The 72,089-nt window shown below is 39.2% G+C and overlaps 2 protein-coding genes across 3 annotated transcripts; one reads left to right on the forward strand and one right to left on the reverse strand.

The window, feature by feature from the left end:
* Positions 1-28,685: 28,685 nt before the first annotated feature.
* DNAJB9 (DnaJ heat shock protein family (Hsp40) member B9) lies at positions 28,686-36,765 on the reverse strand. Of its 2 annotated transcripts, none has more exons than XM_062491932.1 (3): positions 36,702-36,765; positions 32,834-33,061; positions 28,686-31,060 (listed from the first exon to the last, which is right to left on the reverse strand). In XM_062491932.1, the coding sequence occupies exons 2-3, from the start codon at positions 33,048-33,050 to the stop codon at positions 30,630-30,632; spliced, it is 648 nt and encodes a 215-aa protein (XP_062347916.1). In that variant the 5' UTR covers positions 33,051-33,061; positions 36,702-36,765; the 3' UTR covers positions 28,686-30,629. The 2 variants fall into 2 exon arrangements, with proteins under 2 accessions (XP_062347916.1, XP_062347917.1); XM_062491933.1 differs by lacking the exon at positions 36,702-36,765 and adding an exon at positions 36,313-36,345.
* Positions 36,766-37,180: 415 nt separating this feature from the next.
* On the forward strand, positions 37,181-46,297 carry THAP5 (THAP domain containing 5). Its single transcript, XM_062491934.1, has 3 exons — positions 37,181-37,263; positions 40,672-40,861; positions 44,184-46,297. The coding sequence occupies exons 1-3, from the start codon at positions 37,181-37,183 to the stop codon at positions 45,120-45,122; spliced, it is 1,212 nt and encodes a 403-aa protein (XP_062347918.1). The 3' UTR covers positions 45,123-46,297.
* The last annotated feature ends 25,792 nt before the right edge of the window (positions 46,298-72,089 follow it).

Consider the following 72,089-nt stretch of genomic DNA (forward strand, 5'->3'; position numbering starts at 1 on the left):
TATCCTTTGGGGAAAAAGCCAGATCAATACAGCATGGCAATGATGGGCTACAGCCTGCTCCTATTTCACTTGACATTGATTGACACTGAGTTTCCTGGAGAAGAATTAATCCATGCTCAGAAGAAAGTCCTGCACATCCTGTCTGCAAAGGTAGGTTGGGAGGCACAAGGACCCCCCCTGTCTGTCCCCAGGCATCCTGATGAAATTCCATACTGTTAAACCACAAGAGCCAAACTTCATCCCTGCAGCTCTCAATGAGCAAATGCAGTCCAATGGCTCCCTGAGGTTCCTACCCCTGGATACAGTCCATAAGGCCTGCCCGCTGCTGCCAAAGGCTGCTTGATGACAGACATAAAACTGACATATGCTTGTGCCTGGACTCTGATATCCATGAGCAAACCCAAAGCATTACCCTAAATATCCTGCCAGACTTGCTCTTGCACATCAGTGTTATATTCTTCAGCCAGTATATCAGATGCTCTCAGGATAATTATGTCAGGGAAACTAAGCAAACACTTCACAGCAGAATGGACTCATCCAGACAATCTATAAAGGATTAGGCAGTTGCCAATGGATGAACATTTTTCACAGAATAATCATCCTCCCTCTAATCCTTAGCTCTGTATCTTAAGAAAAACCCACTAAATACCTGCAGAAAATGAGCATAAGAGCTAAAACCCACAATTTTGGTGGAAACAGAAAACTTGGGCTCAGCAGAGCTGGAATTTGTACCACACATAACAGGATCTGTCGCCTGATAATTTTCTCTTTCAAAGATATAAAATGATATTACATGTCCTTTTACCTTTTCTTTCCAAAATGGTCTACCTGTTACTCAAACTAACTGAACTCCAAACGTTGTAAAATTGTGTTTACTTTTGAAATCTTCTGCTTTTCTTTCAGACATGAAATGTTCCCAGATGTTCATAGAATTTTTCCAAATGAACAAAGAAATTGGCCACCACCATACCAAGTAGAAAGGAACACAATGAGGACTTATTCACTTCCATGATCTTAAAGCTACTGCAAGATGGAAAAGAGATTCATAGACTTTTTCATGAGCAAAAACAAAAGGAGGGGCATTTGCTATCAAAAATGTTTTCTGAAGTCATAATGTCCAGATCCAAATGAGCTATGCAGGGATTTAATTCCTTCTAGGCTAGATACTTGTCATTATTTCACCTTACTTGATACTTGTCATTATTTTACTTGAAATTAGGCTGCTATCTTGAAACAATCTGTCACAGAATTCATTATCTGGGTTTTTTTTCCCTGTTGCACTAGTGGAAAATTTTATATCCTGACCATTTTATGGAAAAAAATGTTGCCTTTTTTAAAGTAAATACAGTCTTTAAAAACCAATGGGAGGTTGTGACAGATGTATAAGTTGTGTACTAGGGTGATTTTAAGATATCTGCAGGATCCAGTGAATTGACATGAAGTCCTTTTACAGAACTGACCTAAAAAAAAGGCACGTTACAAACCGTGGATGCATGAATCTCAGTCGGAATTAAAAGCTGGAGAGTGCCTAATGAGGTGTAGGAGAACAAGGCTTGAGGGGATATGTTAACTAACACAGCATCAGCCACGACTCTGCAGTCAGGGCTGACAGGAACCAGTCTGTGCCTGGTGACCAGCCGACCCTGCTGCCTGCAGCTGCCTTGTCTTCATCTGCCTTGTCTTCAGCTGCCTTGTCTTCAGCTGCCTTGTTTTCATCTGCCTTGTCTTCAGCTGCCTTGTCTTCATCTGCCTTGTCTTCATCTGCCTTGTCTTCAGCTGCCTTGTCTTCAGCTGCCTTGTCTTCATCTGCCTTGTCTTCATCTGCCTTGTCTTCATCTGCCTTGTCTTCAGCTGCCTTGTCTTCAGCTGCCTTGTCTTCAGCTGCCTTTCCAGAGTGCCCTCGTGTATGGTAAGGCCAGAAGGATGAAAGATGATGTTGGCTTGTGCAGCCAGCCCAGCGCTGCTGCCTTTCCTTCTGCTGTGCAGGGAGATGTGGGTACCCTGCAGCCCCAGAGCCTGCAAGCCCCAGTCTTCTGACACTCTCTTTGGCTTAATAAGCACTTCATTTCACCCTTGACACAACAGCAAGAGACCTCAAGCAGAGTTTTAATTTTCCCTTTGGCCTGCTGGCCACTTACGAAGTTTAGCCAACCAACATCTCTTAATGCAGCTGTCTAAATCAGACAACATCACCAAAAAAAAATGTTTGTTTTCATGCAGAATGTTTAAAATACTATTTTATACATATTTTTAAGTTTGTATCAAAAGAATAAAAAAACCAATAAACGCAGTGAGATTGCAGGTCTTTGAAACCAAATAAAGGCACAGAATATGAGCAGTGAAAAACATTCAGCTGCTCTGAATTTTTCTAAGCCTCGGTTCTGGCAAAGCTCTTGAGTTGGACAGGACAGCCTGGAAAGCAGGAAATTAAATGGAATTTGGGTTAATTTTATCTGATCGTCCACAGCAGATGTTCAGGTGATGCAGTCATTCAAGAAAAGATGTTTAAAGGATGTTGCTCATAAAATCTGATCACAGAAGCCTACCATATTTTTAATGGCAGCTAAATATAGTAAAGTGCATCTAAATGACAAGAACCAAAAGATCCAGAGGAAAAAAATCATTCTTTTGTGATTGCTAACACGTGGCTGCCACCCCTGCATTTTATCTCATATTCTCTCAGTCTCATTTAAGTTCTTTATCCTAGATACTAGCAGAGAGTAACATATTTCTTTTTGAAACTATTTTCTCACTTTAAACAACAAAAAAGTCTGTAAAGAAAAACAAAAAGAATAATATTTTTGTACAGACACTTAACAGAAGTTACTGTTTTATGGTACTAGTGGAAATAAGAGCAGTTTGACTCCAGAGACTATAACATCCATTATATACTAATGCAGCCACCAAAACCTAGTAAAAATATCTATTATCCACAGAGCTATGACTCTTAAATTAATAGGTAATGTGTAAATTAGTTCCATGATAAATAAAATTAGTGTTTGAATATTTTTAACAGTCCTCTGAAAGTCCTTTCATACTTTACATTGAGAAAATTTAGCTCTGAAAAAAAGGTTTAATTTATTGACTTAAAGCAAACCAGAAATGTCACATTCTGATTTTCTTTTTCCTACTACAACATGATTTTCAGCAAATTCTGCTACCTGATATACCTGGAGCAAGTGAATGCTGCTGAGAGTTCAGCATATTCAGGAGGAGCAGTGTGTCAGTCAAAACTGCTTACACAGACCTCAAAGGAGGATCCTGATCACAAACAGTAATAACAAAGTTTTGCTGCCTGCTTATTTTTGTTGCTACTCGGTATTTTGCATCAGAAAAGACAATCTTGGGTCATCCAGTCTATCTTCTGTACTCTAAACTTCTCCCTGCATCATTCTCACCACCACCTGGCTGTCCACCCTGCTCAGCAGTGCTGCAGGTCCCCAGCTCTGTCCCCTGACTCCGTCCTTAAGCGCAGCCTCTGAGGTGCTCTCAACCCCACAGCACGGTGGCTGCAGGAAGGGCAGTGGCTCCCTTGCCATTCCCACAAAGCCCCAACCAGTGGTATAGTCAGAACTAAATAAAACAGATCTCTGGCACAGGGTACGTGACCTAGGAGGCAAAGCACAGTCCCTTGTGTCTTTCACCCTCCACCCACACGTTTGCTCCATATTCTCACCAGCTGGGAAGAGCAGCTGCCTCTTCCAAGTCAATCTATCACTTCTCCATGGACTAGCCTGAGATCTCAGGGGACTAAACAGGCTACCCAACAGAGAGGTTTAGTGGTCACATGGTGATACAGGAACTTTACACCACCAAAAACAGTTACCCTCACTTTCAATACAACCTACAGTACTTGTTTTCCTAGGTCAAGTGACTAATATTAATACAGGAAAATAAAAATTTTAATATTTTTAGAGATATTTAAATACCTCTCAGGTGCTATTTTGCTCTTGTTCATTTTCTACAGGTAATATCATTGTGTTAGTAAAAACTTAGGAAAAAAAGATGCATTTTGAAAAGCAAATTGAATGCTTACCTTTCTTATGAAAAAAATTATATTGGTCCTCCAGTAGAATGAAATTAAAGTTTGGTAGTAGTTAACGATTCTTTAATGCAAAATGGAAGTGAAAGATAGCCCCCAGAGGTTGTCTAGTGCATATCAAGGCAAGGTAACCACACTCAATGTTTCTAACACACATTTGAAGAGAAAGCTTGCAGCAGCCAATATCGCATTAGTACAGAGGACCACTAATTAACAAGGCTAATTAGAGGCATTTTAACCTAAATAAATCTCCACTCTTCCCTCACAGGCCACATTTTATGTTCTTTTAGCCCTGTCCTAGCATTATTACATTTATCCACATCATGACATATGTTTGTTATTTTTCGGACAATGTATCCTTTTGCCAGTTATTCTGTAATTATTCAGTAATTCTAAATACTATCCACCCCAATTCTTCTTTCATTTTACCTTGCCCAGATAAAATAAATGAACAAGCTCTTTCATAACATTTTTGATGCAAGGAGTGACTGACACTGAAAAAAGTATTTAGAACATAATTCCAAATATTTTCTCACTTTGACCAGGAACTTTTGAATGCATTTTGTGAGAACAGCTCCCCAGTCCTTTTTTTCATGTCACAATAATTTTAGGAAGGTAGTTTTGCCTAGGAGAACAAAATATGACAGAGAACAAAGCAGCTTACTAAAGTCAGTTGGGTTTTTTCTCTATCTGAAAAGCCTGTTATTATTCATAAAAAGAAATTTAGTTGATATGACTTTTTTTCCCCAAAAATCTATTCTGGCTATTATTTGTCATTTAGCTATTTTCCAAGCTTTTTGATTATTTCTTCTGTGACTGTTATAGACATTAGAGCTGAGCTGACTGGTCTGTAATTTCCTCTCTCTTTTTTTCTTTTTTTTTTTTTTTTTTTTACAATGCATAAGAACAGGTAATACATTTGCCCTTTCTGGAATGCCGTCGTTTCTAAGTTTACAGAATAACAGTTAATGGCACTGACATATTTTCTGTTTGTTCTGGAAAAACTCTTGAAGAAGTTTCAAGGCCATTCAGTGTGTAGACACCTAACTATCCAAATATTCAAACATATTCTTTCACTAGTCTGTTGTTCTGGACTTTCTGTCACTGGTATTAACCATCTTGTCAATGAACACTCAATGTGATGGCCAGTACAATATCAAATTTTTGAATATCAGTTTTTTTCATCTTTTTAGTATGATCTGCAATTAGTTGTTTGGGGGGGTGGGGAAGGCAGTAATTATTGTTAGGTCTGCTCCTTACTCTCAGTGTACTTACAAAATGTATTCCTGTACAGTTTAAATGCCATTACTTGTGTCTCAGTCCTTGCGTTCCTGGTGCTGTGCACAGAGGCCTTCTCATCCCCAATACCAGACTGTCAGTTCAACATTTTGTTCAGGCTTGGCAAGTATTCATGTTTAGTGAAGTTTTTTTCTTATCCTTCCTTTGCACAGATATTGAACACATTTCTTTCTTTTCTGAGGCTGCTAACTCTCTTGAAATCTTTTTCCTTGACCTTTCTTCTGCAGAAAGATTATACCTGGCTTTTAAAAGTCTGTCTATGGTTTTAACTTTTTTTATCCTTTCTCCTTTCTTACCAACGAATCCTGACTTTCATCTTTAAACTTCCATTTCATTTTGTCTGTTATTCATAATCAAGGATAACTAGTTTTAATTACTTTCTTTCAAGCTCAGTGCAGTGTCAAGAAATTGCTTTCAGCATACAGCAAAAGGTTTTCAAAGAGTTTGGTTGAACTACAGCTCAGCAGACTGACAGTTGCTGATGCTTCTACAGCATTTGTTCTTGGGGGTCAGCCAGGAATACCTTTTTAGCTGCTGTTTGCAGTGCTCCTTGTGCCCAGGATAGCCTCTCTGCTGATATACATCACCTGATAGCATTGCAAGAACATGCACAGTACGAGAAGTTCCTGTGTCTGAACAGAAGGAAAGAACATACTCCAAGTTTTCCAACCTAGAAGTATGTGCTGCACCATCTCAAAGCTGTGCAATTCAAAATAAATTTCAGCTTTCACCCTTTCTGGAAAACTTTCCTTCCTAGCAGAGCAGAAGCAACCTGCATATCCAGTCTCCTTCATCAAGATATGTGGTACCCTTAGCTTTTGGAGAAAATTTAGTTTTAGAAAAAAAAAAAAAAAAACAGGAACAGCTGCTTTATCTCTTTAAAATAATCATCATAGTTGACCCTTGCAAAGACTGTTGTCCCATTCTCTCCTCTTTTTATTGTTAGCAGACTTTCACTGGTGTTTATGTCTCTGTCTCCTCTGTCTATATGGTCTTAATTATAATGCAATATATTTTCCTCCTTTTATCAACCCAGACTTCTTGAGCCAACTCTACCCTGGTATATCAATATTGTAGTCATGTGAGTTATTCCCTAAAGCCTCTGTTATGCCAATCAGGCAATAATTTAAATTATGTGCTGAGGTTTCTATGACTGCTCTTCCTAGAGATGTAGTATTTCAGCACTTGCATCAATAAAGCCTTCTGTTTAGTTTTTCAATAGTTTAGCATCTCCATTTTTATTAAAGTTTTGTATTGCCCTTGCCTGGATATCATTGTATGCTATATAGTCATTGGTCTGTTTTAGCCCTCTAAATGTCCCTGAATGAGAAAACTACATTGTAAATTCACCAAAAAAATACATTTAAATGTGAAGGTGGCAGTTATGATGCATTTTAAATATCTCAACCCAACAGGAGTTTTATTACTTACTATAAGGAACAACACAGAGACAGAGGAAAAAACAGAGAATTTTGCTTATGCAAAATGAGAGGCTGCATGTCTGCCTTAAGACAACAATCACACAGAGTGTTAAAAACAGTTTCCTGAACAGAAAGCCACACTGTTGAAAGACTTGAGGGGAGAGGGAAGGAATTATATTTGTGGGGTTTTTTTCTCAGGTCTTATAGTTTTACTGACTTTCAAATTGCTAAATCAATTTAAAGCAGTCCATATTATCTTCCTAGTTCACTATTACCTTCTTTATATTCAATTTCCAAGCAGTCAGACAAAAGCACCTTAAGACATAATGTGTTCTTTAGCCTGCAACCTCTTTAGTGTCCACTAGTGACTGAATAAAAGATGATGTTGCAGGATAATACACTGATGTAATTTCAATTCACTTCTTTTTGTTTAATTTTTAACAGGAAATGGCCCCTAATAAAGCATCCCCTATGCACATTTTCTTTGTAGATTTTAGTGGTAAGATTTTCACTTTTCTCTTGACATAAACCAGTATTACACCAGTACACCAGTATTACATTCTGCAAGCAGTAGTTGCAAATGAAACACAGCAACTAAATGTACAAAAAACCTGGGGACACATTCTGCTATCAGTCCCCTTCAGTGAGGCTGGAACAGTATACAGAAAGAGCCCAAAATTTACAGCCTTATGACATGCAAAAAGAAAAGAGAGTTATGTTAAATTGAAAAGGCTATTCAAAAAGCTGAGGGGTTTGATATTTCTGAAATTATAATAAATTGGTATTGAAGCCACTGGAGTTGTAGGGGTGCTACTAAGAGAAGTGCAAGTCAGTAGTAAAGTATTACATAGGCTGCATTACCTATTCTTATTAAACAAAAAATACACGTTCAAGCTACGTTTTTTCTTTCCTTCACACTGATCCCAAACATATTTTATGAGAGATTTCCTGTTATTCAACTTAACACCTTTATACTGCTCTTCTAGTTATTTGTCTTAAGACACAGTGCAAATTATAATAACCCAGATTTTCATACAGCAAAATAATCTTATTAGTTGATTCTCCGCAGGGTTAATTTATTCAGCCTTCTTTCCTAAGTCTTGAAATAATGCAGACAATAACCTCTTTTTCCACTTCCCTTTCCCTGAAAAAAAATAAGTGTTTTTTTCAACAAGAGACACTGAGTGCTGCACAGAAAAATCCTTTTAAAGAGTGCTTACTATTTACTCAATTTTCAGACTCAACATAGATACATAAGGTATTCAAATTGTGCTTTTTAATACTGATCAGTCACTTTTGGAAGACTCTCTAATCTGTACAGTTATTAAATATAATGGGATTTATTTCAATAAAGTTTAACATTAGGAATGAAAGTACATATGGTAAATCCTATTGTATCTAAAGAGATGCGTTGCATTTCCCTGTTTACTTTTTAATCCTCTGTCATTTGAGAGTGTTTGAGGGTTCTTTTCCTTGATGATCAATTTTACCCTTTGAAAGCAGACTGAAGGTTTACCATCTCCCTTTGAAGTGAGCAAACAAGATTCTCATGAAGTTCAACAAAGAGAAGTGCAAAATCCTGTATCTGGGAAGAAAAAAAACCCAGGCAATGTTACAGGCTGGAGACCAACCAGCTGAAAAGCAGCTTTACAGAAAAGGACCTGGAAGTCCTGGCAGGCACAAAATTGAACATCAGCCAGCACTACACCCTTGCAGCAGAAGAGGCCCAAGAACATCTGAGGCTGCATTAAGAGAAGCATTGCCAGCAGACTGAAGGCAGCCATCCTTCCCCTTTTCTGAGAATTGGTGGGACAGACTCGGAGCGCTGGATCCAATTCTGGTCTCCCCACTGCAAGACAGACGTGGAGCTGCAGGAGTGAGTCTAGCAAAGAGCCAAGGACACAAAGGAATACAAGCACAAGTAGAGGAAATTCCATATAAATACGGGGAAAACTTCTACTGTGAGGGTGCTGAGATAGGTGGTGCACCCTTCCTTGTGTTGGATCTACTCAAAACAACAAAAACATGTCCCTGAGAAACCTGCCCTAACTGCCCTTGAACTGAGCAGGTTGTTGGATTAGATGATCTCCAAAAGTTGTCTTCCTCCAATCCCAGTGATTCAATCACCCTGTGAAATCATCCATTAACTGGTTACAGATCTAACCCCAATATAGCAGAATCTTACTCTATACAACTAGTTTAAAGACCAAGAATACAATCATATTAGGCTGATTTTTCAAGTTTAACCTGACCAAAGACAAGTTCATTTTTATTAGAACTCTGCTGTATTGATGCTTCTTATTCTAACTTCTGCACATACACGGGGGAAAAAAAGAAAACAAAGAAGAACAAGAGAAAAGCAAAGAAAAGCAAAGAAGAGAGGAGAGGAGAGGAGAAGAGAGGAGAGGAGAGGAGAGGAGAGGAGAGGAGAGGAGAGGAGAGGAGAGGAGAGGAGAGGAGAGGAGAGGAGAGGAGAGGAGAGGAGAGGAGAGGAGAGGAGAGGAGAGGAGAGGAGAGGAGAGGAGAGGAGAGGAGAGGAGAGGAGAGGAGAGGAGAGGAGAGGGGAGAGAGGAGAGGAGAGGAGGGAGGAGCATCACTTGAAAAATAATTACAAACTTGAGCCACAAATCAGTGTTTGATGTTTACAAAGAAGTATGGCAAATGTTGTTCAATAAAATAAAAAGCAGCATAAAAAAAATAAACCCCAAGGTATTTCAAAGTTCTAGTTATGTTCACCAGTGGCAATTTTTCTTTTTAATGTTGGATCACTTATTCAGCCAATAGAGAGCCGATGAACAAAAATGCTGTCTCCTGGAATTGTGGGAAAATAACTTCTTGGTGTCCTTTCAAAGGCAGGAAATTCAAAACCTAACTTCAATAGAAAGTGACACTTAATTAGGCAGCTTGTGTTCTTAGACACCAAAGAGAATAAAAGTTAATGTGAGATGTAAAGCTGAAAGTGAATCATGATGGAATTCGGGTTTTTTAACACACCAGGAGGGGTGCAGGTCTTCAGCAGTGAATGCAATTTGCAATTTCCAGTTCCACAGCCTTCTTCAAATAAAGTCTTCTGTCTCAATTCTTACTTTATGAAAATGTGTCTGGGAACCCCACTTAACAGTTCCAGATAGGTAAAAAAACCAAATACATCAAAATCTATAGATATGCAACCACATCCCCTGCAGTCCAGGTTTGAAAGTATACAGATAGGAGAAGTTGTCTTACTGCAGTTGATATTCAGTGTAGTGTATGCCATTTGTCCACTGATGTGTATTTCATAGACTGACAGTGACAGTTCTAAGTCAGACAATATACTTAAAATAAAAATTAAAATTATCATAACTTCAGAATAAGGACAGTTGTATATTTTCTGACAATGGCATGCATACAGCACCAATCCCTTCTAATTACAGAACATATTTTATAGATTTAATGATATCAGTGAGGTTATATCCTCCTACTCATCAGATTTTGATCTGTGTAATTCTTGTTTCAGTGCTTGGAGCATATGAGTTGGCTCATGCAGGATTCAGTCTGTATAATTTCAAATGTTGTTCTTAACAGTGGTTTCTAGACTTGCCAAAAGTAGTCTCTGTTCATGGTGTGCTATTTATCTGTCTGTCATGGTAACTATCACATAAAATAGACTGCCTTTAGCTAAGTTTATAATACAATATATAATATGGCTTTTATATGGGCATCTTGAAACCTTTGAAATTTTTCCCTATGTAAATATTAAATTAGTCAAAACATTGTTCCAAGATTACACCCAGTACCTGGTATGGCTTCTTAGACAATTTTTTAGAAGAAATTAATGAAAATTATCAATGCATACATGATTAATAGATAGAAATTACTTGAGAAGTAACTAATTTTGCAAAGAAATCATTTTACTGTTAGAGTGGAAATTGATAGTTGTATGCAGTACCACAGTATCAGGAGAAAAGAAATGGGCTTTAGTTCCACTAGCAATACAGAGACAAAATATTGCTTATTTGTTTCTTCACACAATTTGCTTTTGTGCTTCTGTCAGCTTCTCTCAAGTCCCTGTAAGCTGAGAGGCCTCAGACAAGTTGGGCTCTTTCTTCAGCTTTTAGCAGACACTCCTGTTAAGTTGCAACTGGGAACTTTTTCCCTGGAAGACACAAGGTACAGTCTCTGTCTTGTAGCACTGCCTACTATAGCTCTCCCTTTTCCTTCTGAAAACAGAAATGACCATCCACGTTGTCCCAAACAGGCCATTTTGGCAGACTCAAAATTTTGCATGGCAAATATCATGTACATTGGAGAACAGTGGTGATGGAAACTCTGTGGCCTAGAGGTTGGGGTGGCAAGTCCTCCCTTGAGGTCTCACACCATCTATTCAAGATGAGATATGTAATTGAATGACTTCAGCTGCCCCTGAGCCAGGCTTATTCTAGAGCCAACACTACTCTGGCACTGATCATGTCATATTGTCCCTCTGTTAAATTGTTAAAAGACATAGGTTTACCTTAACATAAGAGCTCTAATGTCAGCTCCATGGTAGTAGGCCCTCTACAGAAGTTTAAAAGGGAGATCTTGCTCTGTTCTGTATGTAATGGAAAGATACAGTGAATAGAAGAAAAGAGGTAAGACAAGGCAAAATTAAAATAGACATAATTAGTATGAAGAAAAGAAGTAAACCATGCTGAACTGTGACTTCCTCTCCAGACTGGTGTTCCAATCTGCATTATTAGATCCTGCACAAAAATTATAAAAGCAAATATTCCTGTCAGCATTTTCACATGGGAAACCATTCTGAAATGTTCTAAGGCATCAGGTTAATAGCACACACATTCTGCACTGAGGATTGTAACTTCCTGTTGCAAAGGGAAAGAACTGCAATTGTTTCTTCCAAGCCTGATTATTACATTCTGTGTGTCTGTGACTCATTAAAGAATACTGAGAGGAAGCTGCTACATATGCAAGTCAGAATGTGTACACACCCACATATGTATATATATTGTTCAGACACATTTACAAAGACATTCAGTATATACTATAGAACAGGAACACAATACTGCCAATAGGAAAACTAGGGTTTTGCAAATTTTGTTTATTTGCCTTTTAAATTGAAATCACAGAGACCACAGGGATATACTGGTACCACTTATGTTGCAATCCTCAATGAAGTAGCTATGTTTTCTAAAATTAGCAAAAATATGTACAATGTGGAATCTTACTGTTCTGTAAAGAAAAATCACCTAATTAAAGGGAGTGTTACTGTCATTATTTAGGAATTAATTTTACACAATAACATATGGAAAACATAGTGCAAAAGAGAGCAGGATGAGAGAAGAAGCAGCAGCATTCCTTACATGGCTACTGTTCTATTTTCTCTATGGCACATCAGGAAGTTTTCCCTGTATTTGTACTCTCTGTATGTAGCCCCCCGAGAATATCAACCTGGCTTTGGCTAATTGGAACATGAACAGAGTGGAGTGCTTGACTTTGTGAATGGCTGTTGAAAATTGCTCAAAGGTAGTTTTTAACCAGTGACTCATTTCTGAGTGGGCTTCAGGAGCTTGACCATCAAAGGAGATCTTTATGTCCCATTTTATCATCCTGGGACTCTTTGAATACAAACATGACTGGGCAAAGGCAGAATGACTGGTGAGGTCAATGGTTTAATTTCTGTGTCTGCACCAGAAATACGAGTTGCTAACACACCAGGAACTTTTCTTCCTTTGCAATGATACTGCCATCCTTTTGAGTGACAAGTAGAAACCATAATACTGCTACAAATCTCTCTGGGTTATTGAAGAGCACTAATCAGAAAATAACATTCCACAGCTGCTGCATTCCTGAAGTACTCTTCAGTGTTTACCCTGGGAACAGCTGTCATTATCTCCTGTTAGCAGAAAGCCTACACAAAGAAGGTTTTTAAGGTCGTCAACATCATGGCCAGCCCGATCTCTTCTTGTGGCAGTCCCAGAGCTTCCTGCGTGTGCTGAGCACACCTTACTCCTTTTGCCTCTTCCCACAGTATTCTATGGAACACCCATCCTCGCTGGAGAGAGATACTTCTCAGTAGATAAGTATTATCAAAATGCTAGACACTTCACAGCCACATTGTGGATGGGACTGTTCCCACGCACCTGACTCACAAACATGCTGCTGGATTTTTTGCTTTGTCCACACAACAGCAGGAGGCAATGACAACCAGTGAAATGGAACAACTTAAAGCAAGCAAACAGGATATGAATACAAATCCTACATCACACAAAATAGTGGCATTGTTTTAGATAAGGCAGACATGAGCCCTTTAGTGCTCAATATTTTATATATGAGTAGAGGCATATTTAAGTAATAAAACATTTGATAGGTTCATGAAAACATGGGGATTCTCTCTGATTAAGATTGAAACACTTCACAAGAATCTTCATGGTTCTTTTAATACCTGCTGTTCTCTAGGTACAGTTCAAGATTTATCTTCACTTTCACTTTAAATCCTTTATTTTAAAGGGAGGCCGGTGACCACCCTAGGGGAAAACAACAGAAAATCCCACCTGTTGCTTTGGGCTATATGCTTTTAACATTGCCAGTTGCTTCCTTTACAAAAGAAAATTCCAGAATTTGCTATCAACTTATTTAAGATTATTTTTTCACACAAAATTTCAAAATGATTGAATATTTTCTTACAAATCTTCCAAGTCAGCTAAAAAGGAGGTTCAGGAAAAACACTTTGGTAGCTCAAGACTTTCCAGTATCTAGGGCAAATTCAAGGGACAATTACTTTGGAGGTTCTAGGTCAACGCAAAATTTGCTATGTAAGCTTCAGGATTTGTTTAAAACTAGAATCAAAACTAGATTGATGATTCAAATTGAAACAAAACCACAAACTTACTCCTTTTTGCATTAAACTTGATTCTCAGGGATACTCACATAACTGCCTTACCCTCTGGGCTTTCAGATTCACCATTGCTGGGTCATAGAGGCTCTCAATAACCTTGTCCTGCTCTTAGCATGTCACACAGGACACTAGGCATAGCAAGGTTTATGTTCCCATCATTCATCATGCAGAAAACTGCTGAAGCAATTCAGTTAATAAACAAAAACCCCGTGTAAGACAAAGCCAGAAGGCATTTAATTGTATAAAATCACTGTATGTCATCAGTGGGAGCTACCCTATTATTTGGCAATGCTTTAAGCAGTAAGTTATCATGTATTACTGGGTGTCCTTGTTGTACCTGCCTCCCTTTCCATGACTGAGATAGAACTGAGCTACGTCCCATAGAGGATCTGATCAGAAAAGGTATTTGGGACAACTGTTCTGGCAGTCATATGCCACAGTACTGCCTGCAAACACAAGGTATTTTAGCTGTTCATAAATGTGAATGCATCCTAGGCTCTCTGAAAACCTGTGGTTACCTTTCTGTGTGAAAATTTATTGGTTTGTTTGTCAGTTTTTTCTCCCAGTACCAAATACCAATGATTTTCCTATTTGCCATAGCAAGCCTCTTAATCAATCTGGCACGCTGCCTGGTTGAGATGGTTTTGAAGTTATGGGACTGGCAGATCTCTTTATAGCTGTGCTCTGAGTGATTAGTCATGTGGAGTGGTCCTTTGCTGAGAGTGGGAAGCTTTTCATGATTGATGGAAATAGGGCCAGGCTGCAGGAAGAAGAAGCTGAGAAGGAACCAGATATTGATTTGAAAACCCACTCATCCTGTATGAGATAGAAATGCTAGGAAAAAAATCCTCCTTCTCCTCAAGCATTTGCTTGCAGTTCTACAGCAGGAGAAAGAGCAGTGAATGGCGAATGAATATGACCTAATGGACACAGCCTCTGAAGTTTGCTTATGAGAAGAGAAACTTCCATAAGCCTTCCTGTAGTACTGCGGCACTTGTACCAGTGCTAGAGCACACAGATCATTCATCAAAGAAACCATGCTAAAGAAAACATATGTAAGTACATGGTCTTCTGTGCATTCATTAGTTAGCCACAAGTATTACCTGGCTCTATGCAGTTGCAGTCAGTTGTCAGAGGTAAGGTTTGAGGTGCTTACCTGGTATGAAGGGATATCCAACAGCAGACAACTCAGAGCAGATTCAGCTCTGCCTTTGGCACTTGGGGAGGGATGGAGCACTTCACAGAGAGATGCCAGGACATCATTCCCATGGTAACCTGGAAGGCTGCATAGCAAACCTAGCATGTCTGACCACACTGTGGCACCCTCTTGAGGTGCCCATGGAGCTGCAAGTTGCTGCATGAAGCAGAGAAAGAAGGGGCCCTGTTGCATTAGTCAGGTCACTCATGCCCACCAATCAATCAGTTGCAAAGTGAGCAGGGAGAGGGATTAGGAACATAGCACAACTTTCAGATCCATTCTAATGATCATGGATAATCACCCACAAGGTCCCATGTTATTTAGCAGGTTGTGTCATCCCATCACAAGGGGCTGAGTTTTGCATCTCTTCACTGCTTAGAGCCCTGGCTTTGGTACTGCCTCTGCCAATCATGCATACAATTTTTGTAATGTATCTACAGCCCATTCAAGCTCACCATCACTATAAGCATGTGTTCCTGGCCTGCCTCTTGTTCTGTTTCTCATGTCTTAATCTAGCCTCTAAAGGTAATGCAGTAAGTACATTTTCCTGCTCCCAGATCAAGCACCTAGAACAGTTTGTTTTTGACATATTTCTTTCCTCAAAGAGCTTCTCTTCTGAAACAGTTTGTTATCACTCACCAAAGTCATAGTGCATAATTTCGCACTGACTGGCCGTATAACTACATATCCCCTTCCTGACCAGCTACCACATCAGGGTGTTCCTCAAAAAATAGCAAAAAAAGTATTGTGGATAAGAAAACTGAGCTGGTTCCCTCTAGCCCAAGTCTTCAAGTCAGAGTGCTCCCACAGCACAGTGAAGGAAAGGTGGCTCTCGAACCTTTCTGTATTCACCACTTCCTGCAAACAGCAGCATACCAGATGAATAACAGATGAGGTCGGTACATATCAATAGCTGAGCACATGAATAAGTAAATAACAAGGCACATGCTTGCAAACCTCTGTCTGTCACTGTAAACAAACCCCACCTGCAGAAGGTCTCCTCCCCCTCATGCCTAAACACTGCATTTCTCTGTAGTGGTTTAGAACTCTGCTCATCATACTGATCACGTTTCTTGTCTCAGCACCAGACATCCCCCTAAACATCTTGGATGGTGAAGTTGGCAGAGAATTTCACCCAGGAATAGGAAACCTAAATACTTTTAAGAATCTATTATTGAAGATTTACCTCTGACTTGATGTGGGCAAAGGAATTACACTTGAAATCTTGGTTTCAGAAAAAAAATTAAGACATTTTCATGTAAATCAGCATATAATTATTGATCCAACAGATACTGCATTTGGGGAACAAAAGTGACCGGCATAGATTAGGACCTGTCACACCCTTTTATGTTCAGCCTCCCTTTTTCATGCTCCTTCCCTCTAGAGCTTCACCCCCACTAATCACTATGCAATGTCACAGCTGTCTGGAAAAAACAGTGCCTGAACATAACAAGCAGGCACATGAAAAATCAGTTTCACTGGATTTTATTTGCTTTGGTGCTGCTTTTATTTGTGAAAATTCTCAGCTTTTAAACTCTGTACAGACTCTGTGACCTGGAGGCAGAGGAGAAATGGTAATGGGATAGGTCAAGTTTTCTGTTGCTTTTAAGGAAAAGTTCTAGTCCTTATTGAACTGATGAAGTCAGGTTGCCTATAGTTATTATTTTGTGTTTGACTGGAAGCTCTGATTAAAGCTTCTGCCAGGGCAGGGGCACTTACAAGATCTCTCTCCAGAGTGGACTCTCTACTCTATGAGTTTACTCTTCAGCCTTCAGTCAGGGTACTTCAAGAATCTCCAACCTATCTAGCTGCAAATTTCACAAAATGTGTAAGAAATTAATTATCTTTTAATTCATTTATTAGTCTTCAAATCATTGGGAAAAAAAATCAAAAGTTATTGCTAACAAAAGGGAAGCCCAGTATGATTAAATAGAGGACTGGGCTAAAATCTGCCACAGGGCTTTCCTCTCTCATGCACATGAACATACATATGCATATGCATGCACATACACACATATGGCAAAGAGGGAAGAAAATTGTGACAATGCCTTAACACACTGGATGAGAGAAACTAACCCTGATAGGACAGGCTGTCCCCCATCTATGCTATCACCCCTGAACTGCAATGATCTCTGAAAATTTTCTTACCAATCTTCAAGTTGGTGGGAATTCCTTTTGTTGCATCTTCCCATCCAGTGATCTCCTCTCTACTACTTTCAAGTAAGGGAAGGCTCTTCACTGCAAACATGATATCCACTGTAACCATTGCAGTTTATCCATTGCTGGAGAAGCCCCAGCTGCTACCTGCAGCACTAAGCCCTCAAGACCAGACCCACAAAGTTGAAGGATCCTCCTGTCAGGAGAAATATACTGTGACCTGAGGAAAGATAGAAAGGACCCTAAAAAGCTTTGTTTTATCTTCCTGTGGTTTTTACTAGTATGTGCCATTGATGCCATATGTGGAGGGAGATGTGGATTTTTTTCTTTTTTCAACTAAATCTTGTCTTTTCTCACCATAAAAATAGGTCAAGCTCAAATCTGGGGGATGTGCCTTCAAAACATTTTCTCCAATAAATCTAGCTGGTGTTCCTCTGTTGGTAGTTGCAGTCCACTAATTATTCAATCTCTTAATCGCAAGGCATTTCATTACAGTCCCAGTAGTAATTACTCACAAGAGTTGGAGTGCTGTCTCCATCCAGTGGTGAAATGTTAAAATGCTGCTTTCCAAGAGCTTCGGTTTTTCAGAATTTTTGCGAAGCATGAAATACATGATGACCTTGATTTTAAATTGCCCAGTTAGCAACTGGATAACTGCAGTGAAAGACTCTATACGAGCGCTGAAAATACACATTCTATATACTTAAAAAAAAAAAAACCTCCTTAATATATTTATCATTAAAATTTCATCAGCGAATGCCGTGGATTTTAATAATTATCCCCCCTCAGATTTTAGCTTTGTCTTTGAAAGCTGATATTCTTCTGCCATTGTAACTGTTTCTGGAGACAAGAATGCAGAGCCTCACCCACCTCCCTCGCCCCTTCCTCCCACAGTTCAATACAGCCACATTAATAACCTCCTCTTTGCTAATGTAAAAAGAGGCTTCTGGCAGTTCACATTTTTCATGTGTGGCAGCAGGAGAGCACCACTAAAGAGAGTGCAGGGTTAGAAGAATTAATGTGGCTTTGCCAGCAGAGACTCCATAATTAGTTAAGCTCCTGGTTCTTTGCCTTTCTTATTCCACATTGATTTTAGCTGCCATGGACAGAAAAGAACAAAATGCAGGGAGAGCTGGCTAGCAGTACCCAAAGGGATGCCAGGTTCATTCCTCAATGCAGCAGCTTGTTCTTTAAGTCTTTCAAAGACAGGATGCCCCAGCTTGACTCTTACCTTGGCCTCCACGAGCACATTCTTGTTTTCTTTTCCCTTTGTTTTTGGCATGGCCTCAGGAAACATTCAGTCTCAGATTCTCCTCACAAAGAAGAGAAAAAATGTTGTTTTCTCAGTGGCACAACACCAACTTTATCAAAAAATGGTGTGAAGGGCTAATTCAGACAATAAATGGCCTGTGCCAAGCTCTCAGCAATATTACATTGACCTGTTCTTTGTTTTGTTTTGTTTTCCCTAATTGCTTTCAAGTATGCCAAGGCCTGGCTGATCTCCAGAAACCTGGAGCTGAAAAACTCTGCAAATCCATTTCTAACCCATCTCCTTGGACTACCCTCAAGGCAGAGCTGGCACAGTTCAGACTGTGGGTCTTTGTATTCTGAGGACACTACTGAAGCCTGTGCAGGTTCACTGTATGTGTCGTTTGTCTATGAAGCTGCAGTATGGGATTGGGAAGAAATCAATTTTTTCAATGTTGCCTTTCAGCATTTTAACCCCATGTATGGCTCATTCTCTTTTGAAGGTATGATAGCTCTGAAGTTGATGAAAAGAGTTGTCAGTAAAGCTGTGCCTGAGATATTTGGAGAGCCACTGCTGAATGCTCATTTATTATTCCCTTCAGCTGCCAGGTAAACCTCCAATTCCAGAAAGTTTTGAAAAAAGTCTTGCCAGAAAGTTCAGAAGTGCTTGGACCGCTTCCTTGTTTTGGATCACTTCCTAGATAACAGTATTCATTCAGGTGGTCCTTCTGGGCTGAACAGGACTGGTAAGCTACTATTAGCACATCAAATTAGGTATGAAAATATGGTGAAACAATTTTTCATTAGGTCAAAGTGCAAATCTGGAAGTACTGAGGCTAAGTCTCCTTTCATTTTTGAAGTGCTAAGGAAAGATACTATTTTTTACAGACTGAAATCTACCTTTTTCAGGAAAATCATTAGTTTATTATAATAAGAGTTAAACAATCTCCATTTTTATTTCTCATTAATTTCTTTTAAATAGATAATGCAGTTCTTTGAAAAGATGTGACCTTTTGAAAAAAATGTTCTCCAGTTTCCTGGGACTTTTCTATATCTCTTCCAGGCCAACAGTACACCCATATACAGCAGCTCCCATGATCAGGCTACATTGTCAAGGAAAGCATTCAAGCTGGACTTGGATGGTTCTGCTGGTCCTTTGAAGAAGACACTGAAGGACATCTGCATTCTTTAACAGCCAGATGAGAGCACCGGAGAGTTGTCTCCTCTGCTTAGGACCAGTTCTACAAGTCTGGCAACAGCGCTGTTGGAGCCAACCTGCCCCTGCACAGGGGCTCCTCCTCCTCCTGTGCAGATGAATCCCACATGGACTGTATCGCCTAAGAAGTATGCATATTGCAAAGCAATCATATGAAGTTATTACCCTTGTCATTTAAGGATTAAAGTATGGTGGCAAGGAGGTGCTTTAACTCTTAATGAGAGCGATCAGCAAGTGCAGGTAGAATACAGACTACTTACTGGACAGTGTGCATTCACTGGGGCTGTGAAGCAGGCTCTAGCCCCTCTCATCACATTTCAGTTTTCACACTCACCTTCATTTTTCACCTCCTTTAACAGACACATTCTCCAAAAAATGTGTTTTAAGAGATATTTGTAATCACCTACGTGCGTTTGGACAACTGGATTGTTCATAAAGACTGAACACTTCTTGATGAGACAGCGGCTGTCTATAAGATTCAACTGATTTATCAGTTCCCAGTCTTGCATCCTGTGACTCACAAATCCTCTGGTCCCATCAGCCTGCAATGACCTGAGAGCTCTCCACCATACTTCACTAGGAAGTAATTCTGGCCAATTTACAACGCCCTAGAGAAAAGGCCCTGAACTGCCCAAACTCTCATATAAGTCATTCATTGCATTTAAATCCTGGACTCCATGGAATTATTCATCTACTCTTTGTCCAAGGAAAGAAAAATTAGGCAATAAAAGTATTTTCATGAAAAGCTTCCTCTATCTGTTAAACTAAAGCAAGTAATTTCTTCATTCTGATGGAAGAGTTTCTAGACTTCCAGACTCCCACAGCTACTTACAGTGCAGGGCTTTGCTTAAATCATACCTGTCTTGTTCTGGGTAATCAGAAGAATTGGCAGTGACCACAAACCACTGGATTCTTGCCTAGTTTTGTTTCTCAGATTTCTCTCTTGCCCATCCCTGCAAATAACTCCAGGCTCACGCTTAAGTGGAGTTGAAGCTTTTCCATGCTTACCCCCAGCACAGACTGCTGTGCTGACTGTCACTCTGGGGACTCAGAAAGCTTCCTAACCCCTGCTAGAGAACTCCTCCAGAAGGATTTTTTTTCCCTCCCATAGTCCAGATGACAGCTTTGAGGTAGGTTCTTGTAAATAGGTAGTCAAAAGCAACCCAGAATGAACTTCCACAGAATTTCCCCCCCTGGACCTTTCGGCATATCTAAGGCAAATGCCACTTGCCTTCTAGGTGCCTACTGTACTCACTATGCTGTTTTCTGCTAAGCAAAAATATTCTCAGCCTTTCCAGTATACCATTAGCTGCAGGGTTGGTAAACATTGACTTTGCTCCTATGCCTGGATGATTAACTTCTTACAATTGCAGTTCATGATAAATAAAAAAAAATTGTGGGGAAAAATAATGTGTTTTCAGAAATCCTTGCTGTCAGGGCATTATTGTGCTGGGAGCTGGGATTTCTCCACCCCTGTTCCAGCATTTCCAGATGAGGACATATCTGTGTCTCTGGGAGCCTAGTTCAGCATTGCTCTGCTGCTCTTTCAAAACAATCACTAATTCCAGATAGCTGGGGGACAGGACACCCTTTGAACTGACAGCACTCCCATATCTCACAGCTATGCATGGCTGTATCTGTGCTCACAGCTCTGCATCAGAGGCAGCGATCAGAGCACAGCGGTGCACAGTGTCTGGGAGGCCTGACAGCCACCACGCAGCAGCACAAGGCACTCTGTGTCTGTGTTCCATATTTTCCATGCTCCTGCATATACATGTTTCTAGAATTCTGAAAAAAAATAAACATGAGGAGTAATGAAAATAGAACTCAAATTATTCTACTGTTCTTTTAAATATATTTGCCCTTCTTTTAACCCAATCTAATTCCTTATTTTTTTTCTTTAATTATAATATGTAGAATTTAGATTGTGCAACTTGCAGCTGCTATCCATTGATTTTACAATCTAGCTGTCACAAGACCAGGCACAGTATCACAGGTCATAAGAAATTACCAATATGGGTGAAAAACAGAACAAGACTAAAGTTCTTTCTTCTAATAAATAACATAAATACCATTAATTAATAACTCTAAGTGTGTAGCCAGAATTTGTTCTGAAAAACCATAGTACTAAAAGAGAGTTAGGAGTGACAGAAAACAGCTGTATCTGCCAGACATCACATCAAGCTGAGTATGAATGCACCTGTAAAATTACACTTGCTAGAAGGTGGCTTACTAACAGGCTGGAAGGTGAGTAGAAAAAACCATCAAAATGATTAATAAATGTAAACATAGTATGGAATTTTAAGAGCCTAAAAACATTGGAATGGCTGCACTAGCTCAAACCATAGGTCCTTCAAGTCTAATACTTTTTCTTCAACTGTTCCATTAACAAACCCCTTAGAAGGTTAGCACAGGGTAAGCACATTTGCTGGTGTTCCCTTCTACTCCACTTAGCTCCAAATAATTTCTGCTCAGGAATTTCCTGAGCTTGACGAGATTTACATGTTTATTAAACCCCAACAGAAAACTCTTCCAAGATTTGCCCAGTTTCAACTTGCACCTCTCTCATAATCTTGTCATCACCCTATTTTTTGAAAATTCTGTAAGTCTACTATCTATTGTATGAAGAACTGCTTACTTTATTTTCCTGGAACTGACTGGTCCTTGCAACCCAAAAGACTATGAACAGGCAAACCTTATCCATGACCTCATTACCACTGACAAGGCCTGTGCAATTACCCCATACCCACTTCTCCATGCTGAAGGAAGATAGTTTGCTCAGCCAAGCCTCATATGCAAACTCTTCCATCTAATTATCCCAGTGACCATTTTCCAAATGCCTTCCAGTTTTAACACTGTGTCTTAAAGATCAGGGCATCAGAACTGGCCAGAGTTAAGGGTTAAGTAAACCATGCATTTATACAGAGGCATAACTATGTTCTCTTCGTTATTTACTTCTTTCTTCCTAAAATCTGGTTCACTTTGCCCATTTCTCCCAGACCCAGAGCTGATATTTTTCTGGACCTGTGCCCTATAACTCCAAGGTCTTGCTAACAGTGATCATCAAATCTAGGCTCATTAATTTTCATTTTACCCCATGAACATCACATTACATTCATCAACTTCAATCTCCACTTGATACTCCATTGTTTAATCATCCAAGCCTCACTGGAAGTAGCAATATTCACTCATACTGCTAATTTACTTCTACAATAAGTAAGTGTGAAGAGATCACCCTTACAATCGTTCTTTCACATTTTTTATCCAACCAATTTTCCAAGATGACTTTCTTCCCCTCTTACACCAGTTCTTTGTAACAATTTCAGAAAGAAGAAACACAGTCTCTACAGAGAGAGGATTGTCATAGGATTTATTTTTTAAAAATGAACAAAACAAAGAAACTACAATTTTCTGGTCAGAATCACCTCGCACATACGTATCAGTTTGGAATGAAATATGACCTTTAGGCATGTACAACAGAAACAAGCCTGTATTTCTAGACTGTGTTAAGTGACTAATATATTTTCTGAGCCTAATTTGTGTTTTTGTTTGCCTGGAAAAGAATTGCATGGTATATTAAAAAAAATACACTAAAGACCATTAGTTGCTTATTTCATAGGGGAGTACTGCTGTGCCATGTAGCATTTCTATGATTCTTAGGCTTCATGGACAGCAAGTAAACAGATTTGTGATATTGTTGGAATAGACTGTGGGTCTCATGAGGCGTGACAGCTGTTATTTTACAGTACTTAAGCCAGTGTGAAGTGACAGTCAGCCACCTACTGGAAATGCTACAATACAGGCATAAGTAAATGTGTATCCACAGGACTCCTGCAGCACATAAATGCACTAATGCAGCCATATCCCCTCTTTCAAATGCACTCTCCTTGGAAGATCAAGACCACTTATCAGGCAACTGTGATGCTCTGTGACAAATTGCCCATTCTCCACACTTGTCCATTCTTCATGGCACAATCCACCGTTTTCAAACAGTCTTTTTGAGCTTGCAATTTATTCCATCCACATTCTTTTCAGTACACAGACCAATTAAATTACTGTAAATCCACAGATGTGAAAATAACTACCTATGTCTTCTTCATTCAAGATCCACATATTAAAAAAAAACATGATTTTCAATATAAAACAGGGGTAGTTCCTGATTCACCTTCATCACAACAGAAGAAAAAAGTTTTGATAGAAGCACCTTGTAGACAGGACATGTTTTGCAATACAGCCAAAAACATGTCTTGAAGCAGTCTGTTAATTTGACAGTGGTTCAGGGGGTAGGACCTGATTGAATAGAGCCAGAACAGCTTCATTATAAGAATACAATGTCAGGAGTCAAGAAATCTGGCCTCTCCTCACAGCTCTATCTCAGATTATTTGTGTAACCATGCACAGCTCAGGTCAGGGCTCAAACATGTGGCTGAATTATGATCATGCAATAAGTTACTGTGGGTCTAAGCAGCAGTAACACATGATAGCTCCTTGCATTCTTATAGCCAGTGAAGGATACATCAGCTGATGCAAGTACTTTGAATGGGCAGATGCAAAACAGTACTTAGAAAATGTAAATAATATTCAGTTGACAAGGGGATAACTTCATAGAGTGTCCTACGTTGATTTCATTAGGCGTCCATAGGCTGAAATAAATCTTTTTATTTTAGCAAGCATAAACCTACCTGTGGAAGTATAACTGCTCCAGCCACTTCCTTTCATTACCTCTTACAGATATTTATGTATCATTTGGTTAAAAGTCTTTTTCCCTCAACACAGAAGAAATTTTGTAAAATAGTTAGCCTGCTCAGGTTAACCTTCACACTCACCAAGGCAGTAGTTTTGGGTTTGGTTGGGTGGGGTTTCAGGTTTGTTTCATCTTTAAGCTTCAAAGTTATCACAAAAAGTGCTGATTAGACCAACTTACTCTACTAGGGATATTTTTTTTCAAATATTTGTAGGTTAAATTTATATCAGCAGATTTTATATAATATATCATCTGTCAGCAACTGTCTCACTTTACGCCAAATTAGGTATCATTTTTCCTCCCATAGAATAAAAGCAGAAAACCAGTACAAAACTTCATGCTGTATATGTAGCTCACTCAACAGGATATGGGGAAACAGAATAGGGGAAATTAGGTTTCATTTACATGGTTTGCACTATTAAAAAACCCCTAAATCTATTTAAATTGAATTTGGAAAATAGGTTTTGTATATATGGACTAAGATCAACTGACAGGAACTTGCAAAGCAAGTAGAAACAAACTACTATAGCTACTGCCAAATGGGGAAAATACAGAAACTGCAGCAGAGACATCAGCCATCAAAAGCAGGGGGGAAAAAAAAACAAAAAACAAACAAACAAACAAACAAACAAAAAACATAGTGGAAGAGGGTGTGAGAAGAGGTAAAGACAGTATGTGCTGTTAATAATAACATTTTAACCAAAAAGCCACAAGTTCTGCATTCAGCTCCCAGCAGAAGGAAGCTATACTTATGTTCCAGCTGCACAGGTAATGATTTATTTTGTAATTTATTGTACACAAGTGATAACATCTGCACTCTGCTCCCAGCAACAGTCTGAGCCCTTCCTCTACCCTGCCTCCAAGTTTGAGCTACCAAGAGGAGGCAGAACCACCTGATAGCATGACAGGCTGAAGATCCATATTATTTTAAAACAATTTTCAATGCAAAAATTTACATATTAAAGCAGAAAGACTGAACCAAAGTCATTGCTGGGATTCATTAAGCAATTTGGGCAGAGTCCCTTCTCCCTCAGCTTGAGCTCTGCATGTTCAGCATAAACGATCGTGGTGCTGCAATGGATTCCCTTGCTTCAGCCAGGTGGAGTCTGGTAAATGCTGCCACAGCACAGGCACTTCAGCTCCACTTTAACTTGAGTTCCCTAAAGGGCCTATTGTAGCACAGCAGAAGAGACAGGTATGTTACTACTGCTGTGTGGGCATAATGTACAACTTGTCATGAGATCACTACCTAAAATCCTGTATATTGAAGGCTAAAAATCTTGCAAGTCCTAAAGTAGAATGTATTAAACTCTATTGCAACCTCCAGACAGCTCACTTCATCTTTCCTGATCCACACTCACTTCTACATCAGTAGGATATTAACAGATTTCAGCAATAACATCCAACAAGCAACCACTAAAACTTTTCTTTCTCATATCTAGATAAAATTTTAGTAACAAGTGATGCTTAACAAGAGCACTCAGTGTGGAATTAGAAGAATCTTCCTAAGACAGCAACACAGGTATAGCTTCAGGATCCATATTACTCAATATTCTGCACTTTTGTTTCCCATTTCCTCTAAATCCAGCCTAACTATCCAGAGTAACAATAACAGTCCCTGCTTGTGCTTCTGGCTATCATATGTACGCTGGCCAGAATTCTTCAGCTTAACATATGAGACATTAAAGCCCTACCTGAGAAAGGTTCATGATTCAAGCTATTGACAGAGCCAGACACCAGCACCACTATCAACAGTGGTCAATAGTTCCACTGCACCACCACTGAGCCAGTCAGCACCCAGTCCTAGTTGCCCATGGCTGGAGATCAGGAGTCAGGCTGAGCAAAGGGGCATCAGACACCTCTCTCCCCTCATGGATGGCTTTGAGAGAAGGATCAGTTTTTGCCAGCCTAGAGAAACACACAACTCAGATTCTCAACAGACCAGCAACACAAGTACAATCCCCAGCACAACCCCCTCCCTTTCTGTGCAAACACACAAAAAACATATATTAATACCAGGGTCACATTCATTCCTTGGTGGACTGTCCCAGAGGAGCTCCTTCAACAAGATGGCCTACCATCTCCAACTAGTGTCTCAGGGCCTTGGCAGAATCCTACAGATATCCTTAGGGATCTGAGCATCTCCACATCTTCTGGTGCAACTGCAATCTCAGCAGGTACAACACAAGCAGTAATGGTTCATTTCAGTTCCCTGTAGTTCATAACACATGCCACTGCACAATAGGCAACGTGCCCCAAATTAAGCTTTGGAGTACATCACTTCAAAGCAGTTTTGTTGAGCTTTGGTATTTTTTTTACTATTATTATTGTGTCTATTTTTTGTGTGATTTTGAAAAAGTTTGTTGTTTTGAAAAACTTTTCAAAACAAGAAAGTGGAATCAAGGATGAACCACAGCCATAACCTAGAATTGATTCAGACTTACACCAGGAATGACTGACAGTCAATGGATATCACAACTGCTAAGTCCAGCCTCTACAGAGCTGGTCTCAGACTGTTCCTGAAGGAACAGGTGTCCACAGGACAGAAGCCAGCAGCACAGCTGTGTGAATCACTCACAACCCTAACGCAAACCAGTCAGGCTCAACCACAACAGCTGCCAGAGCCAAACAACCCTCTGAACTACATTTTATTCTGAAAGGAGCCCCATACATGGCAAATAAACAGCCAATAAACTCTACACAATACTTTCAAGTCCAACAGACATGTCTAATAGAGTTTTCAATACACAAATAAATTTTTAAAACCCACACACGCACCATTAAAAATATAATGCAGATCTTACATTGTTTCCAACACGTTTAGTCCTCAAAATTTAGGTTTGCATTATCAAGACCACAGTTTGCTTGGGTTCCAAGGAAGACGATTCTAATGAGAAATGGCCAGACAAGGCAAAGCAAATCCCAAAATTTTCATGCCCTCAATCTTTTGAAAATCAGACCCAGGGAAAAAAACCAAAACTATCAAGCAGTCTTGTGAATCAGCACAGCAGCACCCGACCTTGGCTTCAGAACCACCTCTAGTGCTGGCCTGACACATCTCAGCAATGCAGAACACAGGCAGCGAACCATCAGCTCCAAGCAGAAAAAAAGTCCTTTTGCACAGACTTGTTGTGCCTGCTTTGTTTAAAGGCGTAATACTTTTAACTCCAAGCCATTCCCAAAAAATCCAAACCAGGTGAAATCAACTGAATTTTTTTCAGCCCCAATCTCTCTCTCCCTGCCAACCTCAGCATCTCTTTCAGGGAAAACACAAGCACCACATAAACCACTTCAATTTGGTTTCCCATCTGGATCTTGAAGCAAAAAAAGAAAAAAAAAAGACAACATACCCTTAGTTTTCACATGTTTAATGTAATGGCACTCCAATGAACTTTACAGTACTTTTAGCTCCACTAGATACTGTGTTTCAGAAGTATAATGGCAAGAAAACAAACATGAAAAAACACCTTTTTTGTAGTTTTAAAAACAAAATAATTTTGAGTTACATATGCATAAATTACTTTCAAAAATTTGTTCAGGATTTTATTTTTCACCCTTATCTAACAAAAACTAGTTTTGTTGAGTATTTTCATAAGATTCAAAGAGAGATCAAAGATGGCACTTAAGAAACTCTGCAGTCGGAGGTGTCACAATGTTATACCAGGACTTCCGCTGGAGCCTGCCATGAAGCAAACACTATAAATAGGGAAAGAATGTGAAAGAGCTCCGAATGAGTGAGAAGCACAACATGTTTTGCAAGCTTGTGTTCTGAGGGCCATGGAAGTGAAGACTCTTGGCTGAGGAAAGCCTGCCTGAATTACCCCAGCTGAAGTCTATTCAAAGCAAACCCATCATAGAAAACCACAGCGACAGCCATATGTTGATTTCTGCAATACTCATGACAAAATTTCCTTTGGATTGACAACACAACCAGAAAGGTGACTTGGGGAAGCCATAGAAATAATGGAAAGCATTTTTTTCTGCCATGACAAGTAATTAAGAGAAATAATGTGAAGTCAAGTTAAAATAGACTAGGCAGAAGTTTTTTTTAAGGTGGATCAGCTAAAACATACCAACGCTACTGGTCTTCTTTTCAGTTTTATACTCACTTTAAAGAGATCAGGAAAACAAGTACACATTGTACTAAGTTTGGAGCATTCTTAAAGAGATGAAACTGCTCTAGAAGTAGCTAGGACCCTTATCTTCACCTAAAAGTTTAGCTCAAAAGATTGTTAACTTGCACAGTCACAAACTGCTTGAGTTCTTGGGGTGAAATGTGTTTTCCTACAATTTACGGTATTTATTTTACCTTTCATTCCCTCTAATTCAGAGCTCCAGAAGGGACCTAAGTGGATTGCTCATTCTACTATTTCCAATTTCTTTTTTAATTAAGAAAATATTCATTACCCTAAGAAAGGCATTAATATTTTACCTTTGCATCCCACTTCTAGAGTTGCCTCCCGCCAAAGAACATTCACAAACACTCTCATGTTTAACACTTACTCTTTGTGAGAAAAAGTAATACATAACTTTAAGTAAATACTTTGTTCTCATAAATGCCCATATGATAGGAATTGTACAGATAGTTTGATTCATGCACAGGACTAATGAAGTATGTTAAAGAAAATAAATGCAGAAATCTACACCAAGTAGAACTTTTGCTTGAATCATATATTAAATTATACAGAAGAAAAAAATCTCTACGTACACAGAAAAAGGGCGAAAAAAAACACACTCAATCCAGCACTTTTCCTACTACAAGAATATTGCACATTCCGATAATGTTGCACAAATTACTGGCTTTTAATAAAGACCATATATGAGGTATTAGTCTATTAATAAATAAGAACACAGAAAAGGAAAAGCACTTAATACAACATCCATTCCAAGGATTAGGAAATGAAAACTGAACAAGCAATAATATGTACGCTTGAGGGGAAGGTGAAAGTTCCTTAGCAAATAGGCAGCTTTCAATATCCATCCAAGAAGCAACGGGTTAAATCTCTCAATAACGATTTTAAAAACTCAAAGCCTGTTTAGAACACTGCTAGTTAAAATGCTTATTCTGCTCATGCAATCAACCTGAAAGGTAAATTCCTACCTCCCAGCTCTAAAGGGACAGCCAATTTAACAAACTTAGCCTGTATGACTAGTTAAGAGTTAGAACAGAACTTTTTGATTGACATCGGCTAAAGTATTTGGGGGTTTTGTTGTGTGGCATTTTCTGGTGGCTTTTTTTTTCTTCCTTTTTAGTTTTAAGTAGTTTACACTGGTTGTGGGCTTCCATGGTGCTAAAATCAATACCCATTAGTACTGCCCTTATTAGCAGTTTCCAGCCCCACAAGGCATTGGATGAATACAAGGATTGTAATTTTCACTTGTACTCCATTGCTAGGCTAAGAATTTACCTTTCAAATAACAATGCTGAAAAATTCTTGCTGACAGGCAATAAATCTGTCAATATAAACACTGTAGCTTTTACTTAGACCCTTTCAGGAACACCACAAATCTGTAGGCAAGCTTATCTTATTGAAGTTCGCAATATCTCAGAGGGGTAGTTTAGCTCAATAAAGTGAGTTATATAATGTACATTGCACACGTGGTAATATAGCAAGCATAAAACACAAGTGTTTTGGGTGTGCCCTTCCAAACCTTGTTTGAGAGATATTTGTATTATAGGAGGGAAAAAAAAAAAACAACAAAACAAAAACCTTGTGTGCACACAAACTTATGTACATGAATATCCCTATATCATCTAAATAAGTCAAGGGTTATTCAAATCCTAAGATCCCTTCAGGCCAATTCAGAAATAAAACTAAATCCTACATCACTCACTTCATTAATGTATTCCCTCACTCTTTTCCAAATTCAAAAAGTAAGGGTTTTAATAATACTTTCGCAATGCTAGAGAGAGTAACAAAGACCCAGGGAAATCATGCTTCTATTTTGTGTAAATTTTGTAATTTGCACTGTAAATCTGTATCAGGCAAAAATTGCAAGTGCAAACTTGGAAAGAAATTATTAAAAAAAGGTAGCACATCAAAATTGAAGTACCTCCTCTGCTTCAATCCACACACCAGTAATTCAATCAATCCTGAACTGGCTTGTATGAAAAAAAATTGTAATACGTTTCTGAAATGAAACATATCTTGTGGTCAAATTTAGGAAAAGTTTTACTAAATTGAAATATATATAATCTTTTCTATCACATGAGATTATTTCTCTCCCATTCTAAGCAGCTGTTGACACATTTACTTCCCAACAGCATACTGTTTCTATTCTGAAGATTAGTTTAATCTACAACTTCTTTATAGTAGCTTAAGTGTTTTTTAGAAAACACAGTTCAGAAAATTTCTTCCATGTTAGCACAAAATCAAGAAAGGTTATTAAGCTGTTGAGAAAAGAATAAAAGTTTAGAAGACAAGAAACATTATTGTCCAGAACAGTCAGTGTATGTGGTAACCATGTTTCCTCGTCTCTGAGTGACAGTCCTGCAGTGCTTGCTGGATCCATGAAACCTGGCATCAGTTCGCACCGCGTGTCTGTGTGCATTTTCAAAGTCACTGAATGAAAACATCTTTTCCATATTTTCAAACACATCATCGAACAGTCCACCTCCAAAAGAAAACTCTTGGAAAGAACGTCTTTGCCGATTATGAGCATCCCGATGACTTCGGAAGTGATTTTCAAAGTGCTTTTTTGACCGCGAGTTTTGACTAAATAGGTCAAAGTCTTTGAACAGATCGTCAAAGTTGAAATTAAATGACTGATGGAAAGGGCTTCCATGACTTCCTTTTCCTCCATGACGGCCAAGCTGATCGTATTCTCTTCGTTTATTCTCATCCGACAATGTTTCATATGCTATTTAAGTTAAAAAAAAAGATACAGTTCATTTCCATTTAGAAAAATAGAAAAAAAGCAAACCATACACAAATACAAAGAACAGCAGCCTTCTCTCCCACTCTTCCTGAAATGAACAAATTTCAAACAACACTTTCATTCAATGTTCACGCCAAATCAAGCTCAGTATTTATTCACTTTTCTCCAAACCAAAATAACCTGCCTCAAAATAGCTACTTGCAATAATAAACAAACACAGCTATATTATGAGGACAGGATATACATAATACAACACAGTTTAATTACCAATAAATATTAGTAAATCAAATAAAATATTTGAAAGAAAATAACAATGAGAGGTGGTGATGAGAAAGGCTGAAGTAAGAAGGATGAGTTAGAAGCTCTATCTAACAAGACAAAGGATCTGCTGCACTGCTATCACAGAAACACAGGGCAATGTCTGCAAAGCTACTTGCCAGTCAGCAAGTTCTAGCTACACCAGCTAGAACCAAGCAACAACATACATGAAGGAGATAAAGAAAATTAATTTCACTATGTGCCAGTTCTCATTTTTTTGGAAGTTCAGCAATAAACCTAGATTTTGTGACTGGATATACCCAAAATGAAATTAGATTTCCCTCCAAGCTTTGGTTTAGAACTACAGCTACTGGTATTCCAAAGTAGAAACCCTGCTAGAAAATATACCCGTACTGATAACTAAGTATTTTAAACACTCATTTTCTTACCTGCCAAAGACTTTCAATTATTCTATATAAGTCAACATTTAAGAGTTCCTATTACCTCCTGTAGTAGGTGCTAACAACTGAATTAAGTATCTAACAAGGTTGTCACTCCCTTTCCTTATATTACTACAGACAAGAAGGTAAAAGCCAAGAAATCCCATTTAGCTTAGTAAGGAGAACTACACAGATGGATCGATCTTATATCTGAGTCTACAGGGAACAGAAGTGGGTATACCTTATTTTTCAGCAAGTCTTTCTGTTCTTGGTTATCCATTTGCACCATTTTATTTTATCACACAATACTTATAAGTGGTATATTCGTAGGATCACAGGATAGTTCCAAGTTAGACATGACCTCAGCTTCTACTCTAACCTCCTGCTCAGGGTAGGGTCAGTTATGAGATCAGACTAGGTTAGTCAGCACTATACCCAGACATTCCTGATAAGTGTCCAAGGTTGGAGCTGCACAACCTCTCTAGGCAATCTGTTCTAACACTAGCCTGTAGAATCACAGAATTGTTAAGACTGGAAAATATCTCCAAGATCATCAAATCCAGCCATTATCCTGAAGGTGAAAAAGTTTTTCCTCGTAACCGCTTGAACCTCTTGCACCTGTTCTCTATTGTATTCCCATCATGAACCACTGAAGCACCCTGCTATGTGTTTTCCTATAATCTCCCCATAGTTACTGCAAGGTTGCTGTTAGGCCTCCTGAAGCCCTGGTAGTAATCCTGACCTGGATCTTACAGAACAGACCAAAAGATAACAATTAACCTCCTAGGGCTAAAGCTGTCCTACCACCAAGTATTTTTTGTGATAAGAGGAATATGCCAAAAGCCTAACAAGCAGAAATGCGTAAGCCGTGTAAAAGGCCTTCCTATGTGCAAGAACACAGAAACAACTCAGATTTCGATGCTGGACATTTGACAGGTCTTATGTGGAATTAAGAAAAGACACCTTTATACCTCTTCTTCAGTAAAAACAAAATGCACTTAGGTTATAGATACAAGACATGTATCAAATTATTAAGACAAAAGATAGTGTATATTACCTTCAGCAATTTCTCTAAATTTTGCTTCTGCTCCGGGACTCTTATTTTTGTCTGGGTGGTATTTCATAGCCAACTTGTGAAATGCCTTCTTAATCTGGCGGTCAGATGCATTTTTTGGAACTCCCAAGATATCATAATAGCTCTCCGTGGCCAGTATTAATTCAGTTATCATTAAAATGCAGAGAGCAAATGTGAAGACAGATTGTGTAGTGGCCATTTCTCCAGTTCCTAAAAAGAAAAGGAAATATACTTGAAGAACGAGCTATTTTACATTCCACAACAACTTAGTTACAACTGTAGGCCAGCCGAGGAAGACCAGTATGTTTCAGGAGTCAGTGACAGACTTGTAAGCGCACTGTTTTACACCTGTCAAACTCCATTACACTGTTTGTTTTCACATTCACAGGATATGTACGTGAAAATACTGCAAAGTGACACTTCACATGCATAACAATTACCTTAGTGTTCATCTTCGTCTTACACTTAACTGATCATCATCATACAAAGTTGCAAAAGTAAATACACAGCACATTTCATCGCATCTAAGGTTTCACACTGCCATACCTGAACTAGCTTTACATTAATGCTTGAGTTCTGCTGCACAAACACAGCAGCTCTAAATTAAGCACAGGCTACAAATACCAACTCTCTACTGGAAACCAATTCACTGATTAGCTGGTGCAACAACAGGAGCCTGAAAACACAGCTGGCCTAGAGGTGACTGTGAGGTGCAGGAAAATAAGACTATCAGACACTTGTGCTCAGCTTCCGTTTATTTAACCAACCTAAGGAGAACATGATAAAGAGCAGATCATTCATTTCCAGAGTTCAGCCAAATGAAGCACATTTCCCTTTATTCAACAATAGGCTGGCTTAGCACATCCACATATCAGACTGCATTATGAAAGAAAACACCTACCAAGAATTCATCTGATGAATGCCACTGCATAGAAAGGTTTACATACCAAACCCTCAGTGTTGGAACTGAAGGCAAAAAAAAGTCTTTTATACAACACAAGTAGCTTCAACAATAATTAAAACCAACAACTTTTTTGCAACAACACATCTATCAAAATGACAATATTTTGAAACAATTATATGAGAACTTAGGGGAAAATTGTGGCATATATAAATTATTTAAGAAACAGTTCCACATACCCACATGATGTCTCATGATTTTCATGAAGGACAGGGTGAGCTGTTCCTACCAGAAGGTAAGAACAGATAACATGCCCGTGCATATTGTATTTAAAACACAGAGTGCAGAAAGGCAAATGTCCAAAGACAGAATGCTGGCTGACACCTGACCAGAAGGATTTACGACAAGACCCTGAACATTCCAGATGAAATGTGCCCCTCCCACCCAATTACGCTGATTTGAATGTAACGTAGGAATAGCTCAGAGACGACTGGTGTTACTTTCCTCAAAGCTGAATAAATGAACTTACAGTCTGAGCACCATTAAATGCAGAATACTTTTACCAGGCAGCATGGGACCCAGTATTTTTCAGGCAGAATTCAAAACCTTTGAATATCTGATACATATGAAAATCAAGCATTTACCTGAAGTTAATACCCACTAAAGAAAATTAAAATGCAAGAACCAAAAATGGAAAAAAATAATATAATTTCTCATAGGTAAGTCAGGGGGCTAAAATGAATGCTGCGAGATGAGAGCAAAAGGCTTGCAAGATTAATCTACCCATGCCCTCTTAAGCATCTATTTGGCCAGCAGCCTGCATGATATCAAGTGTTAAGGGGCAGCAGTTGAAACAAACTGTATTTTGATCAGCGTACTTAGATACCAAGTGGACAGCTCTTTCCAGTATTCTTCATGAACAATATCAGACATGTTTTTAGTACAAAGTTCTCCCACATATCCTCTCTCACCATTTCACTAACCTGAAGCTTTACCACTTGGGCACTAAGAACTACCACACTTTTGGGGCTTTCTTCCTGTTTGTACTTTATAGATGCACACTTATGTGTTCACCTCACACAAGTGATTGTTTTTATTTGCTTCATTAATCCACATCTGCATCATGCTTGTATAATCAGCTGCTGCATTCACTTAAGGTCAAGCACCCTGCTTCTACTACTGAACACTGAGAAGAGCTAAAAGGAATAGTTCAAGTCCCTCATTAAGAGAAAAAACCCCCTCTTTCATAACTCATAGGATCATCAAGTTAATCCTTTCAGGTTTTCTGCTCCAGCTAACTATTTCAACTTGTATTATTCTTGATAGCAAAATACACCTGAATTTTTCTTTTTCTACAGCTCTTTACATTAGGAATTCTGTAATGAAGTTCTTTGCTATATTTGATTTCTAAGCATACAAAGAAACCACAGCATTTAAGTTTCACTGTTTTTTAAACTAGCAAACACAGATTTAATGCTGCCCTTGGACAAATCAATCAAACTCAAATTTAAGATGATATGAAAACCAAACACAAATAAAACTCCACTGTAAGCAGCATTTTAAACTTCATAGGGTCATCAGAGAGAGCAAGTCTTATATTTAGATACTGTCAATTATTCAATTTACTTTTTAGAAAACACCTATTTTAGATGCTGTTAGTATCTTAGTGTTGCTACTGTCAATTACCATTCCTAACAATTTTTACAATTCTTTTCAAAATAAAGTCTCTTTTAAATACTATTTTGCTTACACCTCTTCATCCTCTGTTTCTCAATCAAAAAGGGTCAGGCAAGTTGCTACTTAAACCACATTCCAGAATTCACGAAATTCTGTGTACATTAAGCTCATCCCATAATGAGCTCTTCTAATAATTATGAAGAGCTACACTTTATTTAGGTGCATCTGTCAATGAAGTAAGAAACCTTATGCCACATATCAACTATTTAACTCTGTTGGGTGAGCAGGTACAGATCTCAACTGCTAGTTATCTTTGCAGAAGAAGTACTTATTCCAGAGCACTTCAGAGGTGATAACAATCGGTTCTTCATTAGTTTATCAACATTTATCAATAGCTGCCCAATGAAGTGATGTTGGGGGATAATGTACCTAAAATAAAATCTGTCAGATTTAGAAAATAAGAAGCTACTTCATCTTGCAATACAAATACCCTATTCCATTCTTCTTTGAAAGTAATTAACCAAAATCTTGGATAAACTTTGCTTATATGCAAACCCTCACGTATTCAGAGAACATCACTAGCATTCTGCTACTGCTTTCATTACAGAATTGCTATACACTAACCTGTGGAATGCTCATATCCTATAATTATCTCTGCAAACAACCTCCTAACAGTACTAAAGTTACCGAGGTCTTCCCTTAGTTCTACTACCACGATTAATCTGATGAGTAAGCAAGTCTTCCAGTCCTCAAGCAGCTACAAGCAAGTCTGTCAAACTGAGGGGCTTGTACTTGTTCCAGCCTCTCCTATATTGACTCGAAAGCAACTAGAGTAGAAGGCTCCTGACTCTTTCCCTAGAGCGCAGAGAAACGAAGGAATCACCTGGCACCGCCCTGGCTCTTCAGATCCCTGAAGACCTCACTGGAGTCGGATCGCACCATCGGGCAGGGCGCGGCCAGGCCAGAGCAGGGCAGCCGCTCACAGCCACACTGAGCAACGCTGTCCCACCTCCAGAGCAGCCAGGCTGGCAAACACCACGGCAGCATGACCCAGAGAGGCCTAAATTCCAAATAAACGCTCCGGACCGAACCTCAGTGGCCCCTCTCTAAGCCCGCCCCCCCCCGCGCCTAGTTTCCCACGCTGCCTCAAGCTTCCCAATACCCTCCCCCTCCCGACCCCCCTGTGTCCTCCTTCAATCCGCCCACTTCAGCAGCAACCTTCCACTTTCTCCGAGCCCTCCCCCGGCGGCGGCCCTTCTCCGCCGTGCTCACCTCAGCACCAGCCCCGCTCCTCCGCCGCCCCTCAGCAGCAGCAGCAGCAGCGCCGCCGTTCTGCCCGCCCGGCGCTCGCGCAGTCCGGCCCCCCGCGGTTCCTACACGAAGCGCTGCGCCATTGGTCGCCCGGGCGCACGTGACGCGGTGCACGAGGGAGGTCGCAACCGGGGCGCCGCCGCCACCCGCCGCTGGGGGCGCTGTGAGCAGGCGGTGCCGCCCCCGGCCCGGCCCGGCCCGGCCCGGCCCGACTCGACTCGACTCGACTCGACTCGACTCGACTCGACTCGACTCGACTCGACTCGACTCGACCTGACCTGACCTGACCTGACCTGACCTGACCCGGCCCGGCCCGGCCCAGCCCAGCCCTGCTCAGCCCGGCCCAGCCCAGCCGTGCTCAGCCCGGCCCGGCCCAGCCCGGCCCAGCCCAGCCCGCCCGGCCGTACCCGCCCGTACCCGCCCGGTGCTCGGTGCCCGCCATGCCGCGGTACTGCGCCGCCACCCGCTGCAAGAACCGCGGCGGCCAGAGCGCCAAGGACCACCGCAAGCTCAGCTTCTACCCGTGAGTGGCCGCGGAGCGGGGCAGGGTCTGGGTGAGCGCTGGCCGTAGGGGTGGTAGTGAGCCCCACCGCGGAAGTAAATGGCCGAAAGACTCAACGCAGCGGGTCGACCACGCTGGTGGTCGCTTTGGAACCCCTCCTGGTCCCGGGAGGCTGGAGGGAAACAACGCTGACCCCCTGGGCGAAGGGAAGGTATAGGGAATGAAGAGTGGGCAGCTGGGGCGTAGTCACACACAGCGTCCCTCGCACAAGACGGACGGAGCTTGGGGAGGCGGCGGTGATACGGCAGCGTCTAAGGACTCTGGAATAGCTGCGAAGGGTCCGTGAAGTGAAGAGCAAGGAGATTGGACTGAAAAATAAAATTTGCACTTCTGACTCCGTTTCGCTGCTGCCTCTGTGGAAGTGATGTTCCAGCAGGGCAGGCAGTAGTGAAAGCTTTGGCTTAATAGGGAAGCGTCTTGTATATGACAGTTAACATGCCAGGCGAAGAGTAAGCAAGTAAACATATATAATTCCTTAAAATTAAACTTTCCCACTAGAATTATTACCTTACCTGCGGTATGAACAGAGGCACTGCTGGTTGTTTTGAAGCAGCTGAGTTAGCTGGAACTTAGCTACCTCGTTTGCCAAAAAACAGTTTATGGTACTGGACATCGTACTGTCCAGACCCTGCATGGACCAGTTGCCATCCCAGGCCTGCAGTAACCTCTGAACTGTTGTGATTACCTGGCTGTCGCTTCCCAGGATGGTGAGTTATAAACAGTGTTTCACAATCCTGAGAGAAGCATAGCGCAGGTAACTAAATGTACTTGTGTAGAATAAAAGTATGAAACTGTTTGTCAACAGAAACAGCTTAAGAAGATTTTGGAAAATAAATTTCAAAACTGTTCTCAACATCTATTTTGGTAAAATTTGTACCTCAGACTAAGTTTTCTTTCAGTTTCTGTTTGGTCATAGTTATTCCAAGATCAGAAAGGCTGTGTAGGAAGACCTACAGGAAAGACTGCTTTGAAAGAAATTTTGTTTTTGATTGAAGGAAACCTTACTTCCCTGGCACATTTTTAATATGGAATGCATCATAAAACAATCATGAAAATATTTTTCCCTTATGCTTTAGAGAGTGTGAGTGTCACATGGATAATTAAAAGAAGTTTGAGCACGGAGACATGTTTATATTCAAATATATGGCATCAGTATGGAGATGGTTGCCAAAACTTACCTGTTTTATCTAGTCTTTGAGTTGTGCTGCATTCTGAGTTTCATGCTCCTGTAGAAGGGGTGCTGAGGTTTGATTTATACGTTTCTCTTGCCTTGTATCAACAACTACTACTGACATGAATTGCAAGCTTTGTTCCCTTGCGTCCTACCGCCACCGAGGAAGTCCTCTGCTGCTGTGTGGTTGGGGTCTGAGCCCCTTCCAAATCTTTTGTCACCTAATCTCAACTGGGCTAACTGCCCTTCATTTTATTTCTTCACTTCTCTGACTTGTGTAGTGATGGCAGCTGCTGTATAAATTGTGTCCACTTCCTCTTTACATTTCCCTATTTTTTGTGTCTTGTTTATGCCAGAGAGCAGATTCTGTTGATTAGTGAGGGGGTGTTGAAGCATGAGGGGGTGTTGAAGCATGAGCAGGTTTTAGCAAAGTTGCCTTTAAGCTAAAATACTAACTATCAGATTGTTTCTGCTTTTGCTACAGATTATTTTGTTTTCCATCTGAAGCTGGTTGAGTCTGGGTAGAGCAGTGGGTCCTGTGTTGTGAGGGTACCTGCAGTCGGAGCAAGTGTTCTCAAGGCATTCTTTGAGAGGGTGTGATTGTTGACATGACCTTCAATAAAAGGAAGCCATCGTCTTCCTGAGAGACTTTTTCGGACCTCTGAAGTAGCATCCAGGCTAGGCTGTGTTACAGAGGAGCATGTTCTAGCATACATGCAATGCTGCTGCTGGTTGTACATGATCTAAGCAGACAGGAGTTGAAAAGCCTGAACCTTTAACTTGTCTTTCAGACGTTACTGTGTTCTTACCAGCATTATTCCTTGCATTCCTGCAGATACACAGAGCTGCATGCATCAAAAGTTTGCTCTGTTTCCTTGGTAATTTGAAGACTTACGTGGCAACAGATTCAAAAGATTAGGGAAGGGGTAAAGATTTGCACCTTTATGCTGTGAATTTCAGCTGTCTTTTTCTCAAAATCACCTGAGTTTGCAGTCTTGGAACATTGGGCCTGCATAAGAGCATTACTGTGTGTGGCTTTTGGAAGAAACCTTCAGCTTCAGGGATTTGAGGGTGGGATCACAAAAGTGGAGATTTTTCCTTTGTAATTATTATTGCACATGATTCTCAGGAATATTGATTTCTGAACAGTAGTCACTTAACAGTGCTCAGAATTCATTTTCTGGTTTATGTATAATATGTGGTTATAAGCAAGAGTTAAAATAAAATTGACATGCACCAGAGAAACATAGAAGCACATTTCAAATACCTTGATACTGTGTGAGACAAGAGTGGCCTGAATGTTCTTGTTCCCATTACCATCACTTCTTGATAGTGCATGCATCATAATGAGCCTTTAATTTCCCTTTAATTTGTGTATTGCAATTCATTAAGTAAATTACATATCTTCACACACTTTCCTTTTAATTTAGTTCTCTTTTCTGATGTAATTGTCTGACCATTTGCATGTATTTTTAAAGTCAGGGTTTTTTTCTATGAAGATGTATACTCATATTTTTCCTTTTTAAGTAGGTTAGAGGATTGAAAAGTTAATTCTAGATTATAAAATATGATGTAGGCTCTTAACACTGTGAGAAAGTTTAATTGCTGAAACACAAAATATAGAAATGCTTTGAATCTGCATGCATTTACTTTTTGAACAAAATTTAAACCCTGTATTGGAAATATTCACATTGCCAAATTATTATCTGATAATCCAAAGAGAGGCATGGATTATTTCTCTGTTAAGATGAAAATACTAGTTGTGTCTAGAAAGACAAATAAGCCCTAGAAATACTATTCATAAAATGAGGACCAGTATTAGCTTTCTTTAAATTATATATCAGTATTTCATCTCCCTTCAGCAGAGCTGCTTTCTGAGCAAGTGCTGTATGATCAAACTTTTCAAAACATCTTGGCAATGGATTCTGAAACCCTTGGCTAGCAGAAATCAAAAATTCTTCTTCTGAACACCAGAGCAAATACCCAATTAGAAATAAATGGGATAATGATTGGATTAACATATATATGACATCGAGATTAACATTTAATACTTAAAATTTTTGAAAAAAGATTATTTTAATCTTTTCTAAAGGAAGGCTACCTTCTAAGTAACAATGAGATATTCTTATTTAAAACAAAGACAACAGTAACAGGGTTTTTGTGTATTTTCTTGCTTGTCTTTTCAACTGCTTTAAAAGATTTCCACTCCATGATAAAGAGAGACTTGAGAAATGGTTGCGGAATATGAAGCGAGATTCATGGACTCCAAGTAAGCACCAGCTCCTCTGCAGTGATCATTTTACCCCCGATTCCCTGGATGTGCGATGGGGGATACGGTACTTGAAAAATACTGCTGTTCCAACTATTTTCTCTTCCACAGATGATGAGGTAATCTATTTCAACCTGCTTTTTTTTTGTGTTTTGTTTTGTTTTTTTTGTTTGTTTTTTGTTGTTTCATAGTACAAAGTTAAACAACTATTGGTGTAATACAGGTTTTCTAATCTGTCAGATAATCATATTTAAAATAGAATTCCTGTCCATCAAAACAGTTTGTCAGCAGGACTGACACAAAACAGGTATGTGATTCCATAATGTAAAGAAAGAACAATTTCCCCTATTTTACGTGGAGGTTCAGTATCTTTTTTCCAACTGGAAATTACAGAAACATTTACTATAGAAAATGTTAAATTTCATATGAGAGTATTATGAGTCTAAGCTTTCTTTAATGCAATTACTCTTAATATTTTAATGTTCAGTTAAAGTATTTTATTAACTGTACAGAAATACTGGCTTTGGAATGTATTAGTTTCAAACTACATATTTCTCCTTCCAGTCCCTAACCTTCAACCTCAGGACTCTAGGCTGCCAAAGACAACCTACAACATACTTATGCTATTGCTTACATAGAAATACTGTGCTACACAGGTACCTAATCTTGACCAAACCTATGCTAATTCTCTTCTAGCATGTATTTATCTTCCACTGGGTCATCATGTTGGATGTGGGAGAAATGGAAGGACTAATTTAAGGCTACATAGGTGAAACTAAAATATGTGGGCAATTAATTTTACAAAACAATTTATTTTTAGTCATGAAGTACTCTGTCTTGAACATCTGCGACTGCTGTCTAGACTCTTTTGACTCTGTGGAGTGAAAAGCAATCTTGATAAATCTCAAATACAAAAATAGAAAATCTTGCAAGTTGTGGCAGTGCTAATTTAGCGAGAAATATCTTTCCTTTTACACACCCCCCCCCGCTTCTGTAGATCCTTCCCATTCCTGTGCTGCTGTTGTAACACCAGCATTCCTGTAAATTTGGACTTTGCTGTCCCATGTTTCTATGGGGTTACAGATAAGCTAGGTGTTTTCAACCCAAAGAAAAGTTGTCTTTTACCCACCTCTTCATTCTTTTGATTTGCATGGGACCATAGACCAGTCATAGTAGACCTGTAAAGGTGGACAGTAGAATTACTAAGCTAACAAACTCTTTATGCAGTTGAATTGCCAAGAACATATAAATGGCTTATCTAAATTATTATGGCACCAGCAATATATATCTGAGAAATCCCAGGTAGATTTATCCAGTTTGAAAAAGTAATTTCTATGCTTATTTTTAATATATCCATCATTTTCCTGCTGTCAGAAGAAAAGAGATGCCAGTGCTTTGTATCTGTGATATTGTGAACTTGATTTCCTGTAGTCTCACTTCTGTATCTGGCATTACTTTCTTCCCATTGCACTTTTCTAAACACCAAGTCATATGCTTTTAGTGACCACCTTCGCAAATCAGCAGTATCTTTTGACTTGACCCAAGTTCTCTGCTTGCCCCAAACCTTAACTTTCTACATAGACTGAATATTCAGAAAGATATGAAAAGAGTTGTTACTTTGGGTAAAAATTTCTGATTAGTGTGTCTCTGACTAAATGCAGAGGAACAAGAAGCTGAAGCTCCAAACTGCCTTTGGAAACCAAGAGCACAGAATTGCAGTATTTGCATATTGCTCACCACCACCTTGCTTTATGTATTATTGAGCAAGTGAAGGATGTCTTCCCAGAAACGCTTAATGATTCTTCATAAAACATTTCATTTTGTTTCTTCTAAATAAAGAATGTTCATGGCTCAAGAGCAGTGATAGTTGCTGGCCTTTCAGTATCAGTAACCATTCTAAATTAGCTTGCAAGGGTTTTTATTTGAATATTGATCTACAAGTAGGAGGGCAGGGACTGGTAGACAAGGAGGCTTTTCAGTAGAAGTAAGTCTTCCTTCAAGCAACTATCTTGAGACTTGTCTTGGTGCATTTCCTTCAACTTTAATGGCAGTTCTGCTAGATGAGTGTTTGGGGAACATTTACATAATATATTTTGTAAGAGGTTTGTCTAGTTAAAATGTATAGTCTGAGAAAGTCTTCTACAGCTGCCGATAGAACAAAGAAACGGAAGTGCTTCATTTTCACGAAATCCCAAAGATTGACATGATGTTAAGTATTGTCTTTGAAAAAGTAAAGGTAATAAAAGGAATGCTATTTCAGTATAAATTTTCCAGACCTTTTGAGACTGAAGTTTCATATAAAACTGAATCACAATGTTTAATGTACTTAGGATGCTTCAGACTACTTACATACTTTTAGGAACATGCACTTTGAAATTATCTCTTTCATTGTAATACATTTCTTCAGCCTGACTTCTGTTTTTCTGGTTTTTTGGGTATTTTTTGTTGGTTTGGGTTTTTGAGGTTTTTTTTGTTGGTTGGTTTGGTTGAGGTTTTTGCCTGGCCTATATTTAATTAGCAAAGTTTAAATTGCTTATTTTTTCTGTTTCTTTGTTATGTATGGTTTTTGTTTTTTCTTTTAGTTCCCAGGCTAAACATGTACACAGTTTTACACAAATACAAATTCTTCAGATTTTCATAATCAGGTCTACTAGAAAAAAAATAAGACACCCACTATTTTTGAATTTTTGTTTCACTGACTGACATACCTAAAGGCTTATTTGTATATTGATCTTAAATGTCATCATGTGGTGTAGTTTATGTGAAGGAAGGGAAAAGAAAGTAGCTTAAAAAGTATAAGCTTCAAATTGTCTCTCTTTCATTATCAACTTCTGTTTAAAGTCCTGTTAACGCTGTATTTTTCTGCTAAGATTTCTATCTATTAAAAAAAAGGTTCTCCATTTTTATAAATTGTGAAGTTTAGTTGGCAGAATTGAATTGCTGGTTTACAATCATCTTTAATGCAAGAACCTTGTACTGTGTACATTTAATATATTTAATACAATGTTTTAGATGGTAAGAGAAGATGCTAGCTTTGTGTAATGGCTTTTCTTCAAATGCATTTTAAATTACTGTATCTTGTGTAAAACAGTCCCAATTCCCTAAAGTTTGAAAAAAATCCCCACAATAAAACAAAAAAAAAAAAATCCAAACCACAATAAGAAAAAAACCCCAAAACTAAAAAACCAACCACTCTTACTGCTTTTACAGCTTTAAAATATTAATTTAGCATTTAGGACCAAAAGCAAAGTTTGGAAGATGCTTACATGAATTCGTAGGCCTCTGACGTAATTTTTAAACAGTGCTCATCTATGTTAGTCCTTTAGCAGTGCCACACTATGAAAAGAGATTTGCCTATTTATTTTTTTTTTTATGCTCAGTGATTTTCTTGTTACAGAGTGGTGACTTTGGTTTTGGTTTGTTTTTTTTTTTCTCCTCCAGGAAAAAGATTCTTCTCAGAACAGTCCACAACAGGTACAGAAAGAAGACCAGAAACAAACAAATGTTGTGTCAGAGAAAGCATCTGTAACACTTGAACCTTGTACACCAAAGAAAAATTCAGTTATTGCACAAAATGTAGACAAAAAAGCAGAAGTGGTTTGCTTAACTGCACTGAGTAAACCTTTGCAAATTGAAAACCTGCAGATTGCAAATGAAGGTGGCTTTCTGGCAGACAGTGTCATTCTTGGTAGTTCATCTAAGCAGTACGTGCATGAGCTTAATCCTGTTTTAATGACAGCAGCAGTCCAGAGCATGGAAGCTACCAGTGTTCATACTTCTGCAGAGGATTCAGGAGTTTGTACAGCTACAGTCCTGCAGTTTACAGACCCTAATTACTTGAATTCATCTCTGAAACTGAACAGTGCTTTAGGGTTGGTTACTGACTGTGCAGTTGAAAATTCTATTCCTCACATGGTCTGTTCTGGTGAAGTGCAGACAAGTGAAGATGCAGTTTTACTGAGTACAGTCACACAAACTATTGAACAGTTCAGTGGAAGTGAAGAGTCTGTCATTGCTATTATTATGCCAGCTGAGAGTTCCAAAGAGCCTGAAAGAGTAAATTGTTCTTTCCTGCCTGCTAATGAAGAGCTTCTTGAGACAGAGGAGACAGAAGTGATTGAATATGACAGAAATGAAATACTGAAGACTGAGCATTCATACTGCAGACAAGACACAGACAGAGATCACCTTTGGCAAAATATTTCAAAACTCCACTCTAAGATAAATTTACTTGAAATGCAGGAGGTAAAAACTTTGGGGAGACTCAGGTCCTTGGAAGCTCTTATTAAACAGTTGAAGCAAGAAAACCTGCTTTCTGAAGAAAAGCTGAAGATGGTAGAAAACTACTTAACAACACTCGAAGTGACTATGATACAGTAAAGGCTTTCAGCTGATGGTCCTAAAATATCATTTTAGCCTCTTTGACTGTACTTTTGGACAAATTAACTTTTTATTCCAGTTGTGTTTTAAACATCTCATGCAAATTGTTTGAATAGCAAATATTCTTTAAAATGTTATACCAACCAAAGCAAAGTGGTAGAATGTTGTCTGTAAAACATGACTGGCAAGTGAGGTTTTAAAAAAAAAACCTGAATTGGGCAAAGCTTTCTTTAGTCTGTAAATCAAGTCAGTAAAAGATAATTTAACCCTTTGTTAGCTGCAGGCTTCTCTAAACATGCAATGCCTGCATTTGGGACAGCAGTAGAATGGACAGAATAAGCATATAGGATGAACAATTATACACATATATATTTGCATTGTCCAGTGAGGCCAAAATTGCTCTTTAGTTTTCTGTTTATCTAACATTTGTTCTGATAGTTTTTGTATGCTTTGATATTACTAAAATTATTTCTGCATAAAAGGTGTTTTCTTTCATTTGTTTCTAGAAACAAAAAAATCACATGAATATTCTTCCAATGGACAGGCCCATCTCATTTTTAATTTTTTTTTTGTTATGATTCAGCTTAAGTGGAAAGCAATCACAGATTTTTTTGCTAGTTAGTAAAAGGGAAAGCTCTATTTAGTGAGTGTTGTCTGCATTGATTCTCTTGCAGCCTACAGCTGGATAATGCATCTACCCTTAATAATACACTGAAGAAAACAATGTTCTGCAGAGCTGGTTGCTAGTCAAAGTAGAATAATTTTACTTTTCAGGAAACAGAATTATAGAACTAGAAAATTACTCCCCTCTACTGATTTTATTAACTACTTCTAGTGCATAGATTATCACTATAGTAAACAGATATTATGATTTATTTTGAGGAAAATTGATTTGCTTGTACAGTTTCTGCTTAGTCTGTCAGTATGCCACCCTTTGGATCTAGTTTGCTGTATGCTTTAGTAACAGTGAAAAAGTCCTAGATCATCTGGTCTCTGACTAGACATCATAGCTGCGCTAGGTGTTCCTTGTTACACCCCTTCCAGCTGAGCTCTTCTATTATATTATATTTTACAACCATTAGATTGCTTGAGAATGTGTTCTTCTTTATTCAAAGTGGTGTCATCCCCACTGCACAAGTTCAATCTAGGACTGGAGCAAATGGCTTCCTTTTCAATGTTACTTATATTCTCTTTTACACTGTTAAGGTAATCTTTTTGTAAGAAATTGAAATTCAATTCAGATTCTCACTAGCTACAAAGCTGGCCTCCAACTAGATAATAAGTTACAAGCAAATTTCAAAAGTTTTGCGACTTGGAATATCTCAAAGTGAAGAAGTTGGGCTGCTAAAGCACAGTGCTGTAGGAGGTTAGTCTGCATTAGTAACCACTGGATTAGGCTTCTTTGTCCTTCAGCTCATTAACTTCTTTCAGGGTTTAAGAACAGGCTGTGCTTGGTAAAATTGCTAAAGGACATGAAGGCCACTTATAATGTGGTGAATTATTTGCCATGTCTCTGACCTGCTCATTTTGCTCTCCCTGGAACAAGAAAACATTCCTGTTCTGCCTTGTGTGCTATGAAAGCACAAGGGGTGTCCTATGTACTGTAGAAACATTGCTGCCATATCTAATCCCGTCTTGGAAACATTGTCCAGGTGCCTCACTGAACTACATGTTTTGTAATCTTTTACAAAGCAAGAGATCTTTCAAAGTGATTTACAAAACGCTGTATGAAATTGCTAAATGATTTGGCAATTTTAGAAGTTTCATGAATGTACTACAAATCCTCTGCTAATGCTGTATATTTTAAGACTGAATCCATTTCAAAAGTTCACTGTAGTCCTTGAATGGCAGTGAGAGCTCAGACATGGAAAAAGGGTTGCAACATCATAAGATTTTATCTCGGCAAAACTCTGTTCCCTCCAAAAATTTGTGGAGTTTAACGTGGGATTAGCATTACTGATATATTTTTGCTCTTACTAAGAACTTACAGTATTAAAACTGAGAATATTGTTTGTGACATAGATTTCTTTAAACATGGGGGAAGACCCAAAATGCTCTCTTTTCCTTTCTTTTATGGAGTTTCTTGGGACTTACAGGGGGTTGACTTGGGCTAGATGCCAGATGTCCACCAAGCTGTTCTATCTCTCCCCTTCCAGCTGGACAGGGGACAGAAAACAAGCTGGAAAACAGCTCATAGGTTGAGATAAAACAGTTTACAAAAGCGAAAGTTTTCATGCACACAAGCAAAGAGAAAGAAAAAGAGGGGTTAATTGTCTACTCCATTTTGGTAATGACTTTCAGCCACTTCCCAGGAAGCAGTGCTTCAGTGTGTATCATGGTTGCTCCAAAAGGCAAATATTGTAAATTACCAATTCCTCCCCTTCCTCTTTCCTTCCCTTATATAGGTTTTATATGTGAGCTCACACCACATGATAGGGAATATCCTTTGGGACAACTTGGGTCAGCTGTCCTGGTTGTGTCCCCTCCTGGGATCTTGCCCACCCCTGGTCAGGAAGTTAGGGAGACAGCACTGATGCTGTGCAAGTTCTACTCAGCTGCAGCTAAAACACCAGTGTGTTATCAGCACCTTTCCAGCTACCAGTGCACAGCACAGCACCTTGAGGGCTTCTCTGGGGAAATGAACTTCATCTCAGCCCTAGATTATAGCAAAAAAACTCAGTAACTCTACAAGCCTCTGCAGGTCTATGATTTTCCCTTCAGAGTGTGTTTCAGACCAATGGGCCCAGGGTGGATGTATTAATTTAAAAATATTTAGCATTGTAGTTGGTTGTTGCTGCTGACAGGAAGATATGTCTGGGTCCTTTGCTTCAATTACATGCTAACGCTGAATTACATGGGCTAATTATTACAAGTAAAGAGAAATAGCATGCTGAGAATCAACAAATCCCTCTGAATTAGATGCTACATGTGCAGTGCAATTTCAGTGCTTCCTAATCATAAAGTGCAGCCCTGCACATACACAATTTTATTTCACTAAGCTTTATGGGCACTGGTACTACATATAGCTCCTTAAGATCCAGTGGAAACTGCTCCTGTATAGTTGGAGCCCTGCATCCGAGTACTGTACTGAATCATCATCATTCCTTTTGTGATATATCAGGCTTATCTTGATCCAAGTCAAATGTGTGCATTTAACTTTTCAATAACTTTGCATCAATTTTTTTTAAGCTTTTGACTTTCCACTTCCAGTGATGTAGCTAATTACTTCAGGAGTACATATTTAACAGATGTCATCTGTTTTCTGAAGTCACCTCTTGAATTGTTCAGTTCTATTTTTTTTCTACTATCCACTGGCTGTTGTGGGAATTTGGCATTTGCTTTCTCCTGGGTCTTTATTTAAATGCCACCGGTTTTATTAAATTTATCTACAAGCAGTGGCATTCCATCTGGAATAACTTGGTGCCCATTTCCCATGATTTTCCATCTTCTGAATTTATCACTCTCATTATGCAAAATTTATCTCTCATTCAGGATGCAGGGACAGCTACAGGGGATCTTTTTATTCATCTCTAACAACTGTCCAGAGTTCCTCTTTTGCGCTTTCTTGCATCAGTGGTGCAAATATTGACTACACTCCTGCATGCATTACAAGCACTCCTTAAGAAGTCTGTCTACATCTCTCATTCAATGTCTGATTTTTTTCTTTCTTTTTACCACAGTGATTTTGTAATTATTCCACTTGAACCATTTGCCACTTAATCTCTCTCTGCCTATGAGAAGGGGAGAATGAATTCAATGTTTTGCTTTGCTTTTATGCATGGCTTTTGCTTTCCCTGTTAAACTGTCTTTACAGTCAACCCACATATCCCCTCACTTTTATGATTCTCTTTCCCTATCCCGCCAGGAAGAGTATGCAAATGGCAGCATGAGGCTTGCTTAGTTTGTGACTGAGGTTTAACCATGACACACACTTTGTTTCTGACTGCCTTATATACAACTCAATGCCTCCTCTCCCTGGAAAATGCCACTGAACTGCAGGTTAATGTCATACACGCAAATCTACATCCTGCGCGTCAGCCTGTATCCAGTGCTGCCTCAGCAAAGCACTAGGACAGCCTAGGCCAGCCTTTCCCTGTCATAGAGAGATGGTCTAACACTCAGGGACCCCATCACACACCCAGGGCCTCCATCACATCACCAGGCCAGGGCTCATGCTGTCAGGGTTGTCTGCACTTGGTGGACTCCTACAGCCATAATTACTTAATTATGTCAATGGCAGTCGTAAGAGACTGCTTGACTGAATGTGTTATTTCTAAACCCACTGAAAAAGTGCTGAAATTCCTTTGCTCTTAGACTTTTTGAAGTCTTTAAGGCTTTAAAGTCTTACTCATGATGACAGTAGGGGAATGAGATAGATCCACAGCCTGTTTTGTGAGAGATTGCACTGCACAGTAGTAGTCACCACAAAAGACCCACCTCCTTTCTGGGCAACCCAGGAAACACTGTGAACAGTAGAATGAGTTTTTTGACCACCCAAGCAGAAACAGACAAATTGCACATCCAACCTTGAGGGAAGGCATAAGACATAGATGAATGACTTGGTTCCTTTCCATAAATTCCAGAAGTAGGAAACCTCTTGCTGTGTTCTAAGGCTGGACCAGAAACAGCACCTGCAGACTGGGGCCTTGTGAGATGCTCAGGAAAGTGGAAGGAGTCAACTTTGGCGTTGGCACTGGAAAAAGTGCTCTTCTGTGGGGCATCTCTGCACCAAGGCAGCAGCAGTTGCTGGTGCTGTCCCACTCATTGTGCTCCCAAAGCCAGATGCAGTTCAAAGCTGCAGAGAAAACTATGTACCAGAAGTAAAGAACTTCCAGCACCAAGGCAAGAGGGGAGAGAAAGAGAGAAAAGGAAAAGGGCAAATTATATGCTTATTAATTACTTAAAAATGAGCTTAGATTTGGACAAAAAGAGTTATAATTTGTTCATTTATGAGACAATTTTCTGACTTACTAACATGATCTAATTAAATTTCTGCAACCTCAAGTGTATCTCTGTAAATGCTTCAGAATTTTATTTCCACTTAGAAAAAAATCACTGCTCTATTTTCTCCTTTACTGGAACCAGTGTAATGGATTTCTAATTTACCAGACCATTTACTGCTGACAAGATATGAGTTTCAGCCAAAATATTTTCCATAAAACAGTAAGAGTAAAGCATCAAAACAGACGTTTTCCTGTAAACATATCTCTTGGCATTGTTAAATATTATGGGGTGCATTGCAAAAAGTCTATCACTGTTTAAATAACTGCCTTTCCTGTAAAGGACTGACACTTCTGAGATCACAAAAGTAATTGAGAAGCCTTTTCCATAGCCATTCAAAAAGATTAAACCGTAGAGATGTTTATGGAATGTATGTACATTTCTATATAAAAAGTCTATATTGCATATAACTAAAAAAGCAGTGCTCCCTGTAAACAGCAGGTGGTGCTACTGGATCATGCTGTAAAAGTGAACCGAAAGACATGAATTTTATTTTTATTCTGCTGTTAATTAAACATATGCAAACAGATAAACTGTGCGGGGTTTGTGGGGGGGGGGTGTTCCTTTATTTCAGATGTATCTTTAAATTTCAAATGTATCTTTAATATGAAATGGTAGTGTGAAAAAAATATAAAACAAAATACAAAATGAACAAAATAGTGTGACATTCTCTTCCATCTTATAGAAATAAAGTTTCAGACAGGACTCATTTATAAACTCATTTATATTCTGAACATAAAACATCAAATGCGAAAACCTTCTGCTCAAATGAATGGTGAAAAGAAATGTATTCACTGTCCTTACGTGGAGCATGATTACATTCCTCATTTGTTGAAGAGGGTCAGTGATAACTCTTTGAATTCCATAAACAGTTTACTGTTGTTTATTTGCATATTAATCAGGATAATAGTGTGAGTGTTTAATCATACCCTTCATCAGACCTGTCTAGTTTGCTGCTCAAGTACTGCAGCTGTGCTTTTGAGACTGGGAAGATATGTGCAAAACAGCTTATAGTGTGGCATAATTCCCTCTAAATTTTGCTCAGAATATACAACTTGAGATGATCAGAACAGGGGAATGTTTGTCGTACAAATTCAAGCAAGTTTCTTCTTCCTTTTTTCAGTGTAACTTTCAAAATGTTAACAGATATATGGGCATTAGAGTAAAAGTTAGAAGTACACATGTGATTTTCAGAATGAAAGTAACAAGGAAGCAGCAGTGGCATTGCAAAACCAGATACTGAAGGGATAAGAATCAAGGATTTCAGGAAAGGGAATGAAATCTTGAAATTTGAGGAGAGAGTGTAACAAACCCTCTTGGAAAGGAGATATGATGAAATAAAATGCGATGGAAACAATTCTGGAAATTTGCAAATGCAGGCACTGCGTAGAAATGGACTGAGATGACAAGACCAGCAGTGAAATGGAACAAAACTTGCTAAAATAACTCCAGATTAAATACTGAAATCAAGGGAAAAAAGGAAAACATTTTGTGTTTTGAAGATGGTAAAGAAATGAAAGCTCACTGTTAGGCCATGTTGGCCTCTGGTTCTGCCTTCTTCCCGTCCCTGTGTAGGGATGGAGCATTGCTGTGCTTTCAGGAAGCTCTTTGTGAAAAGCTGCCAGCATTGCAAGCTCCTTTGCCCTCCGTGGATGCTTGCCAGGGAATCCCTCAAGGCTGGGCTCAGAGCATAGTCAAGCTGCCTCTTTTGAAACCCGGGCTCCTCGTCCTCTTCAGCCTGCTCAGCACGACCTTTAACTCCACGGTGCTGGGCAAGGGGACCTGCGAGATAGGGACCTTTGCAGCCTGAGCTGCCCTTGTTCCTCTCTGTCCGTGCACAGAACACAGCGTGGAAGAGAATGGCAGCAGGGCCCTGTGTGTCCCAGGGCTCAGGTTTGGTGCCGATTTGGCTCCACAGCCATGGATGCAGCCGCATGACACAAAACCTCACCTTCGCCATGCGCTGGTTCTCATCATGCCAGCGCAAAGAGTGGGAGCAGGCTCTGGCTCATGGTTCTCGTGAGAGCCTTTTTCCCCTCTTCCACCACCAGCTCCATCACCATCCCTGCCCTGGGCTGCGTGGCTCTTGGGCGGGCTCCTCCGGCCCTGAGCCGGATGCCCACGGAGCCCCGACCCAGCCGGGCCTTGGGGCTGTGCCATCTGGGGAGGCCAGGGCAGGGTGCAGGGAGCTTGGACCCACCACACACACCCCAGGCATGCCCCTTCATCACAACCAGCCCCTCTAACGGGCAGCAGTAGCTGCTAAGGGGAGGTGACATGATTTATACAGACTCAGATCTGGGAAGATGCTACAAAAGCTGGAAGAGAGAACAGATACCTTTGTTACCTGACATGGAGTAATAACAAAGCACTCAAGCACCATATTAATGAAATGTATGCAGACCTGAAATAACAAAAGAGCTGGCCTCAACATGCTCATTGCTTCCTCTGAGAAATGCTAGTCCTTCTTCCTCAAATACATCAGAGTCTGCTCAAAATGAAATTCACAGTGAAGTCAGGATGCCCCAGAGGTGCCTCCCAGCCAGCTGTGATTCCTTCTTGTTGCAAAGGGCTTTGGAGTGACCCCAATGAAGGACAAATATTTGCTCTCTGTCGAGTCTAGTGTCAATCTGATGTTGAAAAAAGTCACTGTAGGGTAGCTCCCAAAGGAAGAAATGCAAACCTTCCCTTCCAGAGTGAAAACATTTGAGTCATTTGAAACATCAAAGTAGTGACCTACTGCAAATACCATAAGCAAAATGCAGCTCTATAGGAACAGGAGTTCTGGCAAAGATGACCCACATGTCTTGTACCATTTGCAAGCTACAGTATTACTTTATTGCCAACTGCTTGCATTGAGAGTAGCTTACCAAATCATATGTTCAACATGCCTTCGGCATTACACTTTGTCTTTATTCAGAACTCCTAAGTGGCCAATATTGTTCTTCTAAATGTAATCATTAGTAATAAATATCCAGATGATATAATTCCATTAATATCATGTTCCTATTTTAATATTTGATACAAAGGGAAACCATGCTCTTAAAACTGATGAAAAGCTTCATAACTGAAAACATTGGTTTTAGATTTGAGCCAAAACATAAATCTAATATGAAAAATATTAGAGAAGAAGAACTAACTCGTGATCCTGAAGGGACTATAAAACATGCTATAAAAATACTTTTAAAGGGTTTGAGAGCAAGGGCCAAACTAACGCAAAATGTCAAGCTTTGACCTGCATTCCATCTCCCATGACTCATCACAACTGCAATATGAGTTCCTGCTGGCTACATTTCCATTACTATTATGAAGGGAACGTGGCTCAGGGATAATGGACTGTGCAAACACATGGAGTTCTGAATCTAATAGAAGAATCAACTGAAAAGCAAAAGATGATTTTACCACCCCTATTGTGGAGATCTAGAACCAGACGTGAATGGCCTTTGGAAAGCTGAGAAAAGATTCTACATCTTCCAAGCTCTAGACCTAGTTAAGTATCCATGCACAAATTACAGAACCACAAAATCCCAGAAGTGTGGGTTCTAGCAGGGCTTTGGAGGTCACTTTACTGTGGTTCCCTCTCACAACAGCATTTCCCATCCAGCACTCAAGCCCTAATGCAATGGGATTCTCCAAGCTGGGCAGCTCCCTGCCAGGAGAAGGAGATGAGACGGTTCTGGTGCTGGCATGGCCCACAACAGCACTCTGAAACAATCTATTTTCTACCAAAAAACACTGCCTGAAACAAAAGGCAAGTGTCCTCAGTTATAATTTCTGAATATAATATTGACTCAAAGATGTGCTTGTGTTCACACAAGAATCTACAGACCAGGCAGACATTATTTTATGGTGGAAGCCTTTTAAATTACTTTTGTAGGAGTAGGAGTAGGAGTAGGAGTAGGAGTAGGAGTAGGAGTAGGAGTAGGAGTAGGAGTAGGAGTTTTTCCTTTGTTTTTGCTACTAGTGAAAATCTGTCATCAAGGGGAAGAAAAAAAAGATGGAACAAGAATGATAATGATTCACATCTATGTTCCAGCTGTACTCTGAGGCTGCAAAAATCCATTTTGATTTTAAGATTGCGTGCAGAGCTCTGCTTCTGCTGAATGGGAAGTCATCATGATGCAAATATCAGAATTAATGGAGACAATGCACTGTACTGTACCTTCTCCAGTTAGGGGAAAATGCAAAGAGAAAATGTACTCTATTCTTTAACACAGCTTCTCAGAATTACAGCAAATACTTTGGTGCTAACAGTTTATTTTTGCTAACACAGAAATACTTCATAATATTTTTTTCAATTCCTTTATCATTCTTCCCATTGCCATATTTAGCAAGAAATAGGTGAAAGCCTGGAAAACAAGGGAGCAGCAGAGCCTCTTTCAGGCTTTGAAGTTACAATGGCATCGGAGACATCCCAGCATGATTAAGGGAAATCCAGGAACATCCATCTGAATTAGTGGCAGTGGAACAGCATAATCCTTGCACACTAAGCCCTGCTTTGTTTTCAGATTGTGCTGCTGATCTTAATGAGAAATATCAATGGCCGAGTAAAAAAGGGCCTGGATATCAGTTTATATTCTTTGGAATAATCAGGGTCATTCCTACTTCTGATAGCATCCCCCAGGGCTGCCAGTTGCCTCTAAACTCTGCTTTTGACATACTCCTGTGATTCGAGGCAGTCTCAGCATATTCTGATTAAAAGTGTGAAAACATGTTCTCAGGGAAGAAAAAAGTGTCAGATCCTTTCCCCAGGGAAGCCTAACTAATTGGCGCACTGTTTGCCCCGGAATGACTGAAAAGAATGATAAAAAAACATCTTGTCATTGATAAATACACTTATTTCCTTTATGCCATTCCAGTTATTTCACTGGGTCACACGCTCACAACTATTAATAACTTAGAACACTTGATTCTAAAGGAAACCTCTGCTTTTAGCAGCATGGCTATTACAATATGCAAACTGTCTCATCTGACAGCCTGAGCTGCCCTTACACAGTCTGGTAGGCTGCAGACAGACAGTATTTTCCACACAAAGAGCATTTCTGCTTGAGCAACTCCCATCAGACATCACTACCAGCAGCACACCAAGATATCCAAGTGAGCAGCTGCCATGCTCATCAACACAGCATGGTAATACTCAAGCATAAGGAACAGAGAGGAGCTTACAACCTCCAGCAGGCTAAGGGATCTGTACCAGGTTGATGTGGCTAGGGCTTAGCTTTTGACAATTTACAGCTCCTTGGGAGATGGTGTTCCAGTGGGCACTAATTATATGCTCTTTTCTGGTTGAATTTTCACTGAGAACAAAGTGCCTTGCAGATATCTTGGCCTCTTCTGTAAAATTCATTTATTTTCTAGTGTTTTCCTCTATTCTTTGCTATTGCCATTTAAGTGTAAATAAAGCTTATACCATGAGGAAGGGTGCCTAGGGAGTGCCCTGTTATTTTCTCCACCATCTCAAAATGCTTTCCAGGATGAATTAGGAGGTGCTGACTTGCTAAGACTTATGACTACTACATTTTCAACTGATCTTTTTACTTGGTTTCCCCAGTTGTCAATATACTGAATGGGATTTAATTTTTGTAGCAACTTCCTGATCTTTGAAGTCAGTGTTATCCCTTAATAAAATCCTTTGTGTTCCAAAGATTAGAGAAGCCATTCTTTAGCATGCTCAGCTTTTGCTGCTCCTATAGGCAAACTAAAGAGTCCTATAAAACCAGTGTATCTAGAAACATGTTAATTCTGATTTGAGAATCTAACATGCTGTTCAGAAGCCTATCTTAGCCAAAGAGCAAATCAAAACAGTTTTGGACACTGCTGAAAACAAGCAATATTTTTTAGAACTGAGGGGAAATAAAGATCACTTTTGACTATCTGAACCAAAGTCATTCTGATCTCATTCTACAGTTTTAACTAATTGGTCTCATTGTTCCAAAAAAAACCCACTACATTCAGGTAGCATTTTTCTGCATTATGGGGTCTTACCTTTTTTTTAGCTTAATAGACATGCTGAAAGACTAAAATATAAACAAGAGTAAGACTAAAATATAAACAAGAGTTTATTGAATATATTTTCATTCTAACATCTAAAGGCAGATTTGTTATTGAAAGAGTTATTTTATTTATCAGTCTGGCTTACAACCAACCAGTTTCATGGCTGCTAATCAGACTACAGCAGCTGCCACCTTCAGAGGAACATGTGCGTGCCAAGATGTCTTCTGACTGCTTTGTAATTTCCCAGTGCAGCTCCATGGGCTGCTGAGTCCTTCCTCTTGCATGTGAATCTCGTGACCAAAGAATAAAAACTTTATGAAATGAGAGTTTGTAGATGTAAAGTGGTATCCACATTAAAAAAATGGTGATTTATAGCACTTTATTAGATTTTGTATTAATTCCAGCACCCAAGTTTTCCCCACCCCCAAAAAGCCCCAGCATCTGCTGGCAGCAGAATATGCCAGCAGAAGCCAGAGAGGGATCCATCTGTACATGGAAGGGAGAAGAACACTCATGGAGACCTCCCCCAGGTGATGTAATATGCCATATGGCTTTTTTCCACATAGTTCAAGTTTTGCTCTTGTATTTAACCTGGACCATTTGTCTGCTATTTTGAAAAGTAGAGGCTGCTCAGATTTTATGTTGGCCATGGAGATACATATTGAATTGGTTGAAAACTGTGCAGTGTATGACAGGTTTCTTTCTTACAGCTGTTGTACCATAACAACAAAACACATACTGTGGAGGAAAAGGTTTAGTGACATTTTTCCATTAAATTTTCTGTAGAGCAGGCATTCCTTTCCATAACTTGCAAATGTTTGAACTGATCAAATGTAGTGCTTCATGCAATGAGGTAGAACTTTTTTAGAACAGGGAGTTTCATGAGACTTTGCCAGAGGACACTGTGAGTACAGGTAGTCAGCTTGGCTCAGGAGGAGTCAGATGATGAGGTGGAAAGGCACCATCTGGGCACCTTCTACTGCTTGGACTCACTAAGTAAGCAAAATACGTCCGGAAAAGTAGAAAGTGTCATCTACATTTACCATGGTCTTGCACTTTTGGCCCTTGTTGAGACAGAGGTGCTGGCTAAGTGGATCTTTGGCCTGAGCTGCTACAATCATCTGGTGTCCTGACATTGATTTATGGTAATTATTGTAGTAACTTCTAAATTATTATTCAAATGTATGAAACCTAAAGGACCTTTGCATATATTGAAGTTAATATTTATTAATACTGCATTGTTAAATACATTTAATGATTACCTCAATAGGACTATTCATGACAAGGCATGCAACCTTTAAAAGAATATTTGTAGGACAAAAACGTGGGGGCATTTCTCATGTCTTCCATGCTTTTTGATGAGAAAAAAGGTCACTTGCTTCATATGTATGTATGGCAGCAATGATTCTGAGGATGCTGTGTTAAGGAGCCATGAAACATAGCTTTATTTTTTACAGGAATAAAAATACTGTCTTGATCTTTCATGCTTAGAATATGGGGGAAAGGGTTGTGTGCACAGCATTAAACCAATTGTATTGTCATAAAGTCTTCAAACTGGCAAAACAATTATGGCTCAAAACTTGAATCAAAAACAGGCAGAGGAAAAAAATGGTGCCATGAAACTGAACATTACTAAGCTCATAACTATGTAGTCTGCTTCAGTACTTTCCATGGAAGATTAAAGCACAACCATTATGATTAGGGTTTTCTGTCTCTCACAGGATGCACTCTTGTCAATCTTCCACTTATATTTTACTTTCAGGAAGCAAACCCAGTGAACTGAAGTATCATTTGACGTTTCCTACAGTCACTTGTGAATTTGAAGTAATGTTTTCAGTTACTTTTGCTGATACAGTCTATCATGAGATTGGAAGAAATCAAAGTCTAATAGCTAATCAAAATATTTTCTACAATAATATTCAATTTCCTGAGGAAGCTTCTATTTTCTTCCCAAAATTAAAATAGGGCTTAAATGTGTCATTGCCAGGGAATAATGTAGCCCCTAATCTGCTTTAGCAAAAACTGACAATAATCTTGAAGATCAATTCCAGATATCAAGAAAATTAAATTATTCTCATAAAATTGGGAACACTGCCTTCTTTTACCTGCCAACCCAAATCCACAAAACCAACCAGAAGAGTTTGCACCATTAGGCATCATTTGCCCATCCACCTCCCACTGCAGTCAGATATGTTGGGCATCAAGGCAAGTGGCAGCATGACAGGTTCCTTCCAGACCCTTTCCCATTCCTGAATGGCTTCATCATCCCAGTACAACTTTCAGCATCTTTCAGCAGCAAATGCCCCTGCTCCCTCATGCCTGGGGGTCTCTCCATGGATCTGTCAACTGCAGCATGTGGTCCAACAAGGCAGTGTAGCTCCAGGTCACACAGTGCACAGGTAGCAGATCCTCTGAGCAACCTGCCTTTTAACTCTCAGCATTCCTCAGATGTGATTTGTGTCTCTCTCATAATCAGTTAAACTTCTTTTTTTCATTCTTTACTTTAAATATTGCATTTTAAAGGGTCTAAAAAATTGGAACAACATAAAATAATAAAATCAATGTGTTTTTTTCTTTATTATTCCCTTCATTTTTCTGTCTGATCACTCGCTAGCAGTTTTTGCCACTTGAAGGAAAGGACTGAGCTTTTGCTTTGCATCTAAATATCTCATCTTTAAATTTTTAATCATTGGTTTATACAACATTACATTATTTTTGAGATGCTTTTTGAATAGTTTACTTAGGCCATAACATATATTTTTTCCAATAAAATGTCCTGTGTTCTCACATTTAAAAGTATTGATAAATATTTTTCACCTTTGAGGTGAGTCTTCATTTTAAGCTGTGGAAACCATATCTTACCTAAAAGAGAAATGGCCAAAGGTTGTAGTTCCAAGGAATCATTTTCTCTGATGCTCTGAAGTGATGATGGATGCTAAGCAGGTGCTGTCTTTGAAATACCATTCTTGAAAGCAAACAGTTTGTTAACTTCAAGTTAAAATAAGAAAGTTACTCTTTTGCCCAGTAATTAAACATCAGCAGTTACCACCCAAGTGATTGAGAAACTAGATTTATTTGGCAAAACAAAGGTAAGGTGAGCAGGTAAAATTGCTCCTACAGGCTCAATTGCAAAAAACCACTACCAGAGAAAACTGTTTTCTGCTGTTTCTCCCACACGGCTTAGGAGAAGTACACTGCTGCTTGCATTTCTGGAGATAGAGAGGCTTGTACTGAACATACACTTTAATCTTCTAAAGATTTATATTCCAAAGAAAACCCTTCTAATAAGGTCCTGAATATTTTGTGCCAAGTAGCAGCACTTTCATCAGTCATGAAAAATTGACTGCATTTTGCAAGAAGGGAGACACCCCAGCATCTGGGACCTCCCCCATTAACAAGGGCTGATGATAAATGATGCAAAGCAGTTTGGAGAGCTCTTCCACCAGCTCTCTCAGTACCCTTGGGTGAATCCTATCTGGCCCTATAGACTTGTGAGTATCTAAGTGGCAAAGTAGGTTGGTAACTGCTTCTTCCTGAATTGCAGGAAGTCTATTCTGCTCCCTATCACTTCAGGGGGCTGTCTGGTTTCCCTGAGGTTATTAATTCTTTCTGTTAAAGACAGAGGCAAAGAAGACATTAAGTACCTCAACATCTTTATCCTTTGTGGCAATGTTCCCCTTCACATCCAATAAAGGATGGAGATTTTCCTTTTCTTTTTAACATACTTATAAAAGAACTTCTTATCTTTCACAGCAGTAGCCAGACTGAGTCCTAGCTGAGCTTTTGCCTTTCTAATTTTCTCTCTACATAAATTAACTACATCCTACTCTTCCTGAGTTGTCTGACCATTCTTCCAAAGGTCATAACCCTCTTTTAAACCTGAGTTCCTGCAAAAATTCCCTGTTCAGCCAAGCTGCTCCAATGGCTCATCTTTAAGCACACAGGGATGGACTGCTCCTGCACCTTTAAGATTTCCATCTGAAAGTATGTCCAGCCTTCCTGGACTCCTTCATTTGTTAAGGACTGTTTCCCAAGGGAGTCTCTAAAGCACAGCCCTGAGGAGGCCAAAGTGCTCCCTCTGGAAATCCAAGGTAGAGGTTTTGTTGACCCCTTTCCTTACTTTACCAAAAACTAAAATTCAATCATTTCATGGTTTCTGCATCCAAGAAACCACCTCTGACTATCTCATCTCCCACCATCCCTTCTCTGTTTATAAACAGCAGGTCTAGTGGGGCTCAGGTACCAGATATGTCAGCAGTTCTCTTCCATACACTCCAGGAGCCTCCTAGGCTGCCTCCTCTCTGCTGCGTGGAGTTTCAGTTTTGTAAAATGTCAGCCAGCAGCTTATATTCTTCACTGAAGAGGCACTTCAATCTGCCTCTTCATCATGGTTGGGTGGTCTGTAACAGACATTAGGATGTCTGCCTTGTTAGCCTTTCCCCTGATCCTTACCTAAAACAATTGCCCTTCTTTCTGACAGCCATAGTTAAAATGTGCAGAGGTGACTGACTTGCTCTGGGCAGACCCCTGACCTTCACTACCATTTCCCCGACCCTCAAGTTCCAGAGCTTCATATTTATTCCCATACTTGGAGTGGTGAGGGAAGCTAAGAGGCCATAGATATAGCAAAAGTGATTTGGTGGTGACTATCTGAATCTTTTAGACCTAGAGGAGATGTATAGCAGCAGACCAGAGCCAAAGGCAACAGAAAGAAGCAGTGGGTAAAATTTACTTCATCTCATGTATCAGTTTGTTTGCTTCCCTACTTTCTTGCTTGCAGTTTTTAAAAATGTTATGTAGCAGTTTTAATAGGGAAACTCATGGTTGTTAGAAACATCTAAAGTACAATAAAAAAACCTCTTGATAAACTGCCATAAATTATCTTTAGCTAGAGTAGTGTGAAGAAGCATGGAAACCAGCTTGTTCTGCCTAGCCTGCCTATGCTCTGTTTGGGAAGCTGCCAGGGAAAGGTAAACTGAGCAACATTACAGAGTACCAAAAGTAAGTTCCTCACCCAGGAACCACGGATTCCAGACTCTTAGAGTACACACCGATGTGCTTTCTTTGATGAAGCACAAAAATATAAGGGATAAATTAATAGGGGAAAATGCAACAGAAGATTTACTGCTGTCTTCATGTCTAACTTGCTTTCTTACTTATTTTATTTTCCACTATTTTTTATTTTTTAAGCAAAATAAAAAGAAGAATAGATCTTCTAATTTAAGATCTTATATGTTACAGTTTGATTAAACTACTCATTCTGCCAGGAGAGTGTGGGTGTAATCAGAGTGAGCAGCAAATGTCTGCAAAGGAGATTTCCTTGTTTCCCACCAGAGTCTTGTGTTTCTGGAACACAGTTCAGCAGTTCAGCTAGACATGTGGGTGCAGCTTAGCATTCACCTTGGGAATCCCAATATTTCATTTTCATACATCTGTACAGACTGATTTTGGCAAGGCACACACACATATTGGAACAAGGAAAAAAAGCTGGTTCAAAACACATCTTCAGAATGTATGATAATCTGGTTTGCAATTTTTTTGGTTCCTCCTCACAGATTTTTAATGTCCTTGTAATCAATTCCAACAGTTCCATTTTTAAGACAGATAGAGAATGCCTTTTATTTACTCAGTGTATTTGAATGGGTGGTTCTGTTTTTTTATTATAGTTTTCTCCAACTATTTACCTCGCAAAAAGAGCAGCAGCTGCTATCTAGTCATCTGATTAAATGAAATTCTGTTCTTTGCACCCTCATGTCCCTAATGCTCTGGAGGCATATAAGAACTAAATACAGAGTTCTCTCAGCAAATGGGGCTTGACAAGATATTTTTCCTTATTTTACCTATTTAGTGGCAGCACAGGGACAGTATTTTGCACCATAAAGGAGGTAAGGGTAGTAATGTCATGTGCCCTGGCTTTCTGTTTGACAATTTGTCATCAAAACAAATTGCTGTAAAGCATTTTATATATAAAAACATTTGAAGAGATTTGTATCCAGGCAACTGTTGTAAACTACTAGATAAATTGCCTATTACTCATTGCTTGTAAATTAGTTCCAGCTAATTTATCCTAGCAAACAATGGCTGCAGAGACCTGATAAAGGGAAGTGATTAAAGCACGTTTTAGGAAATCTGACAAAACAGATTGTTTTGTCTCTGCTCCAACTTTTCCTGTGGATTATGAATCTGAGAAGGAACCCAGTGTGATATTCTTAGCAGTGCTGTAAATTCTGACCATTGCAGAGTTGCTAATGAGGCCATATGTTTCTTGTCTGTAGATGGAAATTTTGCCTGTTAATTGCATTCTTAAAAATTATAATATATATTTAAAAAAGGATAAACAAGATGAAAAAGCATCCCAATAGAAAAGAAATAATAAGGTGATTACAGGCCCCTATTGCTTCAGGACGGTGCCCCAGTGACCCCAAAAGTCACTGCTAGCTACCAGTATTATAAGAGCAGAGCTGATTTTATGATAAACTGAGCACAGCTATCTCTAGCTTCAGTATATGGTTTGTGGCAGATGTCTCCAGAAGACAGAGATAATCCACAGCAATTTAGAAACCACTGTTCTGATTGCAGACAAGTTGCTGGACTTTGTGGTCATGTTTCTAATGGGAAGTAAAATGAAATGAGAGCTGTTCCTTGCTTCTGAGACAAGTTCTCCAGTGCAGGTATACACTTAAACCCTCTGATTACCTCTAAACAAAGCAGTTATACTAGCATTACATAGAGACCAATATTAATGTACTATCATAATATTAGATATGATTATTATTAACGCATTGATAGGTTTTATAGCTACATGGTAATTATCTATATAGTAATTACTAATAGTACTACTCTGTAATAATATATCTATTAAACTAGTAAATAAATGTTTGTGCATTATATATATATTATACAATATATGAAGCTATTTTATTTATTTATATATTTTATTTATAAATATATTTTATGGTAAAAATAATGTACTAATATTACTATTATGCATATAATTTAATATATAATAATATACTATATTAATATATTAATATAATATATTGACATGGCCCTTTGGGAATGGTCTCTGGTTTGTGGCAACCACCTCAAGTCCAGAGACTGTTTGGGAAGCACTTACCTGCCCAAAGGCAGAACTGGGCCAAAGACTGTGCAAACATTTTAGCAGATGGTGAGCACATACCAGAGCTCAGCCCTGGTCCTGTTAATGTACTAATGCGCACAAAGCCTGTAATTCCTTCAGCCTTAGACAAATGCCTTTTAAAAGGCAGATCTTCACTTTAATCTTCTTGGATCAGTGTGTTTTCCAGGACACCAGCAGCCAAGAGAGCAGGAGGATGCATTGCTTGGACTTGTGGGTCTGAAAAGGGAGGCAGACATGAGGCTTTTCCAGGTCATCCCATACTGCACCTCTGGGGCAGAAATGGCATGAATGGTGCCAGAGGTGAAGCACAGTTCATGACCTGCCCCTCCGGGCTAGGGGCAGCCAGCCTGAGGACGCTCACTCCACACCAAAGCCTGGAATACAATCACTGCCTCTTTGTGGAGAGCAGACCAGCCCTCTCAGATAGCAGCTTATCTCAAAGACCTGCACAATTATTGTTATAAAGAAAGGAAGGCACAGGGATACATGTAACAGGCAGTCAACAGCTTGAAATCGGAATCCTCTTGTCTGGGACTGGTGAATATGCATTTGAAGCTGATAAAATTTCGAAATACCTAAGAAGGAGCAATTGAATGCTTCTGCATGTGTTCAGCTTCTTTATTTTCCTCTCCTGTGCTTGGATACTTCCATGTATAAGCTCTGTAGGAAAACGTTTATTTTTATATTTAAAAAAATTAATTTGTAGACACTTCTGATAAAAAACCAAAACTTTCATGACAACAAATACACTTCAATTCACATGAAAATGAACTTATGAAGGATGGCAAGAATAAGTGTTTTTAAAGTACTGGAAATATATTAAAGTATTTGCTTCCCTCTTGAATTAATATACCATAATACTCACAATGTAATCTAAGAGTGTGTACTTTCTCTATTTAAAAACATTTTCTCATTTCAATTATTCAGGTATAATTTATTTAGATTTAATCTCTATTTAAAGACCCGGATAAAAATTGTAACATGGGAAATGTAATGTTTATAGTAAGATATAAAAATACTAAAAAAAATATTCACTCACAGAGATATGCTACATCTCACAAGAGCTCTGAGTGTAATTAAAGCCTTTTAACATCTGATTTTTAAAAGCTTTATTTTCTTTTAACCCTTCAAGGTGTTACATCTTTCTACAACAAAGAAACTAGTCCTACTAGTTTTGTACAGGGCTGTAACAGAAAAATATCTTCATTTTTACAGAGGCACTTTGTAAACATATACGAGATATCATTCCTGAATCTGAATTGATTTCTATGTTCCAAACCAATATTCTCAGTTATGAAACAGATATTTACATCTAAGTCTTGAGGTTAGAACTATTTCCAGGGTCTCTACTAAGAGTTAGATCAAGTGTTAAGTAAGAAAACAAGAATAAATTCTCTATACTGTTTTGTCTCTAAACCCTTTTTTTAGTGGCCCAGTGAACACAGGTATGACAGAATCTATTCACCTGTCTCCTTCCTTAATACCACTGATGGTTGATATGCACAAGAATGGCAGTGAGGCACTGCTCGTGTATTCTAGAAAAGGGGACTAGCAATAGAAACTGGCAGAGAGACCTAGATTTTAAAAAGCAACATGCATAATTCACCTTAATCAGTGACACAGGAGTGTCATGTCTCTTAAATGTCCCAAGAGCAAAAGCAAAATCCTTTTCCTCATTTCTTCCACCAGTTTTAAAAACAAAAATCCCTTCCCAGCTGTAGACTAGTCTTTTAAAGCTAGTTTGGATATTTTTCCTAGTTGGAACTGTCAGATTAGAAATACCCCTCCTAACTTTCACTTGCTACTTCTGCCAGCCATTAAAACTGGTTTTCCTGTATTACATATACATATATTTAGCTAATGCATATGTAGGGACATTTCTATAAGAAACTTTGACTCAGTTCATTAGCTTGCCAGCTGTTACTGCTTGCCATGGATGATTAACTTCCCCCATGTGATTCCTATCCTAAGAGACAGATTTGCCAAAGAACGGGGAGAAGGTAAAAATAACTGCTTTGTTAAATAAGCCATAATAGTTGTTTGACTAAGTAAGATGCATTGTGTTTTGCAAGAAATATTTCCCCTGCTCTCACATTCTTTTGTTTATTTTTTTCCCACTCTGCTTAGACACCAGCTGTGTTTTCTTCCTTTGTTATGGACTATTTTTGTTGATATCTTCAGTTTGCCATTCTTATCTGGCAATGTATCTGTAGGGCTTCTATAGCAGCTATTAAGCTGCTTCAGAAAATCCCTTCCCTTAAGCCTCTTAAAAAAAAAAAAAAAAAAAAAAAAAAAAAACAAGACAAGTGACATATATATATATATGACATATATGACATATATATATGAGGTTTACCCCCTCAAATTTTCTTTGGGAGGTGAAAGAAAAAAAAAAGAAAAGGACATTTTCATCTTTATTCTGATAGCAAGAAAACAAAAGAAGGGGAGCTATAGGTTTGAATTTTAGCCATCAGGCCACTTTCCAGGGAATAGTTAGGATTTGCAGAAAAGAAGCAAAGAAGTACTTTTACTAGAAAGATCTTATTCCTAAATCTGCCAATATACATTTAAAGGCACATAATTTTTGCTTTCAAAACAGATTAAAGACGGCATGCTTTGAGGAGGAGGTGAGGAAGCTGAGGAGGAATGTTAGGACAGTTGACCTTGAAATTCCCGTTTCAGGATTTTCAGGGACCCTCTCTATACTTCAACGTATTAACTGTGACTTTCTAACCTCCCTTCGGCATTCATTTTTTTTTTTCTGATTTCAACGTGCACACAGAGAAACACTTCTACAAAAAATGCTTTCAGCCTTTGCAACATTCTTGTAAGTCTAGTGATAGATAACATACTAAAGCACAGGCTGCAGTATTTAAAAAATTTCAGGAGAGCAGTGTACCACAGTATGGAGTTTTGTCGTCTGCGACAGGTCCTGAGTCAGGTTGGCATTCTCCTCATGCCTGAAAAGTGGAGAAGAAGGAAACATTGAAGCTAATGTCTGGCTCTTCATTTTTTATGAAGGAAATTGTGCAAGACTTCCATTCTTATGTTTTTGGGACGTGGTTATGGGGTATGCAAGCAGTTGTGCAATCACATTGAGCCTGACGTTGAAGCTTTCAGTCAGGAAGAGCCAAGAAAGAAGCAAATGCTGGAAGCTGACTGGGCAGGAGCCCTGTTTATTTATCTTCTTAGCCAGACTTTTCTAGGATCCCTGAAGCATCCATCTCTTTAGAATTGACAGGGAAAATGCCTCTAGGCTGAGTAGTCCTAATCTTCTGTTTGGCACCTTCAAATAAATACAGAAAGGGGCTTAAGTATAACCTCAGTGGAAAGTTGTACCTTTTAAAGATTTGTAGAAGGTATTCAGGTGAGTTAAGGACATTACCTATGCTTCTGTTCAGTCTTTGGCTGCTAGCAATCACTGAATCCATGATCAGGAGTGTCAGCCATATGATGCAACAGGAATAAAACCAAGACAGTTCCCTGAGTGGAAGGCTAGAATGGGCAAAGTTTCTGCATAAATGAAGATTAAAGAACAATTCTAGAACATGATTAAAGAAGACTACAAGATTTGCTTGTTGGCTTGTGCGGGCCTTGACACTTGTCCTTTGCAGTCTACTGGGTGCAGAGGTGCCTCATACCAGTTCTCTGTGGTCCAGGTTTCTTCAACCATGTAACTCACAGCAAGGTCTGCAAAGTCCTTCAATGGGTCTTGCTGTTACCTGTAACTCTCTGTGTTAAAATCAGTTCTTCTTTTGTTTATCCAGCTTAATAACTCTCGTGTATTTTTACAACCACAAAAAACTAAATAGACAATAAAATTGCACTTCTCCCTGCTGAAATCAAGTATAAAAATTGCATACCCAATATCCATAGAACCTCTTAGTATATATTATTTCTTCCAGCCATCCTTCTGAGTATTTGTCATGTCTTTATACTTTCCACATTTAAAAACATTAATAGCAGAATTAATCATACCATCTGCTTTAGATGACGAAGACCTTTTTAGATAAGAGCATTTGCCATCTAATGGAGCCTAAAAGACCTAACTATGAGACCGTCGTTGTCAAAATGGCACCAAAGTTAACCAAGAGTTGATGCAAATGTGAAAACAAGATGATGTATGTTGAGCAGGTCAAATCCTTTGGTACCTGTGAATGAAGTCACATTCTTCTATCCATCCTGAGCAACAACAGGAAAAGATGAACTCAAATGAATTATTGTTCCTAAGGTGCACTTAAGCATAGGGCAGGATCAATCCCTGCTGCATCTATAGAGCTGGCTTGAGCTTTCTTCCAAGTACAGATTTGCCTCTCACAGCACATTTTGCCAATCAAATTTTTCATACTCCCTTGCAAATGTCACCTTCTTCTGAAACACAAAAAAAACCATGTTAGCTCCCAAGGAGTATTGATGGCTGTTCACTTTAACTGCAGTCTGCAAGTCCCAAATGCTTCTAACCAGATCTACTAGATTTACCTTCTTGTGTATCAACTGTCTTGGAAAAATAGCTTCTAATGATACTGCTGCATCCCTTTTACTTTCCTTAATTGAGTGTAAGAATAAGAGGGAAAGAAGGAAGTGGTTATTTGTCTCTTTGTCCAGGTCCTCTAGAGACAACCTTTTAAGATCCCTTAGAAATCCCTCATACGCAACGGTATATTCTTTCTTACATTCACCCCTAGCATTACCTTCTCCAAAATATGATCTATTTTCCACAAAGCATGTTGTAAAAATTATACACCACATCCTCAGACTTGCTGCAAATCTTTCTTCAGAGTCATTACTATAGTCTTCCACAGCAAAACAGGATTATTTTTTTTCCTGCCTTTATTTGCTGGTAACTGGTTGCAGCCATCTGAGAAAGATCTGGTCGCCACTGTATATCATTGCTTATGAACAATAAAATGGCTCATTTACATCTGGATTCTGTCAGGGTGCCTTCCTTCCTTCCTTCCTTCCTTCCTTCCTTCCTTCCTTCCTTCCTTCCTTCCTTCCTTCCTTCCTTCCTTCCATCCTTCCTTCCTTCCTTCCTTCCTTCCCCCCTTAATTTGAAAAGAAAATCAGATTTTCAAAAATGAAGAAAAGTCGTTGCTTTGTCATGACTGCTTGGGAAAACACTGCCACTCAATTAAGGGAAGAAATGAATGGTCTTCAGATGAAGGATCTCATTTATCAGGAGGTATTTTTTTTAGTCTCTCCGCAGTATCCTCATTACTGACATTACCACACCACATCTGAAGATAATGTTGGAAACCAGCAAGGCTCCCTGGCTGACATGAAAACAGCCTGCAGAACACACCCTACGGAAACTTTTACATTTGATGCTGCTGATGTTGATGGAGATGAGCAAGCAGGAGAAGTTCCAGTTTATTTTTACTTCTTCTATCTTCAAAGTATTCATTCAAGCACATCTGTGTCTCTCTAAATGCACCACAACGTTGGATGATGAGCCTGTTGCTAGGCTACTAACAACATGTCCTTTTATGTGTCTAAAAATACATTTAACTCCTCTATTTAATGGTTATGCTTCCTCTACTATTCTAAAACACACATGATTATTGCAGACTACCTTGAGCTTCATGAAGATGAGTGTTTTAGTCCCTGTTACAGCCCTATTATTAAGATTGTTACAGAATCTGGAAGAAGGCATGAGTATTCCTGGCTCCTAATTCATACATGCTGTTCTTTCTTAGCAAGCACAAGAAATAGAACTGAGAAGGACTTTAAAGGTCATATTATTTATCTATCTGTATAAGACAGGATCAACTAAATAACTCCTGGCAGACATTTGTCAAACAAGTGTCTGCAAGTTTATAGAGATGGAGATTCCTTTACCTCCCTAGGCAACCTAATCCCATGTCCAAATATTCCCAGTAGAAGGTATTTCCACAATATCCATCCTAAATTTCCCTCACTGCTCTTTAAATTCATTAATGTTTTTATTAAATGCATTCATAGATGTTGTCTGACTAGACATACTGAAAAAAATAGCCACCAAGAGCAAAATTAGATATCAGGCCTTTTTCAGACTACAAAGACAGTTATTTCTGATAAATAGAATAAAGGCAGCTGCTTCAGACTGAAATGCAAGTCTCTAAAACACTTTAAAAAGGGACGCTTCCATATGATCACAATTCTGTATTTGGTTTCTTCTCTTACTGATGGAAAGAAATACCATGGGAGGGATCTGATAAGAGTTTGGGGTATTATAGAGGGATGTCAACATGGAGCCCATGCTGAAAGCTTAATGCAGCCTTATTTACCCACTTGCTGCACATACATACAAGTGAATAAAAGACTAACTCCTTACAAAGTCAAGGGCTTGGCTTTTACAGGACAGAGAACCAAGTCTTGGTCAATAGAAGTGGGTAATGAACAGGACCTTCAGTATGAGTAAAAGAGCAGATTTTCCCTATGGCCACAGGGAAAACTGCAGCAAGCAGATTTAAAGGATACCTGCACAAAAGCCCAGGCACATGCAGGATGGGGATGGATTTCTAACACTGTCACTATAATAACATATTTTGAGCAGCTGAACCAGAAGAGGAAAGATCAGAAAATCAAGCAAAAATTTACACAAATAGTAGTACCAATGAAGTCAAATGCTTTATAGATTTGTATCTAAGGCATGTATTCTCTACAGCCTCTCCATCAGGTTACCAGGACAATCTCTCTCCTCTGTCAAGGTACTGACTTTCATGAAACATGTAAGACCCTACCTTACTTTCATTATTTGGTCAAGCAAAAGTTATTTTCATGACAGGGATATTTCACCTGCTCTGATCAGGAAGGATTCCAAAATTAAGTCAATGTTAAAATTTCTGTTCTGATGTTAACAATAAGCAGCACTTAGAAAATATCACAATGAAATAGTATGGCATTATTAAAATAATAATTAAAACCACAGACTCAAAACACATAAAAAGTGTCAAAATTAGTCCTTATTAATGAGAAGAAAAATTAAAAAGAGAAAACTACCAAGAAAATGGCATTGTCTAGCTCTTGGCATAGTGTCAGCCCTACCCTGGAAAATGATATAAAAAGTAAGAGGTCATACAGTGTCAAAAAAGAGAAAACAAAAATACCATAAAGGAAGTCAGTGTGTTGGAAGACTGGAAGAGGTGAATGATCCTTTGATAGGACTTAGTCAGGTTTTCTTCCTTTTTAAGAGTGGCTGGATGTAATCTATACAAGAAAAGGTTCAGGATTAATTGCAGGTTTTACTCAGAAAGGACAGTTCTTTGCAGGATAAAGAAATAAAAAGCTTGAAGAAATGGCCTCTTCATTCTTACTGTAGTACAGGTCTATCCAGGTTCACATCACTCACAGTCCCCCACAGCTACACTTCCCAGGCTACATAATCCCTAAGTAAACAAAGCCCCTTCCATTTGTTTGCTCACTAATTGCCCTTCACACAGATTTCAGAGACTTGAGATTACAGACCCCACAGGAGGACAATGGGATAGGGCACTCTTTAGTGCACACTCACTGAAATGTGTACATTTAGTTTGAATCACTTTCAGCAGTGACTTATCATTGGAATAAACCAGGTATGTTGATGTTGCCTCTAATGAAGTCTTGTGTTAGCTGGAAAACAATGTCTTGCTGAAAGGGGATATTTCTGCTACCAAAAGCTGCTACAAAGAGTGCAGGTGTGGCTTGACAATGACACAGCCTTGTAACATCACTTGGAAGATTTGAACTGCACTCAGTCAGGCTTATCATGAGCAGCACTCCCAGATACACATTCTTCCCAGTACTGATCAGTAATAAACAGCTGGAGTTGGGGAGAAAGGTAGTATTTTCAAATCCCACAGCTGTTTCTCAAGTGAACATGCTTTTTCTCTTGTAAAACATATCAGACTGACTTTAAAACAGCTGAGCTTCACATTTAAGGAGTACCTTATTGTTTAATGGTGCCACTGCACAGGTAATGTCAAATTTCTTATCCACAAAGATTTATTAGTGTGGTTCATAGCTGGTGGCATACATCAATTACAAGAGTGAAGGTGGTTTCTCAGATAGAATAAAATCAGGGTGATGAAAGGAGGGTTGAGGGAGGAAGAAAGGGAAAGGATAGAGAGAAAGCAAAAGAGGGGAAGACAGAACAAGAGAGAAATGTGAGAGAGAGGGAGGAAGGGAGGAAGGGAGGGAGGAAGGGAGGAAGGAAGGAAGGAAGGAAGGAAGGGAGGGAGGGAGGAAGGAAGGAAGGAAGGAAGGAAGGAAGGAAGGAAGGAAGGAAGGAAGGAAGGAAGGAAGGAAGGAAGGAAGGAAGGAAGGAAGGAAGGAAGGAAGGAAGGAATGTGTACATGTAGTCAGATAGGAAAAGCAGCAAGGGTCCTCTGGATTCTCTCTTCACTGCGACAGGTAGCCACACTGGAGATGTCTGGAAGTATGATTTCCATCACACTTTTCACCTTAGAACTTTCCATTGTGTTTTGTTTAACGTCTCTGTTACTTGTTTCAGTTTATGATGATGGTGGTACTGATTGGAACATGTTAATTAAGTGTAAGTACTGCATAACCATTGTCTGTTAAGTACAAGTATCATTGCATAATATTTATTCCATCTTTAAATAATGTTATCGACCTTTCTGTGAGCTGTGTTTGCTTTTTCTCTTCTATAAACTTAAATCTGCAAAGCAAGAGGAGACAGACAGAGGCAAGAGGGAGAAAAGGGAGCAGATCTCAGGCTTGTGGTAGCATCTCCCATGAGAACCCAGCCTAACAGCAACACAGAGGTCTGTAAGCACAAAGTCATGGGACCAAAGACAGCAGAATAAAACATGGGGAAAATGCTGCCACAGTGACTGTGGGAAAACAGTACC

The sequence above is a fragment of the Cinclus cinclus genome, chromosome 4 (assembly GCF_963662255.1).
Source record: "Cinclus cinclus chromosome 4, bCinCin1.1, whole genome shotgun sequence".
NCBI lineage: Eukaryota > Metazoa > Chordata > Aves > Passeriformes > Cinclidae > Cinclus > Cinclus cinclus.

Bases quoted from the DNA above. Each gene is read 5' to 3' on its own strand.
- DNAJB9 (XM_062491932.1), bottom strand. From the start codon at position 33,050: ATGGCCACTACACAATCTGTCTTCACATTTGCTCTCTGCATTTTAATG. The intron at 31,061-32,833 runs GTAATATACACT...TAACTTAAATAG, and splicing joins ATTTAGAGAAATTGCTGAAG to CATATGAAACATTGTCGGAT.
- THAP5 (XM_062491934.1), top strand. From the start codon at position 37,181: ATGCCGCGGTACTGCGCCGCCACCCGCTGCAAGAACCGCGGCGGCCAG. The intron at 37,264-40,671 runs GTGAGTGGCCGC...CTGCTTTAAAAG, and splicing joins CGCAAGCTCAGCTTCTACCC to ATTTCCACTCCATGATAAAG. The intron at 40,862-44,183 runs GTAATCTATTTC...TTTCTCCTCCAG, and splicing joins TCTCTTCCACAGATGATGAG to GAAAAAGATTCTTCTCAGAA.